Raw genomic sequence first — 72,089 nt, 5'->3', positions numbered from 1 at the left:
TTTCCCCCCACGATGATGCAACCCCAAAGTGCATTGAGAGGAAGGTGTTACTGGGGTGGGTGGGTAGTGTCTAATCCTCGTGTAGTGTCTACTCAGGTGGTGTCTAGTCCTTGTGTCAAAAATGTTACACCAAATCATCATCATGTGCGATGATGACATACATATCAAGTACAAGGGGGGCATGCTAGATGAAAGTGATAGTGGTTTGAAAGTAGCCTTTGAAGCTATGCCCACTAAACACGGGAAGATGGCCTTGGATGAGCACAAAATTGTGGGCAGTGCAAGAAGAGGGCTTCAAGAGGATTTTCTCAAAGATAATGACGTGTGTGAGTAGGACCTAAAACCTGGATGCCAAAGTCAAAAAATGGTGCTTATCATGTGGGCATATTGCTAAGTTTTTAGTACATGCGGCTAGTTGACAACGATGCCAGCACAAGAAGCAAGTAGATAGCTATCAATTGGTGGGGGGTTGCGTCAATGCCACAACAATAGGTTGAAGCCTATGGTGTTGCAAGAATATAGACAAGGCGTCAGGTTTATTGCAGTAGGCCAGTGCCTTCGTTTGCCATGGATGTGGTCCGCGTTGATGAAGAAGGGCAGTTGAAGTTGGGGTCACTCAAGGGCGTCTGTGCAAGGAAAAATGGAAGTTATAAGTTGTAGATTGGAAAAGATACACACTGATGGGGCTTGTGATATAGGCAATGAGCACCCCTCGTTACTAATTGACACCTCTTTTTGGGAGGTGGGATCAATGGCTCACAATCATCGGTTGATTGTGACCATTGGATTGCCTATGGAACGCAAAAGAATCCCACTTTTTTGGATCCTAGGCTTGAACCCACAACCCTCTCCCCCACGGAATTGACTCTAACCACTAGGATATCACACATTCATTGAAAGGTGTGTGTGTAGTAAGTTTATAGATCATGGCATTGCGGACAAGTTTACACCTAGTTCACACCGAGTTCACGTTGAGTTCACACCAAATTTGGTGTGGTGTGCAGACCCTCCCCAATTCACACCAAGCTCACACTTTGTTCACGTTGAGTTTACACCAAATTTGGTGTGGTACACATACCTCCCGAGTTCACTCTTAGTTCACACCTAGTTCATACGGCGATCGGACGACCAGGATTGCACCCGTCTCACGACGCCTACTGTGGGCCATTGATCCCACCTCCTTAGGGAGATGTCAATTAGTGACGAGGATGAGCACCGAAGTAGTCAGAGCAGTCGAAGCTTCACATGGAGGTATTTTTTCGCACAGTAGGTGTTGGTGTTAATGGGTACGTGTAGTTGATGAGTAGTGGGGAGTAGAGGCTAGATCCCACATGACAATGTTGCCTTGGATGTTGCCAATTCTTTGATGAATGGGTGGCTCCCACACAAGAGGAACAAACACACACACACACACACACACAAGTGAGCTAATCTTCTCCAAATTAAGCATTTGAGGGCTCACATCGAAGCTAAATATCGGAGAGCTTCTCGTACACATTCCAATGCAACACAATGAGGATTTTGATTATGTGCAAAAATCAAGTAAAAGCAGGATGAAAATGATGCAAAATGGGGCTTAATTAGTATGAATGCTCTTATAAAAATTAGCCAAAATTGAAGCAAAATACATATTAATTGAGCACAAATTCTAGCCTAATCGCTCAAGCAAGGGTAGTGGCTCTAGGCATCAAGCCATGAAGGTGCCCAAAACAAGAGCAATTAGACACAATTAGTGCTAATCTATGTACAATTGCAAGGAATTTGATTTAAAAAACCATAATTGGATAAGAGAGAGTGCCAATTGAGATCTAGCATAGAGGGTATAAATGTACAAGGATCAATTAGAGTGATGCAAAAATGCTAATCACTATCCACTCTCTGATTATGAAGGATGAATTAGTGTGCCATTCATGTCATTAGCACGAGTAGTCTGTGGTTAGCATAGAGATTGATTAGAGAGATAATTACACAGTAGGGTAGATGCAAAAATGACTTGATTAATGCACACTAAAGAGAGTACAAGAGTGACCTTAAGTAGGGAAAAAGAGCATATCCAGCTAAGCATAGATGACATCATGGAATCCTATCATCCACCTAGGATTGCCGACTAGGCACATAGGCTTATGACATGGAGGAGGTAATCACACGGTTTGAGGTGCAAAAAAATCTCGCACCCCAATAGATATTCTCCATTATCCACTAGTAAAACAAAGATATCCCATGCCCGACAAAACCTGGGGTAAAGACTACCCTAAATAAAAACAAAATAGATTTATAATAATGCTAGATAGTGTATACCCAATCAAACTATTAATTGCCTTTTACCACTATTAAAAAAAGCATAGAATAATCAGAGATATATGAACCTCCTATCCATTTAGCCTTAAGATACACAATGCACAACATATTTACTATCTTCATCAAGTGCAAGCAAAACAACCAAATACTCTCTCTCTCTCTCTCTCTCTCTCTCTCTCTCTCTCTCTCTCTCTCTCTCTCTCTCTCTCTCTCTCTCTCTCTCTCTCTCTCTCTCCCCCCCCCGCGTGGAAGAAGTGATTGAAAAAACCAAGGATAAGTGAGGGTGAAAAACCCTCACCTTAAATAGGAAAAGAGGGCAATGAGAAAGGCCAATCTCCTTCTCTTATGCTAGCTTCAAGCATACCAAGCTAATGCAATAATCCTCTCCCCTTAGTGTATACTTGTGAGTACAATGTGAAGATAGGGCCCCATAGCATGCACGGGTTATAATATGTATCATCAAGTTATCTAGGCATGATGGAGGGGAATACCCCCATTAGTGCATCAAAATCTTACCATGAGAAAGAACTAGTGACACCAATAGGTAACACGTTCCATAATATCCATGTAGATCAAAGTGCATGAGAACCAATGCCATGAACAGAGAGAAGAGATGCCCAACCAATACCTCTTGAAAATACTCACAACATGAATCTATAGAAAAAATAGCAACTGTAGTACTACACGTTACCTGCATCAAGAGGGGTAGTACCCGTTGGCAGATTAACAAGAGTGCGTGATGTCATTTACATGTAGAGGGGGAAGAGGAGAGACACTATAAATAGGTGGCATTCGTGGTGCAGAGAGGAAGTGAGTGTGCATGACCTCAAGGTCCAACTAGGAGGCAATTGGGGGAAAGCACATCACGAAAACAAAAATTCCATTGATCAAACAACTATACTACCATTATACTAATGGTAAGGGAGCCAAAATCTATGTAGACATCCATCATAATTGCTATGTTTAAGAGGACTTGGGAAATCTTGAGTTTCGAGAGCAAGTTGAGGTTGTCAAAAATTGTGAAGATCGATGTATTGATGAGAGACGGGTTGCGTATCTTAGGACTGATAATCGTGATCTTGTTGATGCTATGGGAATGATCGGAACCAAAGCTAAAGTTACGAAGGAATTGAGAGACCTCCACTGGAGAATGACCCAAGAGCTAGATTTGTATCCATGAAAGAACTAGAAAGAGTGTTTGTAGATGATCCTATGATGGTATTGTACATGTTAATGACCAAGGAAGGGGAAAACTATTACATCAGGGAAGACATGAGCCCTATGGAACTTATCAACGTCAAGCAGATGTACATGTATGTCTACCGGTTTGAAACGGGGAAATGACCTATTTTGGTAGATAATAAGGGTCATGAGTATAGGTATGCGTATATGGTAGACATGGAGAATATTTCCTATTGGGGTGAACCGTTTTTAGTTATCTACCTAAACCAAATGGCCCACAAAAAGCCCATTGAAAAGGAGGTAAGTTTTATGGACCGAGTGACTGAGATTCCACCCCATGTAGAAAGTACTCTTAAGACATGATCATGTAAACCAAAAGTTCGACATCCGTTGATGAGAAGGAGTCACTTGTCAAAACTAGAGCCAATCTGAGGTGGCTATACGACCATTATAGGGTCATCCATGCCACACTCTACTGAAAGGGCAAGGCCATATATACCTATGAGAGAAGGACTAAGAGCTAATCTGAGAATGGAAGCATCTCCATATGAAGAAGATTTTGCAGGATCTTCAGGATGGTGAGATATGTCATTGAGACAAGGCCATGCATCCGTCCCACGTTGCAAAATGCATGGCTTCGAAATACAAGGGATCATGTGATCCCCATGCACATTCAACATCTTTTAAACATGTATTGAGAGCTGAATGTGTCACGAATTTCCACATCCATTTTGAAGGTTTTGGATTGACCTTGGAAGGCACTGCCCTTACTTGGTTTCAACCTTTAATAAAGGAAGACTATGGGAATATAGAAGCATTGCTACAAGATTTCATATAGAATTTTTCCGTGAGAGGAATCAAACAAAATATTGTATCACAGATTCATTCCTTCAAGCAAAAAGAGGGTGAAAAATTCTGAGAGGCCATCGTGCGATTCAAGCAATACATTGAGAGGTGTCCACCCTGTGAGAAACCTTAGGAGGATCATCAAGTAGTATTATATATAGAGGGCTCAAGAATGAACACCTCAAGAAGGATTTACATTTGAAAAAGTAGATGACATTGGACGAGGTCACAAAAGAAGTCATCTATTTAGTAGGATAATTGCCAAATCTATGGAGAAGTGTCGTGCGATGTAGATGCAAATTCAATAGATTCTTTGTCTGCAACCAGTGGACCAAGCACAACTAAAACACCATCACAAAAACAAACACCCATGAACACCGAAGAGCTTGCAGAGGAAGTTGTGAAGAGAATGGGGCAAAAGTTTGGGATTCAAAATCAGAGAGTACCACCATTGAGGTGATGCTTAACCTATGGGGGAGATCATCTGACACCATAGTGCACTATGCTGCCGTAGCCATATCCTAAACAGAAGTGGTGTGCCATTGAGAATAAGTGGACCGACCATGCCATCGAGGAATGATACTATAATCAAAGACAAGTTAGGGATAGGCCTTATCACCCTAACCCTCAATACCAACAAAACATGCCAGCAAACCCTTGGTATCAACCAAATAGACTAGCATTGTCACCATTGAGATACGTCTCAAGACCAATAAACACACAACAAGGAGTAGAGAGACCAAGACCTATGTTAGGTCATCAACCGCCACTATCGGGATGATATCATGCACTAGTGAGGTATATTTATTTAGATCAGTACCCAAAGGAGAGTGATTTATTACCAGTACATATGTATCACAAGGAAGAACACCACGGACATTTCCATCAGAGTGATCCTTATCCATCAAGGGTCATGGAATCCTATGATCAAGAAAGTGCTATTTCATCCTCTAGAGCTTTAGAGTCGATGAAGGGAAACTTAAATCATAGAGAAGGGTTTATCTTAAGCTAAGGAACATTGATGTTCATAGCTAATCAAGGTGAATCTAGACCAAAGACATCTCCCCAAAGACCATATTCTCCACAACTTAAACAACGGAGACCTTCGGGACCTTGTTTCAAGTGTGTCAAAGACCAAAGGCTAGAGACTGAGGATCAATCAAATGTTGTGGTCAACACTTCTCATGGGAAGAAGAGCAATGGAGAGAATATTGTGGAGAGTACGGGATTAAAAACATGTACCTAGATTGTTCGTAGAACCCAAATAAAGGTGAAAAGGCAACAATGAACATTGTGGAGGTTTTACCATCTTCAAGTGAATCCGACTCAGAGACAAAAATACCATTGAAAGAGGTGATGAGAGCGCACGCAAAACAAAAAACACCAAGTGAAAAAGAAGGTAGTGACTCTCAAAAATCTATTAGTGAAAATTCAATTAGAAAATCCACACAAGATAGAGTGAGAGCCTAGTATCATAAGAAGTTAAAAGCTGTTACGGCTGAGCTATCTCAACAGCTAGCAAACCCTAAGTCTAATGTTGTACTAGAGAAAATACATGAGATTGAACTAGACCCAAATGAAACCATGCCCAAAGAAGTTAGTTCTAGAGGTTCAATGCTAGTCGACCAAAAAATTGAGCCATTGGAAGAAATTTTGAAAGAATACAAAGCTAGAGTGAGCAATCACCAGAAAATGGAACATAAATGGCTAACTTATCCTAATGAAAAATGGGAAAAGCTCCGACTAGAGATGTGCAAAAAATTGATTGAAACTGCTCAAAATCTGCTGGAGCCTTCGCCGTATATGCCCGTCCAAGAGAGGATAGTTCCCCAACAATTTGTAGCCCTAAGAGACCTTGATGAAATGAAAGAAGTGAGTGAACAAGGACGAGACCCCAAAATTTTAATTGTAAATGAAAACAAAAAGGAAACAGTTGATGAACGAGACGAGAAGAAAGAGCTGAAACACCATCCAAAGAAAGAACAAGTATACACATGTCAAAAAGATGTCACAAATCAAGTGATAGAGAACACTACGAACATCTCTTCTTACCAAATACCTTCTAATGTGCCAGAGGTCAGAGACAATTGGCTGAAAGAACTCTAGAAGATGGTAAAGAAGGCGAGAGATGAGAATCAAGATGGGAGGACATCACCCACTCCTAAAGTTGACCTTCACAAAGACATGGTTGATGTTGATATGTAGTCTATGAATGGCAATCAAGGTACATAGAAGTCAGAGGATGGTCGAGAGGAAAGCTTTAAGAAGTTGCCTTCCTACTTGGGACCTCGTGAAGGAAAATCAAAAGTTATGGTCCAACCATCACAGCGAGGGACCTTCAGACCAATCATAGATTCTCAAGGGTTGCAAGAACTTATGTCAACACTTGAGAGATGCACGCTAAACGTGACTGAACTAATAAAAATCAGGCCACATATGTGGAAGGTTGTTGGAAAATTCCTTGAGAAAATCGGGATCAAAAACCCATTTGAAACTTTAAACCTAGAAATGGAGGAGTGGAGCTAACCCAAAAATAATGCAAAGCTTGTTCCCTTAAACAAGGTTAGCGATTACCTATTGTGAAGGAGAAGAAGGGAATATCACACTACCCATAGAGCATCAGGGAGTAGAAACCATTGCAATTTTGGATAGTGAAGCAGGGGTTGGCATAGCTACAAAATTGATTTGGGAGAAATGGGGGAGACTTTCCCCTAGAAGAACTCGGATGAAGCTACAGCTATCTCATGGCTATATTGGAAAACCAATCGGTATTTTGGAATAGGTTGTGATGAATTCTAATGGAATCAAGTATGAACATACATTTGCTATGTAGATTTTGGGATTGAGATAACTATGATGTTATTCTAGGAAGGCCATTCATGCACCATTTAAATATGGTTCAAGAGTGGGGCCATGATTATGTCTACTTATGCCACATGGGGACCACTACACACATCAACTTAACTGACCACAACTATAGAGATGTACAAAGAACACCCATGTAGGATTTCAACTCTGCAACTGCTACATAGTCTAAAGTACTTGCATGGTTGAACTCTAAAGCTCACCTGTGGATGTCATAGGCTTTTTGTAGGTTGAAATAGAGGCTTGGGAGGGAGGATAGGTACATTCTCTTTCTACCCAAAAGAGTGGTGGTCCTTATGAGACAATAACTACCCTCCCTCCCTTTCTTTTGTCACATCATCAAGGGCGTCCATAGTTTCAGCCCAAAAAAGCACTTTTTTCAAAAAAATTCAAAAAAACCTCACTTTTACTCAAAACTTCTCCCCAACCTATATGTATACCCAAAAATCAAATTTCTCTCTCAAAATCTCACTGCTAGACCTGCAAAATATGAAACTTCCCACCTTTTTTTATTTCCCTCCAAAATCACTCCCCTCTCTCTCACTCCTTTCTCTCTCTTCTCTCTCGTACTTTTCAGCACACACTCTTCCTCCTTCCCTCTCTCACTCCTCTCCCTCTCTCTTCTCTGACCTACTTTTTAGCACACACTCTTCCTCCTTCCCTCTCTTTGTTGCAAGTCCACTCCGTAGCTTTGCTGCAGCTCTCCACTCAATAGCCCTCCTCTCCACTCCGTAGCTCTCCTGCATCTCTCCACTCCATAGCTCTCCTCTCCACTCCGTAGCTCTCTTGGAGCTCTCCATCCCATAGCTCTTCACTCCATAGCTCACCTCTCCACTCCGTGCCTCTACTGCAACTCTCCACTCTTGCTTGAGGCCAACTTTATTCCCCTTGCCATGGAGCTAGGTGACATTACAAACCTCCCATCCACAACAAGATCGTCAAGTTTGAAAATGGTTTCTCTACATGTTCGGTTGCCAAAGGACTTTGCACCCTCAAAGCTTAATGACTTGCAAATTGCACAACAACGCCGTGGTGCAGGTCACACCATTGTGGACCTTTGGGTGCATGGTTGCCTCCACCCTAATGATCCAGTCATCAATGTGTATCCAACATTCAATAGCCTTGCTTCCTTCTTACAATATGTAGGCAGAGGGGAGCAAGGTCTTCTTGGATACTGTAAGCGATTGTTGACTATTGGAGATGATAGCGCACAATGGTCTTTGCATCAATGTCAACTTCTTTCCCATACCACTAGTGGATTGCATGAAAGGATCTTTCATGCGGAGGAGGAAGTGGAAACTCTTAAGATACGGTGGAAGAGAAGGATGCTAAGATTGTGAAGCTTGAAAATATGATCCTACATCTTAAAAAAAAACCCTTAGGTGCAAGGGAACATAAGAGGAGCTTCAATGCCATAGAGACTTTAGCCCCCAACGGCGGTGATAGAAAAAGAAGGGTTACTGCTACAAGGTATATTTTGCTACGCTCCAATTGTGCTTCTGTGGTAATGTTTTTGTCCATTCTTGTAGGAATTTTGTGGTAATGTTTTTGTTCATTATGGAATTTTATCCAAGAGCTGTGTGGTGGCCACAACCAGGAGGATCACATCCATTTGTTAAGTTTATGCCTCAAGAAATTGGATGTCGTAGCCCTTTTATGAGCACCAAATGCAAAACATTTAAACAATGATGTCACAAAGGAGGTGATATGTAAGTTTTCAAATCTTGTGAGCGATGTTGATGTACAGAAGGCTTGTGATGAAGTTGGAATTAGTACTAAGGGATACATTGCCTTATATGGTCCCCTTTAGGATGCTTTAAGGGAAAGAGAAATTATTGAGAATGTTTTACCTATACCACTTAAGGTCAATCTTGCTAAGAAGTCCTCGAACGAAGACGTGTACTTTCAAATAGGAGGCTATTTGCACATAGAGGAGATAATGCCTTCATCCATCTTTACCAAGCAGTCCAAAGGAGTTAAGAAACGTGCCAATGCAAGCATAGGTGCAGACAGGGTGGACAAGGGATCTCCTTAATCAATGTCAAATAATATTTTTGTTGATTTGAGAAGGCTTCAAATGGCAATGATACATTTTTATGGTGTACCACCTAATGGTGAGGCTACAATAATGCAGTTTATTTTTCAAATTATGGTTTTCCTTAAGTTATTTTGGACATTTGCTAGGCTCAAAGTTGATGTTTGTGCTCAAGCTAGACGAGTGTCAGATTGTGAAGAAATGAAGATTAGGATAAGTATTACTCTCATGAATGAGGCATTATCTCATGCAAAACATACAACTATGAACGAGGATTGTGCACCATCTTCCAATGTGCATTTGGAGAAAGAAATTTGGTGGCTTGGTGCTATTGAGGTTCCCAAGGAGACCCATGGAGTGCTTTCTTGGATTTTTGAATGCATTTCATGGATAACCGATGTCGTTAAGGCAGAGCTAGTTGGGGAAAAACTCCAACTAGATGGCATAGGGAGTTTGAAGTTGACTGGCACTTAGGTGGCAATTTGAAAACAATTAGGTGCATTCTAAGGTGAAAACAAGGGGCAGGATATTTGTATCCTTGTCCATTTTGCATTAAGGGCTATAAGGGCAATGCACGCAAGATTGAAATAGTCGACAAAACAGAGGAAGATGACAATTCACAAATTACACGTGTGTGGGAGCATTCGGTTCTACAATGTCCTATGTTGGAGGAGCCCAATCATGCCACAAAAGACAGTGAATGGAACCCTATAATTAACTTCCCTCTTAAAAATGTGCATTTTTGAACACTTCATGCTTTTATGCACATCTTTGATTGTTTATTAAAGCTTCATATTGATTATGCCTTTACAATGAAGCAAGCGGAGAGGTCTCTATGCTATCTCAAAAGTGGAAGGGCTCTTAAATTCAATAGATTGTCATGGGACCAACACCTCCATTGTTGCACAGAAGAACAATGCAAGCACTCAGGAAGTGGCCCAACCAGTTCCATGAGTGGACTAAAGGCAAAGCATTTTTTGAAGAGGGTTCGGTCCAAGGAAAGGGGTGCTACTGTTGGAACATCAACATCTAAAGGTGGATGGGAGTTGTGGAAGGATCTCTGCAAGTATACAATGGACAATGATAGCAATGCAAGTATTGTGCTTAGCCAGCAACATGTTTGGGTGGTATTTGACAAGATGATGAAGATACCACGACTTGCAAGCACAACCAGAGCAATGACAAGAATTCCAAAATTTGGTGGTGGAGTTCACAAAGGCAGTCAGTCATCATTGCATGGGGTGAATCGAACATTACACACTATATGGTGAGTGCTTGCTATTCCGACTTGGTCTGTACTATGATTTAGTTTTGATCATCGATGTGTTGTGGATTTATGGGCAGAACATCCTCTATGCCCATGGTGCATACTTTATGAACATGTATGGTTCATTGGATCTTTGGAGCACGCAAGGTATGGAGAAGTCACACTATCGTGCCAGAGGTGTCTACTTCAAGAATACAAGACATGGAGGGGGTTTAGTGCACTCATGCTATCTTCAAGAAATGTTCAACTCGTTTTACCGCACCACCTTTAGACGCAAAGTGTCGATTGAACGTGCAAGGTCATTGCGCTTGGAAAAAGAAGCCCGTCAACTAGTCCATGTTCGTTCCTCAGAACGCTGGAGATCCTCACAAGGTCCACCAAGGCATGCAGTGTGGTGAGCATCAAGGACTAGGGTTGGAAAAGTTTGGGCCAGGAGGTAGTAGGTGTATTTAGAATCTCATGATAATGGAAAATCCATTACACTTGGATGCTCTCTTCTTTTGGATCAAGTGTTTTCATTGTTTGATTGTTTATGCAATTCTACAAGTAGACATTTTGCTCTGTGTGTTTGAATAGTTATCCAATTTCATGTGGGTTTAAAATTCAAAAGATTATTTTCTCGTGCATTTAGCGGCTCTTTTCCACCATGTGAACCCACCCTTATATGGCCCCCCCCCCCCCCCCCCCCCCCCCCCCCCCCCCCCCCCTTCCCCCCCCTTCACAAACACATAACACTCATTCACTCATCGAAGACCACAAGCTCTAAGAAGACCCCCAAACACATTTTCTAGATGGCAAGGACCAAACAGGCTACAAAGAAGAGTTCAAAGACATTGAGGTGCGCAGAAGGTAGAAGATGCGTACAAATCAGCAACCAAAAGAGGTAGCTGACCCGGAATGCACAGAGACGGACACGTCCGATGAGAGTCTGTCGTGGGAAGGGGAGGACATCCCAGTGAATCATAGGATGGGCGGAAAGACGTTGCCAAGCCAAATGGGTGTGATGCCATCTGGTCTAGGTTGCCACATTGTGGCTGGCAAGTCACTGCCTAAAGGAATGGGTGCCATGCCTTCTGATCAACCCAACAATGATGATGAGGATATGATCCGGATAAAGATGCCCCCCAGCCACCTCCCAAGCGCTGTTGAAGGTCAAAATTCTACAGAAAGCGGTAGAGAGAAAATCCACAAGGAGCTCAGAGCCCCCACAATGCCGACCTCAAAGAGCACGACAGTTTTGTCGAGCGTTTGTTGAAATTCAACATTACCAGAAGACAACGGACCTGCTTATTAGGAAAGCACCATTCACATGGACATGTAAGGAAGTGCTAGAAAGCTACAACACAGAGCTTTGGATGTCTGCAATTGCCCTTGAATCAATTCAGGACGTTGCAGAGGCTTTTTTGGTCGGTCTCTTTGAGCACACATTCTTATGTGCTGTCCATGCCAAGAGTGTAACACTCATGGCCAAGGACATGCAACTTGCACGTTGCCTAAGGCATGACCGATACCCTCTGACATCAAAACCTCTTTTTGTAACTATTGTATTGGGATCAATTTACTTTGGAACCCTTGTAATGGATTCAATTTTTCTTGTGAACTCAATGTATTTTCACTTTGTGACAAAACAATACGTCTCTTTTTGTCACTCTATGTAAATGTCTATATTTGTCTACATTTATATAGATAAATGGTTGAATGTGAGATGATAATCAAATGTAAAAAAGGTTCTCCAGTTGGCAGGCATTGCTTAGATGATGGAAACTAAAGCTAAATAAATTTTTTGGTTGGCTTGAAATTGTCCATTAGGTAAAATTTTTTCTCTATATATGCCAGAATATTGCAAAACCAATCCAATTAGTTGTGTCCACAAGGTAGCGAGATTTTGCGAGACAGCAGGCTTGCAAGGCACATTCTCATTGCCTTGTGGACACATACAAAATTGCATAATATGTCTCATATAGGGCACAACTAGTACAAAAAACAATTTATATGCTATTTTTTTGGACAAGTTATTTTCAATGTACAAAATCAACATTCCAATAGTTAATACATATTACAAATGGGTAGAATTTTCACAATTTTCCTTATCAGTGATCAAATCAGTAAATGGAATTTTGCAAAAGATCATGGATAAGAGAGATAATTTTCATTAAAAATCTTGTACATACGGCTTAACTATCTTTTGATAGGAGGCGCTTTGCGATCTCTCTAACGACATTCTATAGCGTTGGGTAGAATGGATGTAAGTATAGAAGCAGCTATAGCTTGGGCACTGTCAACCCCTAGGTCTTGACAAAGAGCTATGCGTATCATGACCTTGCCGCGAAAGCCAATGCCAAAAGTGGAAATTGCAAGTGATTTTTCACCAGAATAATTACATGGACTGTTTTAGGGATGGTGGCTAAGCATAGGATTTTACTTGAGGCCTTAAGCACCCACAAAAAAAAATGGCTATTCGGGGAGGAATCCTTGTGTATGATGCACACATCCTGCATTGGTAGTTTGCCGATGTAGTGTGCTAGGGCTTCCTGAGGCCCAAACACTGTGCACTCTCCCCCCTTCCGGCTAGCCCACATGTCCATGTCCAAAACATCCTGCAAAATTGTAATTAACCAAAAGCAAAGAAGAAAAATTGAATTATCAACGTACAAGATGCTTAGTATTACCGCTTGTTGCTTATCCTCATCATCCATCGTTGGTGTGGCTTCAAGGTTGATAGAGGATTTGGTCTCATCAACCTTAAGGGGGCTCCGTGAACCAGACAAATTGGGTTTGGTTGGCAAAAAATCTGGCTTGTGTGGCAACAAACTCCTCATCCCGTGACTTCACTTTGCTCTACAATGAGAATATCCGCTATCACTAGTATAATTGTGTCAGCAACAGAGTCCCCCAATGGAAGCAGTTTGTCATATGTAGCTTTTGGTGTAGGATCAAGGGGGAGCTCCATCTTGGTGCATATGAGGCTAAGACACTCATCTAGTCGAACACCAAAATCCTTTTCTAGATCATGTAAAAATAAATACACTTCATCTTCTATAATTATGTTGTTGAGATGGCTAATCTCCAATTTGGGAATTGCAGCAGGGTCACGAATCTCAGGGTCGGGCACCTTGGAGGTGCCAACAATCTGCTCTCTCACTGCAACTGCTTCTTCCAAGCCGTGGGGATATTCGGCAGCTTGTAGTCTTTGCTCACTTTGGACATCTATAGGGGTGGCCTTGGGATATTTATGATTCGAGAGGACCCCACCCACTGCCACATGCGGGATCTCCATCTCCTCCATGGAGGGCTCCTCATTGATGAGGAAGAAGAGAGTGGAAATGTTGGACAAGAAAGATTGCCGAATTTTGTGCTTCTTGAAGGAGTCTGCAACTTCCTTTGTCACTTGGCGGAAGTGGTTCTCGCCTCTTTTGCAATCGCCTCAAAGTGGACTAGTCTCTTTGAAAATACAGTGTCACCCTTGTGGATGTAGCAAAGCAGATCACATGGCAACCACAACATGGAGTTTTCTTCAACATTCACATCATACTTGAGTATATGCACATGCATATACTCTATGATGTCGTGAAAAGTGTCATTGTTGAGTTGCATGGTTTTTTATAAATCCACTGTGCGGGTAAAGAAGCCGTGAAGATCATTGCGTCCAACATGTTCAGTGTCCTCTAAGAAAAGAAGAAACCACAAAAGGGGTGTGTGTGGCTCTTTCAACACTGCTGCTTTGTGGGAGGAGGATATGCTAGCATATTGTGTTGCCATGGCTATGTGTGTGTGTGTGTGTGTGTGTGTGTGTGTGTGTCTTTTTCTTTTTCTTTGTCTCACTCTCAAGCGTTGACATAAAAATAAGAAGCCCCCTCCCCTTTATATACCCCCCCCCCCCCCCCCCCCCCCCTTCCCCACCCCGCTGCGGCCCACTATAGAAAAAGATACCATCCCAAAGCTCTTTGATATACATACAAACTCACATGGGTGTGCACACAAACACCCAAACAAAATAAAAAAAAACTTAATCAATGAAGGTGATACCATAACGACAAAAAAGTTTTGAATTTCCATTAAACAAAATGCTTTACAATGTGGCATTAGAGCTGGTTACATTGATCTATCAGATCAACTTAAAGACAGTGCACCGCCAACCCTCCCCTCCTCTTGCACTTTCATGTGGCTGCCTCCATCGACCTACCAATCTGAAACAACAAAAATTCTTTTAATAAGACTAAAAAACTGGCACATGTAGACAACATATAAATTAAACTGACCTTTTGCCGATTGAGACAAAAGTAAGCATCTTTGATTTCTTCGTAGCCCAAGATAATCAAGTGTTCCCATATGTTGGTGAGTGTCCAATGTTCACTAACTTGCACAATCTTAGAAACACCATTTGACAAAGTAACCAACATGTCAAATGTCACAGAATTAGCAGCACTAGATTGTAAGGGTATCCACTTTCCACTCTTACACATTCAACACTCATAGTGGAAATGTAGGTACAAAGTAGTGCGCACTTTCAACTATCATATCCCTATACCTGAAGCCCCCACCTTACACTTGTATTTATCTCCTTGGTACACTTCCTCAACCATTCCCCAATTATCTCCAAATACAAATTTTAGTGCTTCATACATGACATTGTTTCTACAAAACATAGTAGGTGTGACACTGAATGGCAATGTCTTGAACAGGTGTACAAAAACATGCACTGGGCAGCACCAACTAATCCCTACTGATCTAAAAGCCTTCCCAAAGTTTAATGAGGAGAAAATATAAAAAAGCATCTTCTCCTTCACTGAGAAGAGTGACCACTCATCGGGTTGTGGCCATTCCAAGCTCAATAATGAAGGTTTGTCAACATCAATGATCTTACCATATCCATCCTTTGAGGCCAGCACTACATACGTGTGTGAGTAGAAGAAGATTCTACGTTGCAGCAGACTCAAAAGTGGCAAGTTGGAAAGCATCATAACACCAATGTTGGCATGAAGAGTGTTGAAGGTTCTTATGAAATTCTTGATTGGTTGCTCCTCAACAAAGTCGGATGGGAATATATCTATGACAACACCAAAAACTATAAAGGTCAAAAACAAATAACAAGCGTTTAAAATCAACAACCAACAATGTTTTACGACTTACAATGTATTGGAAAATCTATCGAGCTTCCATTCCTCAAGCACATGAAACGCCAAGAGTAAACATTTTGAACAATGGCCACTGTGCCATTGACCCGATGGTTCTTGAAACCAAGAAGTTTCCCCTTCCAATGTTCATCAAGGTTGCCACGGTTTTGAACTCGGTGAGGCCCGATAGCTGTAGGTTGCATGAAGATCCAAGATCCTTTACACTTGCAGCACGCATTTCCCATCAGAATCCCTAGTGTTATGCAAGCAAACTGCCTCTATCTCATCCTTTGGCTTCCTTGAAGTGGAGGGGGTTGACATGGTAGCACCAGAAGAAGAAGAGTTGTGGTGTTAGAGAGAGAGGCCTGTTGCTTCAGGAATGAAATGAGAAGGAATGGTTGAATGGGAAACAAGGGGAGAAGAAGTAGTTCAAATGGATGGTGTGGATGAAAGGGCGAGACAAGTCGTTTAGCTATGGAAAGATTCCATTTATGATGCAGCTATGGAAAGCTTGGAGGAGGGGGAGAAGTGGCTCAATGGGGAGCAAGGGGAGAAGAAGTAGTTCAAAGAGATGGTGTGTGGATGAAAGGGGGAGACAAGTGGTGAAGCTATGCAAAGCTTCCTTATGTATTGCAGCTATGGAAAGCTTGGAGAAACAGAAGAGAGAAGAGGTAGAATAGAGGGTACCGCTGAGAAATACAGATTTTGGTCAAAGAAATTAGTTTTTTGACCATTTATTTGGTTAGGAGAGCTTTTGGAGAATGAAAAGTGAGATTTAGAGATTTTAATTTTTTTGAAATTTTAGGGTTATTTATGGGCACCCATGAAAATGGAGGGAAAGCGTCCACCCCCCCTCCTTTTCCCCCTTCTCTCTCTTTCTAGGGGCCAAAGCTATAATGAGGGGAAAAAATAGGCCTCCATGCCCCCTACTACCATAACTTTTGAGAGGGTATAGCTGTGGGGCCACCACCCTCTTCCTATTGGTCCATGCTTAATCACCCCTTAAGCTAAAGGGCCCTTTTGGGGTTCATACTTCTCCTAATGAATGAGATCACGCCTACCAAATTTTGTGATGAAAACAGCTTGGACTTAGTTACCTTTCGCATGATCAGAGTGAATCTAGACAGGAATCACTGAGAAACAATCGAGACTGGTGAAGTGAAACAAGAATTGGAGAAGTACAGTGTTTCTGTATCCAGGATGAGATTTTTATTAGAGATCTTACCATGGAAATTTATTCAAGCCATATCGTGGAGCAAAATAGGGAATCAAGTGATGAATGTTTCTATGACACCCTTGATACTCAGTGATACATAGAGCTTAGTGCAGATGATGAAAAATCAGAAGGTCATGAGAGTGATCTGGGAACAAAATGTGAAAAATTCTTCGATTTTCCAAATCACAAATCCAAAAGACAACAACGATACAGGAACAAATTCACAAAAAAAGGGGATGAGAAACAGTCCAATGCCATATATCTAAGGGAAATAGTCTTACTTGAGACTAGTGGGAGCCCTTGACTGCATAAAAGACAGATTGACTAGAAAGCCAACAACCCCTTCTCAGCCAAACAAATTGAAACAAGAAAAAGGACAACCAACAAAACCTCCAAAAGGTGCTAGTGAACCTAAATGGGCGAAGTTTGAGCAAAAAAAGAAGTAAAGTGAATTGAAATGGACAATGAAAGAGGTTTGGACAATAGAAATGGAGAGTGACAAATGAAAATGAGAAAGAGTCAGGAAAGGATAGAATAAGTGTACCCTCCCATTACAAGAAGTACACTATTCAAGATCAAAAAATCATAATTAAACAGCCAATGAGGGAGAAGGCTGAACCATGAAAATCTTATGTGATGGACCTGAGGATGCTAAAAGAATAGATCTAGCAAAATCGAGAGAAGAGCCTAAACCTACTTACATTGCTATGGATCTATCATCAGACGAAGAAGAGTTGTTGATTCAGATGCTCAAGGAGTATAAGGATGTGTTTGCTTGTGGTCTTATGAGGACTTGAAGGGAGTTGATCTTGCCATCTATTAGCAGACAACGCCCTTACACTTACAATGAGACATCTGCAAAGATTAAATCGATAAAATAAAGGAAGCTGAATTCATTTATGAAATTAACCAGACGGATTGGGTATCCCCAATTGTAGTGGTACCTAAGAAAAATGGCAAGTTAAGAGTATGTGTCAATCTCAAAAAAGTGAATGCAGCTAGTATCCTTGACAATTATGCTCTTTCAATTACCAATAACGTTGATGTAGCTAATGTCGATCGATTCTAGGAGCAAGTATTGCTAAGAATGCAGACAAGGGAATGTCAGGATGCTAGAGCAAGTATGAATTCCCTGGGCAGACAGAGGATGGCATAGGTGTATGCCTGATGTGGTTTTCTAGGCCAAAAGTGCTTCAAAATGGGCCATATGTGATGGCATGTGAAGATTTCTGAAGTGCCAAGTAGGCCCCTTGCAATATACCGTTCAAGGTGCTCTAGAAGCCGGTCCAAATGGATCCTCAAATGGAGCCACGGTGTGAAAGTTGTGGTTGTCTAAAGATGGATTGCATAAAAGATTCCCGATTGACAGGGCAAGTGAGGATAGGTGGTCAAAGTTGATGTGAGTAGATAGGGTAAAAGTGCTCAAGTTGTGGAGCATGCGATTTCCAATCGGAGCTCAAATGAGGAAGTTATGGCCAATGGAAGATTTGTAGGGGGCTGGTTATGGGGCATTTTGACCATATTGGTAGACATGCCAAGAGGTGGATTAAATCATGTGGAGATAACAGGAAGTGATGAATCTCCATTATGAGTCTCAAGTGCCAAGTTGTGTGGCAAGTTGAAGTTTGGTGCAATGGGCAATGAGAAGTTGCCAGGTGATGTTTTTCCATTTTTACAGCCTTAATTGGTAGGTCTGGAAAAAGTTGAAAGGTGGTAGGATCTGCACAAAATGAAGTTGGGGACCGGGTCTACCGACTGGGCTTTGTGGCTTGGGAAACATGTCAATGAGGAAAACACTAAGGAGGATTAAGGAGAGCCCTCAGTAAGGTTTTTTTATAATGAGTTTTTTGTGAAATTTGGGGGTTTTTATAGGCTTTGAGGGTCCAACTCATGAGGATGTGCCACATGGCGTAAAGGCCATCTCATATGCAAAGAGCTTGCCTTGGGGTGCATAGTATAAGAGAGAGGCCACGAGGCCCATTAAGAAGAAGAGATGGGAGAGGGAGGGATCTCCTCCCCTTGGACATGGTGATGTTGTGAAGGTGCTGCGTGCGCACTGGGGCTCGTGGTCCTTGGTGGTTTTGACCGTGTGGCGACACGTGGGGAAGGTTTATTGTGTTGTTGTCAGGCAATGCTAGTGAATGATGATGGCTCTATAGTGATAATGTGGAAATCCTACCAACAAGCAAGTTCCCATGGCCCTCCGGGCCCCCATTTTTTTGAAGGCAAAAAGAAAGGAGGCACTAGTGCTAGCTCTACTGCCCCCCTCCTTGAGCTCAAGTGTGGCAGTGGTAGTGTGAGAGAGAGTGAGAGAAGTTGATTCCAAGGCCTCAAAGCTTGTGTATAAATTGCCTAATCCAGAGCCAAAATGGTCCAATCAAGTTTGAGTTTCCAAAAAAGGGTGAGGCCCCTCTATAAAACCCCATTCTAACTCATTTTTAGGGGCTTTTTCTTCTAGTTTTTGGATTGTGCGATGACAAAAAGCCAAAAGTCAGCCCTTGAGGCTGGTTTTTTTTGGGTGTGATCTCACCGATAGGCATTGTATTGGTTCCACGAACATTGTGCTAAGCAATTCAAAGCCGTCTTCCCCGTTATTGGTGTTGTTTCCCCCTCCCCCTCTCTTTTCTCTTGCTCTTTGCGTGCGTGTTGGTGCTGATGGATGTGTGTGCATGCTGGCCACTTTGTGATGAAAAGGGAGTGAAAATTGAGTTGTGGTGTGCATGGGGTGTGTTGAAACTGGCATTGGCAACAACTCCCGTGTCACTACTGAGCAACTGGAAGATATGTGGGCTCAAATGGGGAGAGCCAAGCTAGTAGAAGAAGAAGAAGCAAAGAAGGTTGTGGAAGACACAAAGAAGGTAGAGGAGACACCAGAGTCTGATATCTCCACAAGGAGCTCACACTCTGAATCTGACAACCCAATCTCATGGGGGCTTTGGTTATGAAATGACGTGAGCTTAGGATTCTTAGTCAAAAACATCATAGGATCAAGACACCGAGGAGGAACCAAAAGATCAAGATAGTTGTCCAAAATAAAAAATCCTCTTGTGTCCAAGAGGAAATTAGATGGCCAGTTCCTATACCTAGTACCTCTGCATGGCAATGGAGCATGATTGACCCCTATCACCAAGCGCTCCAAAGGGTAGCTATTGATATGAATAATGTGGCTATGTAAGAGCACATACATGATCAAAACACATTCTTAACACTTCAAAGTGAGCTTATGAGGTGTATGATGAGCTACATATGCTCAAAAATGAATAAGAGGATTTAGTCATAGAAGCTCAGATTGCCAGACAAGAAGCTCAAGAATCAAGGAACCAACTACTTTCTCTAGCTGAAGCTTATGAGGAGATAACATCCGCCAATAAAGCTATTTTATGTTCTCAACCAAGCTGACACACTAGAAAATCAGCTCGTCATAGCTGAAATTCAACTAGTAAGTGCTGAGGAGGAATTATTGGCCCAACACCACATCATGGACAAAATCAATGCCAATCCTTGGTTGAAAAGACTAGCGTAAACCAGAACAACACCTCTCGATGCCAGCTCTTGGATTTAAAAACTAGAGAGAGCTACCAAAGTGCAAGAAAGAAGGTAGCAATATGTCACTACATCAACATTAGTTCAAAAAAAATAAAGATTTGAAAGCCCTAGTAGCTTCCCTACAGTATAAGCTTGGCTATAAGCAACCAGATTTCATCAACAGGGCTGATCATGGAGATGATAACTAGGGTGAACAAGATGATGTACAGAAGGAGAAGGATGCCCAGTAAGTACCACACTAGACCCAACAGCAAAGGTCCTCGTTTGAAGCCCCTCATTCGACATCAAGCAACGGTTGCCAACAAAGGAAATCAACATGCTACACAAGAAATTCCCGAGTCAAGTACTGCTCAAAAGACAAGAGTAGAAGAGAGCAATGAGCATGAAACAATAGCTTAAAGGGCTCATTGCTTGACAAAAGAGGCAATAACAGAGATAAAAGCAAGAATTGTAGGAGTAGAGGAAGAGCACTAGAGGAAGGTGATGGAATGGGAAATTTGACTACTCCCTTCTGTCAATTTGCAGCTCCTCAAACCAACACCCATCAATGAAGATTGGTATACCCGCTCTCTCCCCTTCCCTTTGATAGAATATGAATGTATTCAAAGAAAATTTTCCATTGAGCAAGAAATTCTAGAAGCTTAACCATGAGAGAGACAACCTAAATGGAGAATGGCGTGGCTAGAGAAGCATCCAGAATGACGGATTCATATGATGAGAGTGCTAGTTGCCATTGACTTTCTAGTTAGTGCCCAGAGTGCAGACATAGATCCGATATGAAGCCATTCAAAGGCAACATTGCAACTGACTGAACTGCCCAACTCTGCCAGGACCCAAGGACAAAGAAAGGATAGATGAAGAATACATGCTCAACACTCTACATGCAACAATCAAAATGTATGAAGGACTTCTTGATCTGTCTTGTCAAATCTTGAGGAATATGTGTAGAATAATGGCTGCTTGTATCACCACGTATCATAAACCCTGAATTTTAGAAACCCCATGGATGTCATTTGTGGAAGGAAGCAAAGGACTAGTTTATGATCTCAGTCCTTAGCAGTCAGATGAAAGAATTTTGCATGGCTTCTTTACCTGACTAATGTTCACCTTATCATATTTCATGAATACATTTGAAGAAGCATTTTATACAGGGTTCTTCAAATTGAACACCACCCTTTTTGGGCCTGAAGTCAACGACATCTGAGAATGCTTTGTGAGCTATCACGCAATGGAACTCGTTTCAATCAACACAATGAAGCCATTTGCTCCCAAATACATAGACTTACTAACAAAACATTAGGAAGGGCTACAAGAAAAAGCACGATGCTACTTCCAAAGACGACCTACATCTGCAACCAACCTTTCATGTCTAGGACGACCTGAATTAGGAGGGGGGAGTGTTGGAAGATTCCAACAAGAATTCTAGTTATTTCACACTTTATTTTGTCACTCTTGTAATTGCAATTGTAATTCCAATTGATAGTGACATCTCTTCCAAAACTCGTCTCTACCACCCCGTATGTAATTTTGAAGCCGAAAATGTAATTTCTAATGATATTGTGGCAAATCTAACTTTTGTACCATAAAACCCTGAGCTTGGATATAAAAGGAATTATTGTAAGGTTTTTTGTACACAATCATTATTATTAATAAATAAGCGGATAAGGTTTTCTCTGTATGTCATGTGTCTTCTTCTCTCTACTATGATTTTCAATTTCTTGCACTACACCGCATGGTTATTGCATCGGAATTTCAAGGGCACCATTGTGTTTATCTCTTCAAGCTCTATGTGTGGCTACCTACATTGCAAGCATCACACAAAAATCGAGTATCGACTTCTACGACCTTTTAGGTGACATTTCTCTCTATCCAAGTGTCATTTGGAGATTCCATCAATTGCACTAGATTCCAAGAACTTGGGAGAACCTAGTATGCATGTCTAAATTCCAAGAAGTTGGCATGCATTTGGTTGCCAAGAGAAAGTCACGTTTTTCTCTCAGTGTCGTAATGCATGTCTGATAGCTTAGTTATGTACGATATAGTCTCAGGGGGCTTCCTATTAAGTTTGGACTCAATCAAAGTTGATTGGCTTGAAAATTTGCATGTGGTTAGGTGAGTGGATTGAAGAATAGAATCAAAGAATCTGATAGATAGAATGCACATCGAGTGTCAAAGTAGAGTGTGATATGTTCAGACAAGAGTTTGACAAGCTCTTGGCATGTCTCCATGCCCTAGTTGAGTCACTTACTTCCCAGGATTGACATTTTTTCTTGGTTCCATCTCTTCTAAAGATGTGATAGGTGTTGACCCTTATGGGCCCTAAGAGAATGCCCACATCAAAACCCAAGGTAAGCCAAGTGACACAAGTACTACTAATAATTGTAGGGGAAGTTTCAAATGATTCACCATAAGCACATGAATGAAGTAGTGAAAATGGCATTAGATGTAGTTTATGATAAGTGGAACATCTTCCAAGGTTATGACGACCAAATTGATATTTTGAATGTCGTAATTCAGAGATGAAGTTTCAAGGGGTCCTAAAAGGATGGATGATCACAACTTTTCAACAACTAGTGATTCTACATTCTTATAAACAAATCCAAAGTATTGCAAGGGAAATTTTATATAAGCATTTAAACAAGTAATCTCAAACTATATGGATATAAACAAAGTAGGTTGCTTCTAAAGAGGAAAATGATCTATTTAATTTAGAAAATTTGAAACAGTGTGCTAGCAAATAGGTTTGAGGAAAGCTATAAGCTGTTTATCAATAAGAGTCTTCTACAAGATGTCAACCTTTACATGCTAACAATGAGGACATACTCAATGTTGTGTATGGAAAATTGGGTATTCTAAATTGCTCACCCAAGGATATTGCTTTTAAGGGCAAAGTTACTAAGCTTAAGGATCTGTGAGTGCTATCACTTAACGAGCAAAACAACCCGAGCAAGAGACAAAATTCGAGCAAAGATAGGTGAGTAATTTACAAAATCTATTGTTCAAAATCTTAGTTAAATTCCAGTTTTAGTGCTTATTATCTATGATTCTCATGTGGATATGTGTTTCTTACATTCCCCACTATGAAAAATTGTCTTCCTTATGCACTAAGTTTGGATGTATGCACAATGTGAGATTTTTACCACTTATAAATAAATTTGGTTTAATTATAGGCTTAAGATAATAGTAAACAAAAGTATGCAGACTAGTATATCATAACTTCACTAACTTCTAAAAGGTCATCTACCTCCAAATGGACAACCGAGGGAGCTTAGAATAGTCCAAATGCGTGCTTCCCTTTATGTACTTGTTAATAAAATGATGAAAAGTATAGTAGTTCCTCATTACCTAAATAATAAAGTTTAACTAGGACACCTTTTGCATACTTACTCTTTAGTTTGAATCAAGTGAAGCACAAAATAAGTTCTTATTGTCCAATTCTAGTGAATATATGATTCTCTCAAACTATGAAAACAAATATGAGGAAAATTTTATGTTATTTCAAAATGGTATTAAAAGTTTCTATATGACAATCAAGGCACTCCCAAGCTTTTTTTGGGCCTTGAACAATTCGAATAATCTCCTACTAACACCGTAACAAGAGACTATGATGGCTTTAATAGAGTTACCCAAAAGAGAATCTATAGAGCATGATTCTTGGATATGAGAGAGAAGAAGAATTGTAAAAAGGTTTAGGCTCAAAACAAACACACACACACACACACACACACACACACACACACACACACACACACACACACACGTGCAGGCGAGTGCGCACACACACACATACGCGAGAGAGAGAGAGAGAGAGCGAGAGAGAGAGAGAGAGAGAGAGAGAATTTGTCATTTCATGGCATAGGTTGCATGGTTTAGTGGAAACAAGTACAATTGTGATTTTTTTTGTGTTGGACTTGGCATTGAAGGAAGAAGGCGAGTAGCATTGTACAATAGGGGCTTGGAAATAATCAAACATGGGGTGAAAATTTTATAACAAAAAGGATAAGAAGGCATGTATCACAAGGTGGATGTGTAGAAGCACTTCTAGCAAGAATCGTGGTTGGTTCAAAGCATGCTTTCTCACTTTTACATGATAAAGATAGGCTTTAACACATTCGCATCGTTGAGAAGGCATTGTGGATGTACTCAATTTCTTGTGGATAATATTTATTGCTTTTGGATAATTGCATCAATATGCTATTTTCAAAGTGTAGCTGATCATGAATGGTCACTATTATGTCAATTGTATGTCCATGTCTCGAGACGTCCAACTGGAAAATATGTAAGATAGCACGTACAAACAAAATAAGGGATTTATAATTAGGTACATTTACAAAAAAATATACTTACATAAGAGTTTTTCAATTGAAAAAGTGAAAATTTTCATACATAAGGGCTTGTATGAATGCATACATAAGGGGTACATATAATACTTGAAAATATACAAGTAAGGGATTAATTAAATACCTCCTGTTTGCACGTACTATATGCAATTTTTACATAGTGGACTCCCTGGGGTATGGACATACAATTTTTAGGACGACAATTTTTACATGTATGTGCTCTGTCTCTCTCTCTCTAATTGGTTGTATGCAAGGCATTATTACATTAAGTTTCCATTATGGATGTAGTTATAATATGCATGATAGTTCTTTGGTAGTTTACTGTGGTCTCCCATGTTTTCTCTCTAAAGTATTCGACATCATACCTTGGGAAATGGTGGATTCCTAGGAAAACACATGGTTGACAATCACATGTCCCTAACCACACTTAGCTAAATATGTGGTTATGACCTTGTATCATGATGTTTGTGTCATTTGCAATAAGGAGATTACTATATGAGTGGGCCAAAAACATCTTGTGAAGCAAGTTGGAAGTCTTGTGTGTGTGTGTGTGGGGGGGGGGGGGGGGGGGGGGGGGGGGGGGGGGGGGGGGGGGGGGGGGAGAGAGAGAGAGAGAGAGAGAGAGAGAGGAACTTAATCATGTTTAGATAGAAAATATTTCTTTACCATCCCTCCTAAGCTAGTGTCTAGAAATGCGAGTTGGAGGACTCCATGAGATGAGAATGCTAAAAGGCCATGTTGAGACATGGTAGGCCTGATTTGTCTCGTGATGAAGACATTACGCTCTTAGCTCTCTTATGGCCATAGACTATGCATTCAAATAAACTCCAAGAGGATGCCGTTTATGTTGGAATTAGGGTTGCAAGAAAACACACATAGCTTGGAGAAGACAAAGGAAGCTCATGGCACACAACAAGGAGTGGATTACTTAGTGTGCCATGGAAAGATATATAGCCCTAGAATGATGGGTGTATATACAATGCACGGGGGAAAAAACCTCCTAGTGAGGGAAAAAATACCTCATCGGTCCTAAGTATGTTCATACACATCACTACCACATGTATATGGTAGCAAAGCCCCCCTGGAGTGATGTGGTGAATGAGTGCTGGCACATGAGTAAAGGCAAGTGCCATGCCCCGAGGACATGATCAGTCCACAAAGGGGAGTAAGCCCAAGGCTTTGTGGAAAGCTTTGAACTTCTCACAAGACAATGACTGTGAAAAGATCTGCAAGGTTTTCTTGCATTGGCACATAAGCCAAGCTGATCGCTCCCGCTGAGAGCCTCTCCTTGACATAGTGGTAATGCACCTCAATGTGCTTTGTGCGAGCATGAAAATCTGGGTTCCTTTGCAACTGCCAATGCACTCTGACTGTCAGTGTAGATAGTGTTGGTAGTGTCCTGTCCAACACCCAAATTATCCATAAGGCATATGAGCCATACAAACTCAACCGTAGCTGTGAAGACTACTCTGTACTCAACCTCACAAGTAGAAGTGGCCACAATAGGTTTCTTCTTGCTCAACCATGATATATAGAACTACCAAGCAGGAAACAAAAACCACTTGTGAACACTCGCATGTCAAAACAACCAGCCCAATCTGAGTCCAAAAAAGCATGTAAGTCTGGTAGAAATGATCCCCCCTTGGGATAAAACAAGCCAAGATGTAAAGTGCCACTCAAGGAGTGGAAAATCCTCTTGATAGCCTACCAATGCTTAGACCCTAGGTTATGCATAAATCTAATGAACTGTGAGACTGCAAACTGAATATTTGGCCTCGTGTTACATACATAAATGAGGCATCCAATAGAAGTTTGGTAAAGAGTGACATTTGCAGGATCACCAGCATCAAGACTCAATTTCAAACCTGTTTCCATGGGAGTGGCAATAGGTTTGCAATCCTCAAGTCCAAACTTACATAGTGAATGTCTCTATGTAACTTTTCTAACACAAGGCAATAACACCATCACACTGTGTAAACTAGATACCCAAGTAATGATGGAACAACCCCAAATCTTTCATCTTGAAAGTAAGACATATTTAGAAATTTTGGGAAAAATGCGTAATTTTGGGACAATGTTTTGTGGACCATGTTCTTGAGTGGTGGTTGCATTGTGCTAGGTTGGGCCATTGGTGTTGACTTTGTTAGGCTGCATTGTTGCCAATGGTTCGGTGTCTGATTCTACTAACTTGGAGAAGTTGCATATAGGAATCAGGAGTATAGAGACAACTTAGAAAATTTTGATGTTAGATGGGTATCAAGAGTATGTAAAGCAATGGAAAATGTTGATTTATGAATTGTAAAGTTAACATAAACGTAGCTAACATAGATTTTCCTTGTTGTAGAAGTAGAAGTAGAATTTGAAGAAACTTTAAGGGCCTTAGATGGTTATATGTGGGGGTTGACATGTTCAATGTCACTTCTTTAAAAGCTTGGTCTAGTTGTCTTGTAAAACTCAATCTTGGAATGTGTTAGTTTGTGATAGAGAAAGAATTGCTATTTTATGTTGCACAATGAAAGAATAGGAACATTTTTTTGTTAAAAGGTATGTCTCAAGGGGTCCTTATTCTACATGAAAAAATGCTAACGCCGGTCGCCACGAGGTCGCACGCATTACGGGGAAAGGACACAAGAGGTCCTTTCCCTACACCGTCAAGGTCACTGGTCGGGGGGCATTGCATCCTTGCCGTTGATCTGGACTACATTACTGCGCAGAATAAACCTGCAAAGCCACTAGATGCATGACATGTCAGCAATACGAGAGCAGTTGACAGTCTGCAACCAATCAACGGTCTCCAACTCAGCCACCAGAATGCGATCTCATCATTGCCAATCATTGCATGCCATCTCCGCAGTCAGAATCAATAATGCCATAATTATTGCCCACCATTGAGTCATTTGAAGCTAAGTCAGTGCCCGGAATACCTGCCTCCTCCTGGAGTCCTCCAATTAGTGCAAGCCAAATCAGCGTACTAATAAACTTCTGCAAAAAAAAAAATTGCTGCTCCAGCTGCTCTCGAGTCTCGACTACTCCCCTGCTCTCGCCTTGTCAATGCATGGACTGTTGTACCTATCACACGCAACTGCACAGTGCAGGCAACACTCGCTTGGCCCCCCTCCCAGCGACCTTGGGGGCCAAGAATGGTCATTTACTGACCATTCCCATAATATTGACTCCCACCATGGCTCCCGGCCTCTGTTGGTCACCATGGGGTCGTCAATATTATGCGGAATGGTCAGTAAATGACCATTCCCTACCCCGTCAAGGTCGTTGGTCAAGGGGCTGACAATCTCGACGGTTCATTAACTGTCATTTACTATGCAGAATGCTCCTCTCCCGCCATGGGATGCACGCCACCTCAGCAAACAGAATACTACTGCTTGCGCGCAATTATTGAGCGCCATCTCAGCATGCATAATCCTGTATGAACGCGTAATATTGTTTGCTTGCAACAATCATTTAGCGCCAACTCAGCATGCATAATACTGTCGCCTGTATGCAATTGTTGAGCGCCAACTTAGCAACGAGAAACATTCGCAGGTATGACTTCTGCAGTTGCAAGGTTCACTCCTCACACACCTTGGCTCAGTTGCTGTCAGACCCCAGCTCTTTTGGCCCCTCTCCCAACGACCATGACGGCCGGGAATGGCCCTGCAGTGGCCATTCCCTGAACTAATGCCCTCCCATCATGGCTCCCGGCCTCCGCCGGTCACCATGAGGTCGTGCATTATTTCAGGGAATGGCCACTGCAGGGCCATTCCCTACACCATCGACATTGTCGACTCTGTGCAGGGCGCAACTGGAAACTGATTCACCCACGTATAGGTCTCTCTCTTTCTCTCTCTCTCTCTCTTGCTCTCTCTCTCTCTCTTGAATTCTCCTTGCACCATGTTTGCTAGGCTATAGAATGATAGCTGCAAAAAGAGAGAGCCCTACATGAGCTTCGGCATAAAGTGAATGTCTCCACCATGGATTGCCACCACTTTCGTGAGTGAAATTTTGCTTCTTCTAACTGTGTCATGCGCTTTGCTTCTTTTCGTCTTTCATGAACGTTGTAGTCCGAAACATGGGCTATTTTTGGGGCCTACAAGCGCCCTCCATGAGCGTCGCGTTGAGGAGCAATGAATTGTTGCCTCTCTGTCATGAAGCTTCACTTATTTGCCTCTTTCATGAGCTTTGTAGCCAAAAACCTCAGCTATTGTTGATGGCTACACTGTAACTTGCTATGTTGCAGTTGTTTTGTGAACCTTGCCTTTGCATAGAGTGTTTCACTGACTCTTTTGTGAGTCTCTCATATTCGATGCCAACTGCGCCCCATGTGATTTTTACTCCTGCTCAAAGATCCTAGAAAATATTACCCAAGAGCCCTACAAGATTTTCTACCTACTATGACCGTGCATTGTCAATTGGTGTGGGTTCTTGCTTCATCAATATTGCATTTAGTTCTTGCTGTAGGCAGAATTAGCTCAAGGTATAATGTTTCTCTTGGTCATAACTATGGTTAAATGAAGGTGTTGGAAAACATGAGCTAAGTTGTTGCTAAGTTTTATGTAAACATCTTATTGCAAAATCCATTCATAATAAGGACTCTCTCTCTCTCTCTCTCTCTCTCTCTCTCTCTCTCTCTCTCTCTCTCTCTCCATCCATCCATGTGTCTTTATCTCAGCAGAGGCTTGAAGCCTCATGAGCCAAAATCTCCACTCCTAGAGTCTCTAGCTCATGAGGCTCGAACTTGAGTTCGAGCCACATGACCTAGAGACTCAATTTTCAAGCCTCCTAGAAACCATTTGCAAAGGTCTCTAGCGCATGAGGTGGCTTGAGATTAAGCTCAAGAGCTTCTTGAGACAAAGACACTTGCAATACTCTTTCTAGTTGAGCATTCAGTCTAGAGCTCCTGACGCTCCAATTTGAGTTTGAGCCTCATGACCTACGGACTCAATTTTCATGCCTCCTAAGCTAGTGATTTTAGCAAAATTCTTTCTAGCTAGAAACCATGTGTCTCTAGCACATAAGGCGGCTCGAGATTAAGCTCAAGAGACTCTTGAGACAAAGACACTTGCAATACTCTTTCTAGTTGAGATTTTGGTATGAAGCTTTTGAGGCTCAAACTTAAGTTCGAGCCCTGCCACACTTAGTTTGCAAGCCTCATGAGCACTCAACTATGACTATGAATTGTTCTACTTTGATCATTGAGTCTCTAGATCTAAGTTTGAGCCTCATGACTTGGACACTCAATTTTCAATGCTCATGTAAGCACGCTAGTAGAGCTCTTTCTACCTAGAAACTATCTGGAAAAGTTTGTATTTCAGGACGTTTGAATTGAGTCTCTACCTCATGTGGCTCGAGATTAAGCTCAAGAGATTCTTGAGACAAAGACACTTGCAATACTCTTTCTAATTGAGCATTCAGTCTATAGCTCATGAGGATCGAATTAAAGTTCGAGCCTCATGACCTAGATGGTTATTTTTCAAGCCTCGTGAGCACTCTAGTATGACTTGCTCTAGTTGAGCATTTAGTCTCTAGCTCCAGGGCTCAAACTTAAATTCCAGCCTCATGACTTGCACACTCAGCTTTCAATCCTCCTAAGTGATCTAGTAGAGCTCTTTCTACCTAGAAACTATCTGGAAGAGTTTGTATATCACAAGTCTTGGATTGAGTCTTTACCTTATGTGGCTTGACATTAAGCATAAGAATTTCTTGAGAAAAACACACTTGCAATACTCTTTCTAGTTGAGCATTCAATCTATAGCTCCTAAGGATTGAAGTCTCATCACCTGGATGCTTAATTTTCAAGCCTCATGAGCACTCTAGTATGAATCGTTCTAGTTGAGCAATTAGTCTCTAGCTCTAGGGCTTGAGCCTCATGACTCAATTTTCTATCCTCATGAACAATCTAGTAGAGATCTTTTTACCTAGAAACTATCTGGAAGAGTTTGTATCTCACAAGGCTTGAATTGAGTATCTACCTTATGTGGCCGGAACTTATGTTTGAGTCTCATGACCTAAAGACTCTATTTCTAAGCATCATGAACACTCTAGTATGGCTCTTCCAAGCTGGAACCCATCTACAAGAATCCTATCTCAATCTCTAGCTCATGAGGGTCAAACTTAATTTTGAACCTCATGATTAGGAGACTTGCTTTTCAAGCCACATGAGCACTCTAGTCAAAAAATTTATAGCTATGAATCATCTTCAAGAGTGTTGATCATGGTAAGTTCAAGAGCCTCATGATCCAAAGATTTTTGCAAATCTCTTTCAAGTTGAAATCCACCTTGAGAATTATCTAGGTCATGAGCCTCTTGACCATCATGACCTAAAGACTCAATTATTAATCCTCATGAGAGGAATCTTTCTATTTAGAGACTATTTGGAAGACTATCTATAGCACTAAGCGTGAGAGCCTCATTAGCTAGAGGCTCTTGGAGAAGTCTTTCTAATTGAATTCGATTTTCTAAAGTCTTGACATGATAAGGGCTCTTGATTCTGAAGCCGCATGACCTAGAGACTTAATATTCAAGGCTCATGAGCACTCGTAGGCTCTTGACTCTTGAGCCTCATGACCCATAGATTCAAGACTCATGAGAACTCTGGTAGCAATCTTTTTAGCTTCAAATCATTTGCAAAAGTCTCTTATATTTCATTGAGAATTGAACATAATTTCAAGCGTCATGAGTTAGAGACTCTAGCAAAACTCTTTCTAATTGATAGCAATCTTTATAAGTCTCTAGCTCATTAGTTTGGGCCGCATGACTTGGAGACTCAATATCAATACTCATGAGTGCTCTAGTACTTCATGAGTGCTCTAGTACTGTGATTTCTAGATCAAAACATTATCAAAAGTCTCTACCTCACGATGCTAATATTTATGTGATCATCCTTACCTAGAGACTCGTGAATCTATCTCTAAATTACTTGGTAATTTTTGCTTCATCTTGGTCTGTGGGTTGACAATTTTGGTATCTGAGGATATGGTGAAGTTTTCTATGTGTTGAAAAGTTTGATATTATGATACTATTTGAAGTTACACTTTTCATGTCTCCTCCAAAGTTTTGATATCTCTCTTTGAAGGGACTCAATTTTTGTTTTGAGGAGCACTAAACACTAGCATTTGGAGGAAATATTTTGAAATCACAATATGTGAAACATGCTAGAATCAGGTTTTTGTTTGGGAAATCAAGGTGATGTTAGAATACAAAACATATTATTTGAAATTGAGAATTCAAGAAAGCCAAAAAAATAGAAATAACTTCACACTAGGGCTACATATGTATTGGGTTAGCCCCTTGATGATGAATTTCCTGCATAACTAAGGCTACTTGTTAATATCTTTTTGTTCTTCATTTGTTATCTTGGTGTTTCTAGACACCATTCTCATTTGAGATCCCCTTAACATGGAAATTGCTTTAGTAGGGCTTGTAAACAAGTCCAGTTTTGTTTCTCATTTGTTATCGGAGTTTCTTAATATATATTGTAGTCTTTGATGGTTCTTTTGACTCCATTGCCCTCTCTTTAAAATGTCTTGAATTTGCAAACAATATATTGTTTTGAGTGGTGCAATTTTTGATGGAAGTGCTATTCCTTAAAGCATTGTTCTTACATATCAACAATGTTAAAGTCATAGTTTCAATTTTGTCACTGAATATACACAAAGAAATCTAGCTATGTGTTGAGGCTACATAAATATGTTAACTAGAAATTTATGATACCAACCTCTAGTCACATATAATAGCCTCGAACTACGTTTGAGCCTCATGCCCACATGCTAGTTTAGGTGAGGCACGTGAAGATTGAACTTAAGTTCAATCCTCATCTTAGTATCCTACAATGCAACAAGAAGTGAGGCTTGAACTTATGTTTGAGCCTCACATCCTTGTGCTAGTGCCTTGAACTATGTTTGAGTATGCCCACTTGCTAGTTTAGGCAAGGCATATGAGGCGCAAACTTAACTTTAGTTCTCTTCTTAATATCCCATACAACCAAAACAAGTAAAGCTTGAACTGAAGTTTGAGTCCCATTTTTATGTGCTAGTGCCTCAATTTCATATGGCACAAAGGGTCCCCACAAATAACCAAGAGGTCAAATATAACAAAAAATACTCGAGTTTTAAGTTTCATTTAAAAAATGGGACTTGAATAATTTCCAAAATTCTTAAATATGTGTTAAGTAGCATCCAAATCAACCTTAAATTCAGCAATACGTCTCTCATTTGGTACAGTGATCAACAAATCATCTACATAAAGAACCACAATGAGAAGTACATCACCCTCACGCTTTACATACAATGTGCTTTCTATCGGACTGTTACAAAAGCCTTATTTGACCAAATGACTGTGAGCCTTCTCATACCAAGCATAAGGAGATTACTTCAACCCATACAAAGCTTTATTACATTTACACACCTTCTCTTCTTGTCCTTTCTTGACAAAACCGTGAGGTTGCATTACATAAAATTCCTCAAATATGTCACCATTCAAAAAATCAGTGACAATTTTTGATTGAGGTACATGCCAACCAAAATGAGATGCCAATGCACATAGAAAACACATAGTAGTCATACGACAAGTGGGAGAAAAATTCTCTTCACAATATATGCCTTTTTGTTGTGCATAACCCTTTGCAACAAGCGATGCACAAACCCACTTCGTACCAATGGCCTTTTTTCTAGAAGGCAAATCACATAAAGTCCATGTGTCATTTTCTATAAGTGCCTCATATTCTGATTGCATAGCAGTCATACAATTTTTTGAATTCTGTGCTTCATAAAAGACAGAGGTTCCTCAACATCATATAAGCTAGACATAGCCAAAGCATAACAATCTGATGCATAAGATGCATGGTGAGAGCGTGAATGAGTGCAACTAGATAAAGGTGCGTCCAATTTACTATCACATAATGTATGCACTAGCAATTTTGGCATACCGCTAGCCTGCTCATTTTCAGCCCTTTCCTAATCAAGTACATCATATACATCTGCATCAATAATAGGCCGATTTATAACATTTTTGGAAACCCCCATAGGCTGTACATTTGCCTCATTGGAATTTACATTCAAACTTCCATACTGAAAAGAGGCAACAAAGTGTCATAAATGTCATGTGAGCTGACATTATTGTCTCTAGTACATGACAACAAGGGCTGAACAGAATCTTCCACAAACACATCCCGTGAGACCAAGATACACTTTGTTTGTGGATGATACAACCTATAGACTTTGCTTTCAGCACTATAACCAACAAAAACACATTTGACAACCATATCATCCAATTTTTCTGCGCTGTGTTTGTGGCACCAAAGCATATGCCAAACAGCCAAAAACAGGCACAATGGAAGGCTTTCTATCATGCCATGCTTCATATGGAGTAATAGACTGCAAAGCTTTTGTAGGATACCTGTTTAGTATATAAGTGGCACACATGATGGCCTCAAGCAAAAAAGAATGAGGCAAAGCTTGACTTTTGACCATGCATCGTGCCTTTTTCGTAAGTGACCTGTTTTTCCTCTTAGAAACACCATTTTGTTGAGGCGTATAAGGAAATTTACATTGGTGTTTTATCTCATGACTAGACAAAAATGCATTAAATTATGAGACATATACTTCCCTGCCTAAAGTACATTTTGAGACATTTTCAGCCATAGCCAGAAATTGTTTAAAGAACATAAAAACTTTAGACTTCTCTTTAAGCGGATACACTCATGCATGCCTGGAGTAATTGTCAATGAAAGTCACAAAGTAAAGGTAATTGCCGAAGGATGGAGTTTGCATGGGCTCATAAACATCATTATGCACAAGCTGCAACCTGTATGTAGCTCTAACTGAACCATTCTTTTGCTACATCTTACCCAAAATACAGCCTTCACAAACATGTTTCACAGGTCCTTCAAGAGGTGGCAAAGAAGCAACCATATTAGATTTTTGAAAATGCACCAAACTGGCGTAATTCAGATGACCAAAACATGCATGCCAAAGTTTTGCATTTTGAAGTAGCCTTTGAATCCACAATTGCATTTGCAAAATTTTGCCCACACTTCTCATACAAAGTGAGCTTATACAACCCACGACATAAAATGCTAGATGCAACAATTTCATCACCAAAACTGAGATCACGTACAATACATCTATCATCCACAAATTTTACGACAAGACAAAGTCTAGCAAGTGCAAACACAGACAAAAGATTATTCTTGATCCCAAGTACATAAAGTGCATCAACAAGTGTGAAAGAACTGCAATTTGCACTAGTAAGCACAACTTTCCAACTCCCTGAACCGGTTAAGAGGCATGGTTGGCACAAGTAACTGAATTCCCGTGAGGGACAGACTCAAGAGAGGTAAACAAATCACATTGTGAGGTATTGTGCTTTGTAGCACCACTGTCAAAATACCACACATGTGAATCTGCGGCAATTGACATACATGATGGACAGTAAGATTATAGGTACACTCTGCACTAAAAGCCCATTATGCATCAACATTAGCATCACAGTTTCCTTTCATAGAATACTCAACAATAGCTGCATTTCTAGTGGAACAAGCATTTGTAGTGGAACCACCCTCTTTCTTCTTAGCCTCTTTGGCCTTCAACTTAGGACACTTCTTGATCAAGTGATCATTAGCTTTAGAATGCATAATATTCATTCCAACTTGTCACGCATCAATGCAATTTTATCTCATTTCCACTTGCATAAAGAGTAATCAGAATATACCAAGCCTATTTTGTAGATTTTGCTAAACAAATGTGAGGAGAAATAGTGTGCTTCACAGACAATGCAATCAATGCATGAGCCTGCACATCTTTTACATCCCAACGAGCTTGTTCTACCGTAGGCAAAACAACTCTAATAACAACAATCCTTGCAACAAGACTTGCAACATCCTCAACATCACCTGTATCCTTAGAACTACGACGTATATCAATGCCCAATACAATATTCTAGACACCCTTTGACACACGAAAATGTTGCATTATGTAAGCCCACATAGGGTAATTGTCCCCATCCAATCTGTCAGCATCAAAAATCTTGAACTCATCTGTGTTGTTGTTGGTCATGACAAATGCCTGCACACCTGATGTGAAAACTACCCAAAAAGAGGAGAAACAAAGCGTGAACAATGTTGGAATTAGGGTTGCAGGAAAACACACACAGCTTGAAGAAGACAAAGGAAGATCAAGGCACACAACAGAGAGTGTATTATTTAGTGTGCAATGGAAAGAGAGATAGGCCTAGAATGATGGGCGTATATACAATGCACGGGGGAAAAAACCTCCTATTGAGGGAAAAATTGCCCCGGTGGTCCTAAGTGTGTTCACACACATCACTACCACATGTATATGGTAATAAATTCCCCCTGGAGTGATGCGGTGAATGAGAGTTGGCACATGAGTAAAGGAAAGTACCATGCTCTGAGGACATGATTAGTCCACAAAGGGGAGTAAGCCCAAAGCTTTGCAAAAAGCTTTGAACTTCTCACAAGACAATGCCTTTGTGAAAATATTTGCAAGGTTGCCATGTGTTGGCACATAAGCTAAGCTGATCTCTCCTCCTCAGAGCCACTAAATGACATAGTGGTAATGCACCTCAATGTGCTCTGTGAGAGCATGAAAAATTGGGTTCCTCCCAACTGCCAATGCACTCTGACTGTCAGTGTAGATATTGTTGACAGTGGCCTGTCCAACTGTTAACCCTCACGGCCCACGGACACCCTATCACCTATGACAGACGTTGTAACCTACGACGGATGTTGTATTATTTACTTGGTAGAGTCAGGTACCGGGCTTGTCGGTCCAATAGGAAAAGGGTAAGAGTGATCGTCGATGAGAGGCGCACTCTAACTAGAACATTCAAGGGATTAGTTGGCTAAGCATGGACGCCCAAGTGTGAATGGGGCGAGCTCATATAAAAGTCAACTAAACCTAAAATTCACTCATTCTCTCATTTATGCAATTGAAGAGTGCTCTTGCTCCATCTCCATCTTCTTCTTCTTCATCTCCTTGTGTGTGTGTATGCGTGAGAGAGAGAGAGAGAGAGAGAGAGAGAGAGAGAGAGAGAGAGAGAGAGAGAGAGAGAGAGAGAGAGAGAGAGAGAGAGAGAGCATTGCGGCGGCACGATGGCGGCGAGGCGGTTGAGCACGTCATAACGCCGTCTCCCTCTTCTTCGCGATGAGGAATCCTCCACGATAGGAAGCGTAGAGCGGTGAGTGACACACCAACGCCATCTTTGAGCTTACTAGTTTAGGCTTGTTGTGTGCTTGGATCCATTTGTGGCTCGCACATGGTGTATCGGCAAGTTCCTTGCATTGACACGTGCGACATACGTGCACATTTTTGGCGTCGTTGCCGGGGAATGCCATACACTAAGCTTGAATGGCACTCTGTGCTTCTTTTGTGGTGCAATTTCAATTGTTGGAAAGGTAAGGAAGGAGGGTGTGTGTGTTGTGAAGAAGGATTTTGTGTTGCTACTGTGTATTTTTTTTGTTATTGCAGTTTTCAAAGGTACTGTGTTTTTTCTCTGTGTAAGGTGTTAGTATTAAGGTTGTTAGTTCTATGTAATGTAATGTACAGTAAGTAGGAAGTAGATCTGTGAGAGCTAATAGAGTGTGTTAGTGTGTAACAGTAGGTGTATTACTTGGAATTAGGTAGGTAGAGTGTGTGTGTGCTCTTGCGCAGGCCGCGACGACCTTATCCTTCAAAAAAAAAAAATAAAAAAATTTAAAGGTAGGACCGGGATCGGGAATATCTCCAGACCCAAGCCCAAGCTCACGCTCAACAGGCTTAAGCTTCAATCGTCGTTTAACATTACATATTTTAGCTTCACACGTAGCTAAAAATTGATTTTTTGAGGACCAACAGAGCTTCAGGTGACTAAACGCTTTGCTGTAAAGCACACCGTGACCCTCTGAGTGATATGCTCATTTTGAGCTATCACACACTTTAAAATAAAAAATCGATCATTAAAAAACGTTAAAAAAACATTAAAAAACATAAAAAAACGAGTGAAAACGGACGCCTAAAAAAGTGAGCGGTTAACCTTCGAGGTTATTCGCCGACGCTTGTAGGGTACCAAAGGCACATGCATCTGTGCTCTGGTCGTGTGCTAGAGACGGAGCAACTAGAGAGAATTTTGACTTACGCGAGTTCTCATTATCCCACCTACCTTAGGTTCCGAGCCTTCGGCGGGGACCCAAAGTAGTACCGTACCAAGACCCGAACATAGCGGCTAGTGACTCTTCCTCTGACTACGACATCATGGAGGGTTTCCCAATGCCTAATCCCAATAGCTCAAGCCAAGACATGCATGCCATGGGCCCGCGGTCCGGGCCGAGCATGCTTAGCTGCCTGAAGGAAACCTTTAGTAGAGCCACTCGCTCCGAACATGGAGCTAATGATGTAAATGAGGGGGGTGGGGAAGTAAATTATCCATTTGTGACCAACGTAGACCCTATAACCTTAGAGAATGTGCAGATGAATACTTCATTCACTGCACCTCCTGACTCTTCCGAGTTACTCCCCTCCGAGGTCATATTACCCAATGGTAGAAGCCTTGCCGAAGTGCAAGAGGTTGAGCGGTATATCCTTGCAGCAAGGGAAAAGGAAATTGAGAGCTTACGCAAGGTGGAGCAACGAAGAGAGTTAAAATTGAAAGGTCCTATGTCAATATCTTTGCTAGGAGAGCAATCGAGTGCTCCTGACTTAGCAACTGCTAAGGGCCAACCCCTAGAAAGCAACATTGCATCTAGCTCAAAGGACACCCCTAGCACCTCAATCCTAGATGCAGCGTTCTTAAATGAGAACTGGGAGTACGAACTACAAACGAAAACTCTGACCAACCTATACACAGGTCACACCTATCACGTGGGTTGGTTAGATGTCCTACAATCCACAATGGGTGCTACTAGTGTGGAGGATCAACAACAAAGAGTTTGTGAGGTCATCCATAGGGTCATTGAGTTAGAGAGACAAAACAAGGGGATCAACATGCCTTCAATGGGTCTCATGAGATTCTTGGATACAGGAAAGGCTAAACAACCGACCTTATCGCAAATGGAGACTCCCTCGGTAAGTCCGATGGATCCTCCATGTGTTGTTTCTCCAGGGGTCTCAGTGCAATTTGAGCCCACAAGTGACAGCTTTACCTTTCCAAGTCTAGCTCATCTTTCCCTTGATGACGCCACGGCTACCATGCCTACCCCAATAATGGGCATGCCAAGAAACACGCCATGGACCTCATTTGTTAGTAAAGCACCGCTACATGGTAGCTCAATGCCTGCAATAGTACCTACAAGTGTGTACCAATCGTATACACCCATGGGTCCTCGTACTCATGTACTCCCTACCCCTCCCATTGTTTCAACAACCTATGCTCCACAACCACAACACCCAAGTTCTTATTTCAATGGGACTATACAAGCTAGCATTACCATGTCACATCCGACGTCTGATATGCCTAGGGCCACACATATGAACTTTGGGCCGCCACATGTCACAACATCGTACCCAACATGGAACCCAAGGGCTTCCTATGCGCCAAGCCCAATGCCAATACTTACTCCACATGTAGTCTCTGGAGCACCTTCACCCACGGTTCCTGCTCACTTAGGTGACTTGGCAACATTTTCTTTAGCTATTGGTTGATCTATTGCTGAGAATATGCGTAACACGCCTGATAGAGAGCCTAGAAGTAAGGCAGTACAAATAGCCAAGATCACACAAAAATTTAGTGGAGACGGGGATGTGAGAAAGCATATCGAAGTGTTTGAACAAATATGCGATTCTCTAGGAGAACACAAGGACTTGCATAAGAGTAATGCTTTAAGCCTAACCTTAAGTGGGAAGGCAGGGGATTGGTATAGAACCCTAAGGTTGGAAGAAAAAATGATTTACCCTACTCTTAGGAGACTGTTCTTGAAAGAATACATACGAGAGGGAGTACTTTGGGGTGTAGCCTCTCAGCTCCAGAAAGCCCAACGAGAGGAAGGAGAGTCGGTGAGAGACTTTATTAGTCGCTTGAAGCATTTGAATTCTTGTTGTAATCCAAATGAGCGCTTCAATAATAATCAATTGCTTGGTAGATTCATTAGGAGATTACGACATGAGGATATCTACAATGGCCTAGTCATTAGAGGTATCACCACTTGGGAAGCAATCACCACCAATGCGATCCAATTGGAGGATAATTTAATGATTCAAGGATAAAGAGTGTCTATTGAGCCTAAATCTATTAGCTCGCACCCATCAGGGCATCAACCAATGACTCTAAAGCCTATTGCTAAGGAGCCAAAGATATCTGAGATGACTTTAGAAGATCTCACCAAGGCTTTTCAAGAGAGTGTTAGAGACAATCGTGCTCCACAAAACAATCATATGTATCCAAGAAGGGAGCAACAATGGTGCTCAGTATGCTATGGACCACATAATACCAATGAATGTCCTACTTTTAGAGTAAAATTCAATGGGAATTGCAATGCCTGTGGAAGGTATGGTCATCAAGCTAAGGATTGCATAGTATTTAAGTGTGCGATGGCCAATACACCAACCTTAGCATGGACAGACACACCTCGAGTGCCTGCATTGATGCCGGCCCCACCTCTTGAACAAAAAATACAACACATGGTCCCTAGGGCCCAAAATGTTGTTCAAACAACACCCTTACCACCTCCAGTGCTGGGACCACAACCACCACATCCGAGAATCACTTCTGCGAATCAAGTGGGTTGTGAGTCATCTATTGCTTGTTTGGAAGACTGTGAGGAAGATATAGATCCTAATATTGCCTATGGGATGGATCTGCTTGAAGAAAGTCCACAATACTACATGGAGGACTATTGGGGACAAGTCAAACCTGTATATCAAGTAGCTGCTCTTGCGACAAGAGGCCAAAATATCAATTACACTGCTAAGAGACCATATGCTATGAGTGTGGAGGTCCACATTGTGTAGCCGAGTGTCCTATTAGGCTACAAAAGAACGCCACACTAATGAAAACCAATCAACCGAGCACGTCTACAATGATGATACTCATGTGTAATCGATGTGGCATCGATCATTTGATTGCCCAATGTCCAAATAATCCAAATGCACCGAAGATCACGCCATTAAGCTTGATTAAAGTTACCAAGGAGCCATCACAAAGTACACATGTGGTACCAGTAGATGTACTCACACGATCGAATCTCCAAAAACAAAATTATATTCTTGAGGAAAGAGACACGGCATCAATTGCCCAATCTCAGAAAAAGAAGAAAACACGAAGGAAGAGATCGCAAAAAGCAGCGAAGTCAGACCCCAGTTCAAAGACCAACATAGGGACTGGTGATGACCCCATATATATGAATGACGCTGAAGAGGATTCTGATTCAAGAGAAACCATGGAGACCAAAACAACTACTAAGATAGAGACCAACAAGGAAGATCTTCATGAGCCACAATGGCTAGGATCCAAGAAGAATATAGGAGCTTATCCAACTCCTACACTGGGAGATTGAGCGAGTCAAGCAATTAAGGAGTTTGGTAGAAGATACCCAACGGGATCTAGAACCAGCACCTAGGTAGATGAAAATTACAGACACCGTGTTCCCTACACAACAACAACCTCACCAAGTCCATAGACCCTTAGCCATACCTAGTGTCATCCAAGAAGAAAGTGACTTAAAGTCATGGGAAAGTGGGCGTACTCACTTGTTGATGGAAAGAATGTTTACAGAGGGACTACTTGATCCTATCAAAGAAATGGAGATCCCATCTTCCCCACGTCAAGGGACTGAAGTCCAAAAGGTGTCGTTAAACATTTCCAAATTGATGGATTTCATGTCTTCAAAAGTTAGAACCACCATCATGTCCAAACTATATAAAGACCCTGAGCTAGTCTCAGCTCTTCGAGCCTTCCTCAATGGAAAACTAAAGTTTGGGCTACCACAATTTGCACAGATGGATGGAGCTGAGAAGATGCCAATAGAGGAGGAACTTAGATCCACAACCCAGCTTAGATGAGAACCTTGTTATAGAAATACCTGTTAACAAGTTGGGACAATACTTTGAGGGTGATGAATGCAATGCGACCATACCAATCACTACTAAGGGATTAACTATGAAGGGAATCCTTGATGGTGGCGTTGGGGTTAGCATTGTGACTAAAAATTGCTGGGAAACTATGGGAAGACCTCACCTTGTGACCACAACCATAGTAGTGAAGATGGCCAATGGGTCTATCGTTAAACCTATTGGGATGCTAGAAGATCTCAAGATCAAGGTCTTTGGACATAAAATAAGAGTTACCTTCATTGTTATGGATTTCTCCAAACACACTATGGCATCGGAGATGATCTTAGGACGTCCTTTCATGAGGGAAGCAAAAATGGTGCATGACTGGTCTAAAAACCATGTCTACTTGCAGTTCCAAGATTCTGTCATTCGAGTGGATCTTGTGACTGGTCGAGCACATCCTCTAGGAAACAGATTCATAATTGATCATAGGTTTGACACAACAGTTCACTCGGCCCCATTGCAGTATTGTTACACGTGTAAATCGGACACTGATGTTGGGGAAGATTCTCCTTATATGGATGTACTACCTGGGATGACTGAGTCGGACAATGTGGATTGGGTCCACCTAGCAGCACCGATAGACACTTGGGGAAATAGGGAGATGACCTGGGTAATACCTGAGGGGGATGAAATGCCACCACTCGTACCCTTAAATATGCTACAAGCAATGTAAGAAACGTCCCATTCACTCCAAGAAATGTAAGGAAACGTGGTATTGGATTACTAAAAAACTATTGGAAGCCCAAGGTTACTATGAAGGAAATGATCAAATCTGGGTGCCAAAACGTAGATTGTGTTCTTACCTGTCACTTGACCCATGTGAGCCCAATCTCGTAGCTCCGAAAAAAATTGACAATCGTGGAAAGAAAAAAATCACAGAATGCTATACACCCGCTCCAAAGCTAGTTTGGGTACCGAAGAAAGAACGATTTGTTCCACCAAGCTCAGGAAGGAGGGAGTCCTATGAAGCTTCTAGCTCCTCATGTAATGCATCCATAGAGGTAAAAGCTTCTCCATAGCCTCCACCTACAATAGTGGACCTCCATAAAGCTACAAAGGAATCCACACCTCCCAGTGTTCAAGAATCACCTGATGAGCCACTTCAAGTTCGATCCTGGGAGAGTACCTTACCACCCTTGCAACTCGACGAGGCACCTAAGGTAATAGAAAACTAATGGCAAAAATCCCCACCTATTACCAACTAGAACAATTGGTTTCAAAGGGTGACAAGCACATTTCAAACGGTATGATGTACCCAAGGAAGGGGGGAGTGTTTGCTGACATCCATCATTCACTGGCTTCCCTGTCAACCTTCCTCCCTGACCTCTCAATATCTCAACCTTAGGGAATGTATATATATAGCCTTATACTCACAAAAACAAAAATAATAAAGAGTAAGAGAAATTAGCAAATGAGTATGCACAATAAAAGTCAAAACATTGACCCAGACCTACACATTCACATCCGGTACACTGAAACAGAAACCTATGTTATAAAACACCTTTGATCCTGATCACTCGAGTGATGGAGGGTAGGTAAGATTAGTACGTTAGGAGTGTTTCTGTTTTAGAGTTTAGTGATTAGCAAAGTTCTTTTTTCCCAGTGATGTGCCTCCTAGAGGTATTCTTTGTGTTCCCTTGTGTGTACATGAACGTGTTGCTGTGGTTAGTATTTGGACCTTCATGGAATCTTTCTCTCATTCACACTTCAAATCAAGCACGACCATCAACACAAACAGGTGTTTCTTGTCAATTAGCATTGCCCCTTATCTTTTTTGCATCCATGTTTGTCTGCTTTAATGATTGGTAGCATAATATTCAACACATTTGCTTAGTATCAAACATTAAATTCAATGTAATTTTTTGTCATAATCACTTGTCTAGATTTAAAAATCAAGCAGTCGGACTAAGCTAGTTTGACCAAGTTAGGTGTTACAGATCTTCTCTTAATACCATGGGGAATGCCTTCCTAATAATCAATGGTCTTAGGTTCTTAATCCGATTTAGGCAGCATTGTGTGAGATGTACTAGGGCTTTCTAGTGGGTTTAGTCCCTATTGACCTTTAGCTTAAGTATTATAAAGGGAGTTTACTAGTGTGATGAGTCCGGGGAGGGTAACCGTGTTATATGACCCCCCAAAGTTACAAAATTAAAATGCTGAAAATGAACAAACCAAGAAAATAAAAAAATAAAAAAAATCAAAGTGCCTCAATGTAAAATCTTAAGCTGGAAGAGAAATCTCAGCTTGATTTGGTACTTCACTCATATCTATCACCTATGGTACTAGAGCCCTAGAGGTTCCCAGTGTGGGCGCTTTTCGTTGAAAAGCAAAAAACCCAAGGCATACAAAATAAGCACACACATCAAAATTGAAACAATGTGAAAAGACTTTGGGGGGTCAAAGAAAAGGTAATCAGTCAGGCGATTATTTCATGAGAAATTCCTTTGATCGTAGCTTAACTACAAGGTCTTCTAGGTATAGCCTCTAGTCAGCCCTCGAACATGAAATACTTGGCTCTTACGATTAAACAACTTAATTGACCAAAGAAAATTGAGAAGCTTACCCATGGTATTAATAGTCGATCTTTAGTGCCTTTGGACTGTTAAATTAGCGACCCCAGACTTGTTTAATTTTTTACTTTTTAAGCTGTTTATGCGTTTGATTATATTTCAATTTAATGTTTATTACTGACAAATGGTTTAAAATTCTGTTACCAATCAAATTGTCTGCCTATAGCTGCATATGCTTTTTAATTGCTTATGAGAATGCAATTACTGTGCCAATGTTGTTTGATTTTGCAGTGACTGAAGGAGGCTAAGGAAATTCATCTCAAAACCTCTTCCACATCGACGAACGCGATTCAACTCAATAGCTTCCGAGGATGGAATCTACATCAGAAAGGGGGGGCATGTTAACCCTCACGGCTCACGGACACCCTATCACCTACGACGGACGTTGTATTATTTACTTGGTAGAGTCAAGTACTGGGCTTGTCGGTCCAATAGGAAATGGGTAAGAGTGATCGTCGATGAGAGGCGCACTCTAATTGGAACATTCAAGGGATTAGTTGGCTAAGCATGGGCGCCCAACTGTGAATGGCGCGAGCTCATATAAAAGTCAACTAAACCTAATCCTCTCATTTGTGCAATTGAAGAGCGCTCTTGCTCCATCTCCATCTTCTTCTTCTTCATCTCCTTGTGTGTGTATGCGAGAGAGAGAGAGAGAGAGAGAGAGAGAGAGAGAGAGAGAGAGAGAGAGAGAGAGAGAGAGAGAGAGAGAGAGTGCGATCGAGCATTTTGGCGGCACGACGGCGGCGAGGTGGTTGAGTGCGGCGTAGCGGCATCTCCCTCTTCTTCGCGGCGAGGAATCCTCCATGACACGAAGCATAGAGTGGTGAGTGACACACCAACGCAATCTTTGAGCTTACTAGTTTAGGCTTGTTGTGTGCTTGGAGCCATTTGTGGCTTGCACATGGTGTATCGGCAAGTTCCTTGCATTGACACGTGCGACATACGCTCACACCAACACCCAAATCAGCCATAAGACATCTGAGCCATACACACTTAACCGTAGCTGTCAAGATTGCCCTGTACTCAACCTCACAACTAGAAGTGGACACAGTAGGTTGCTTCTTGATCAACCAGGATATACATGAACTACAAAGCATGAGACAAAAATCACTTGTGGCACTTGCATGTCAAAACAACCAGCCTAATTTGAGTCCGAAAAAGCATGAAACAAAAACCACATGTGGACACTCGCGTGTCAAAACAACTAGCCTAATTTGAGTCCAAAAAAGCATGTACATCTGGCAGCAATGATCCCCCCTTGGAATAAAACAAGCCAAGATATAAAGTGCCACTCAAGTAGTTGAAAATCCTCTTGACAGCGTACCAATGCTTAGACCCTGGGCGATGCATAAATTTGCTGACCTATGAGACTACAAATTGGATATCCGGCCTCGTGTTGCATACATAAATGAGGCATCCAATAGCAGTTTGGTAAAGGGTGACATCTGCAAGATCACTAGCATCATGAAGACTCAATTTCAAACCTGTTTCCATGAGAGTGGCAATAGGTTTGCAATCCTCAAGTCCAAACTTACATATAGCAATGTTTCTATGTAACTTTTCTGACACAAGGCAATACCACCATCACACTGCTTAAACTGTATACCCAAGTAATGATGCAACAACCCCAAATCTTTCATCTTGAAAGTAGCATTCAAATCAGCCTTAAATCAGCAATATATCTCTCATTTATTCCAGTGATAAGCAAATCATCTACATAAAGAACCACAATGAGAGGTACATCACTCTCACACTTTACATACATTGTGCTTTCTATTGGACTATTTTACAAAAGCCTTGTTTGACCAAATGAGTGTGAGCCTTCTGATACCAAGCATGAGGATATTGATTCAACCCCCGATACAAAGCTTTGCTACATTTGAACACCTTATTGTCTCGTCCTTTCTTGACAAAACCGCGAGATTGCGTTACATAAACTTCCTCAAATATGTCACCATTCAAGAAAGCAGTAACAATGTCTGATTGATGTACATCCCAACCAAAATGAGTTGCCATTGCACATAGAAAATGCACAGTAGTCAAACAACAAGTGGGTGCAAAAGTCTCTTCATAATCTATGCCTTTTTGGTGTGCATAACCCTTTGCAACAAGTCGAGCCTTATCGCGATCTATCTCACCATCCGGCTTGGTTTCAACTTATAAACCCACTTTAAACCAATAGCCTTTTTGCTAGGAGGCAAATCACTTAAACTCCATGTGTCATTTTCTATAAGTGCATCATATTTTGATTGCATGGTAGCCATCCAATTTTCTGAATTATGTGCTTCATCAAAAGACGGAGGTTCCTCAACGTCATGCAAGCTAGACATAGCCAAATCATAACAATCTGATGCATAAGATGCATGGCAAGAGCCAAAACGAGTACAATTAGACAAATGTGCATCCAATTTACTGTCACTGAATGTATGCACTAACCATTTTGGCATACCTCTAGCCTGCTCATTTTCAGCCCTTTCCTCATCAAGTACATCATGTACATCTACATCAGTAATAGGCTGATCTATAACATTTTCAAACACCCCCCATAGGCTATACATTTGCCTCATTGGAATTTACATTTGAACTTCCACCTTTGAAAAGAGGCAACAAAGTGTGATAAATGTCTTGTGAACTGACATTATTGTCGATAGTACATGACAGCAAGGACTGAACAGAATCTTCCACAAACACAACATCCCGTGAGACCAAGATACGCTTTGTTTGTGGACGATACAACTTGTAACCTTTGCTTTCAGCACTATAATCAACAAAAATACATTTGACAGCCTTATCCTCCAATATTTTGCAATGTGTTTGTGGCACCAAAGCATATGCCAAACAGCCAAAAACATGCATGTCCTCAATAGAGGCTTTCTAACATGCCATTCTTCATATGGAGTAGTAGACTGCAAAGCTTTTGTAGGACACTTTTTTAGTATATAAGTGGCACACATGATGGCCTCAAGCCAAAAAGAATGCGGCAAAGCTTGACTTTTGACCATACATCGTGTCGTTTTTGTAAGTGACCCCTCTCCATTGGCATTAAAAAAGTTTTGGTCTAGATGGGAAGGGTGCAAAACCTTGATAAGTATGGAGCCTGATTTACCCCTTGTAATTTTGTGTGGTAAAAGCGCACATTTATAAGGCCCCCATTATGAGGAGAAGCCATCGTGTGTGAAGGAAAATCACTCTCCGGAAACCAAAATTTTCACGGCCAAAAATCAGGGGCACCTTTTCATCGGAACATTATGGCCGGATGGCGGCCGGAAAGTGCTCGGAAAACAACCGTCGGTTGGCCGGTGGCCGGTAGTCAATGGCCGGTGTTGGTCGGTGGTTGGAAGTCAATGGCCGGTGTGGCCGGTGTGGCCGGTGGCCGAATTCAAAAGCGGACTTGTCTTCTCAAGGGCGGCCACACATGGGCGGATTGGAGGGTCCGATTTGGACTTATCTACGCAAGGGCAGCTACACATGGCTGCCTCTCATGAGAGAGGGCAACCCTTTTGGCCTATAAAAGGAGGCCATTTCTACACACATTTCATAGTGTGTGAAGTTGATGCAACAAGGTGAGTGTGAGGTGGTGAGAGTGAAGCAAGGCGGGAGCTCCATTAAGGGTATAATCCCTTTGTAAACTACTTCTTGTTTTGAAGTACTAAAGACATTGAGTGGCTGCTTTCCCGTGGACGTAGACCACATTGGGTGAACCACGTATATCGTGTGTACTCTCTCTCTCTCTCTCTCTCTCTACTCTATAATCTCGTGTATGTAAATCTGTCTCTCTCCATTAAGTAATCTACTATTTAGCTACGTCTTATTTCCCAACAACTGGTATCAGAGCAAGGTTTGCTCGTAGCTAAATTATCTCAAGGAAAGGATTCCTTGAATTGAGTGGGTGTTATGGCAGAGGAAGGGAAGCTCAAGATTGAGAAGTTCAACGGCAAAAAATACCAACATTGGAAGATGCAGATTGAAGACTATCTCTACCAGAAGGACCTCTATTTGCCACTAGGCGGTCTTGCAAAGAAGCGTGCAATGATGGTAGATGAAGCATGTATTGTCCTTGATCGAAAGGCACTGGGAACAATCCGGTTAAGCTTGGCGTCAATGGTGGCCTTCAATGTTTCGGAGATGAAGACCACGGAGGACTTGATGAAGTCACTTGATGATTTCTACGAGAAACCATCGGCATCCAATAAGGTATTTCTTATGAAGCGCTTGTTCAATCTAAAGATGGCAGAGAATGGTTCAGTTGCAGAACACCTAAATGACTTTAACACAAACATAAGTCAACTTCGATCGGTGAAAATCAATTTCGATGATGAAGTGCGAGCTCTCCTTATACTATCATCTCTACCGGATAGTTGGGACAGCCTTGTGATGGCTGTAAGTAATTCTATCTTTGGTACAAATACTCTTAAGTTTGATGATGTTGTGGGTGTTCTCCTAAGAGAGGAAATGCGAAGGAGAAGTATAGGAGAATCATCAAGTGCTGCACTATCAGTGGAAACAAGAGGAAGGCCTAAGAAAAGGTTCAAAAACCAAAAGGGTCGTGATCGCTCAAGGTGGAGCAAGTCACGCACAAAGTCAGTTCTTGAATGTTGGAACTGCGGTAAGAAGGGCCACGTCAAGAAGGATTGTTGGTCCAAGAAGAAGAAGGAGTCAGAGTCTCAAGACAACAAGCCAACATCGGAGGCCAATGTGGCAGGTAAAGTGGAGAAAGATGCTCTAATTCTCTCATTAGACAATGTGTCTAATTCTTGGATAGTAGATTCCGGGGCTTCATTCCATGCGACACCACATAAGCAGCATTTCCAAGACTACACCAAAGGTAATTTTGGGTATGTATAATTGGGAGATGATGAAGCTTGTGAGACTGTAGGCAAAGGTACAATTTCTGTCAAAACTGCTAACGGAAATGAATGGAAGCTTAACGATGTTAGGCATGTTCCTTCTCTTCGCAAAAATTTGATCTCTACAGGACAATTGGATGATGAAGGTCACAACATTGCATTCGGAAACAAACGGTGGAAGATCTCAAAGGGATCTTTGGTGGTTGCCAAGGGAGAAAAAGTCGGTACACTTTATTTGTGTACTGTTAGCACGCAACCTTCATCTTGTGCAACAACTACAGGAGTTGACAGTGTGGTGTGGCACTACCGACTTGGGCATATGAGTGCCAAAGGAATGCAAATCCTTCAAACAAAGAAGCTTCTACCAGGTTTGAAAGAAGTGGACTTAGAGTTCTGTGAAGATTGTGTTTATGGTAAACAAAAGGGTAAAATTTCAAAAATCAGGAAATGAAAGAAAAACTAAAAAACTTGAGTTGGTTCATTCTGATGTTTGGGGTCCTGCAAGTACACCATCACTTGGTGGCTCATTGTACTATGTAACATTCATAGACAATGCGACTAGAAAAACATGGGTTTATGTCATGAAGAATAAATCCGATGTAGTTTCCATATTTCAAAGGTGGAAAGCCTTTGTGGAGAATGAAACAGGTACCAAGGTTAAATGCCTCAGATCCGATAATGGAGGCGAATATTGCAGCCAAGCTTTTGAAAGCTTTTGTGCTAGCAATGGCATTCGGAGGCAAAGGACAACCCCAAGGACACCTCAACAAAATGGGATTTTGGAAAGGATGAACAGGACAATCACGGAGAGAGCACGAAGCATGCGGCTACATGCAGGCCTATCGCTTGAGCTTTGGGCGGAAGCTATAAGTACGTCTGTGTACTTAATCAATCGATCACCCTCAACGGCATTGGATGAGGGAGTTCCAGAAGAGGCATGGACAGGTAAACCGGTGAATTATGCATTTCTCAAAGTGTTTGGGTGTGAGGTTTTCATGCACATAGATAGAAGCCTAAGATCAAAGCTAGATGCAAAGTCCAAAAAGTGTTTCTTCATTGGCTATGGAGAAAGTGACTTTGGGTATCGCCTATGGAATCCTGAAGATGGTAAAATCTTAAGGAGTAGGGATGCAATTTTTAACGAATAAAAAAGGAAAAAAATTGGAAAGAAAACAAACAAAAGAAACAGGTGATGAGTACATGGAGCTTGAGGACGGTGAAGACTCAAGGATTGCAAACGGTGACAATGTGCAACAACGTCAACCAAATGAGGAGCCTTAACCTATTCCCCGAAGATCTACAAGAGCAAGTAGACCTCCAGAAAGGTTTGTTCCTTCCTTCAACCATCTCTTGATCTCAGATTTTGGAGAGCCAGAATCATACAAAGAAGCTATGCAACATGAATCCAAAGAAGAATGGACGAAGAGCATGCAAGTGGAGATGGACTCACTACATCGCAACCAAACATGGGAGTTGGTTGAGTTGCCTAAAGGTAAGCGGGCACTTCAAAACAAATGGGTGTACAAGCTGAAGGAAGAAGAAGGTGGGAAGAAAAGGTACAAGTCTAGGCTTGTGGTAAAAGGGTTTTCTCAAAAGAAAGGTATTGACTTCAATGACATATTTTCTCCTGTTGTAAAAATGAACTCAATTAGGCTTGTCTTAAGCCTTGTGGCTGCTCATGATCTAAATCTCGAGCAAATGGATGTAAATACGGCCTTCCCTCACGGTGACTTAGAGGAGGAAATCTACATGCTTCAACCAAAGGGGTATGAAGTAAAAGGTAAGGAGAAAATGGTTTGCAGATTAAAGAAGAACTTGTATGGTTTAAAGCAAGCATCAAGACAATGGTACTTGAAGTTTGATCGATGGATGTTGGATCATGGATTCACAAGATGCAACTCGGATCACTGCATCTACATGAAGAATTTGGGAGATGGGAAATTTATCATCCTAATGTTGTATGTTGATGACATGTTGATTGCAAGTGCTAACATGCAAGACATCAAAGACCTAAAAGAGGAGCTGTCTGAATCTTTTTCAATGAAAGATTTAGGTGTTTCAAAGAGGATACTTGGTATGAAAATATCAAGGGACAGGATGAAGAAGACAATAAAGCTATCTCAAGAAGATTACATCAAGAAGGTACTAGAAAGGTTTGCATTGCAAAATGCAAAACCAGTTTCTACACCTTTGGCTGGTCATTTTAAACTAACGAAGGATTTGTGTCCAAAGACACAAGAGGAGATAGCCTATATGTCTAAAGTTGCATATGCTGCAACGGTAGGTTCTCTAATGTATGCTATGGTCTGGACAAGGCCAGACATTGCACATGCAGTGGGAGTTGTGAGTAGGTTCATGGACAACCCAAGTAAAGAGCATTGGCAAGTTGTGAAGTGGATACTTAGGTATCTAAAACGGACAACAACAAATGCTTTGTATTTTGGAGGAACTGATGTTTTTCTAGAAGGGTATGCTGATGCAGACATGGCAGGTGACAAAGATACTCGAAGGAGCACTACTGGCTATGTGTTCACGGTTGGAGGCACAACAGTGAGCTGGGCTTCAAAGCTGCAGAAAGTGGTCTCACTTTCTACCACGGAAGCAGAGTATGTAGCAATGACGGAGGCAAGCAAAGAAATTTTGTGGCTTCACAGATTCTTAGAAGAGCTTGGATTCAAACAAGACAATTGTGTCTTGTACAGTGATAGCCAAAGCGCTATCCATCTTGCGAAGAACTCAGCCTTTCATTCAAGGACAAAGCACATTGAGGTGAGATATCACTTCATACGCACTCTTTTGGAAGAGGGACAACTAAAGCTAGGAAAGGTGCATTCAAGTGAAAATCCTGCAGACATGTTTACAAAGGTGGTCAACAAGGAGAAGTTGAGCTTTTGCTCATCTTCAATCGGCATTCAAGGATAAGAAGCCAGGATGGAAAGCAGTCATAGGTTTGGTTTGGAGATCAGTCTCCAAGTGGGAGATTGATAAGTATGGAGCCTGATTTACCCCTTGTAATTTTTTGTGGTAAAAGTGCACATTTGTAAGGTCCCCATTATGAGGAGAAGCCATCGTGCGTGAAGGAAAATCACTCGTCGGAAACCAAAATTTTCACAGCCAAAAAACAGGGGCAACTTTAGGGGCCTCGGGGGCGGAAGTCCCTGAGACTTTTTTTTCCCCTCGCCCAAATATTCCTTTTTGCCGGAATATTATGGCCGGACGGCGGCCAAAAAGTGCTCGGAAAACAACCGTCGGTTGGCCAGTGGCCGGTAGTCAATGGGCGGTGGCCGATGGTCGGAAGTCAATGGCCGGTGGGGCCGGTGGCCAAATTCAAAAGCGGACTTGTCTTCTCAAGGGCGGCCACACATGGGCGGATTGGAGGGTCCTATTTGAACTTATCTACGCAAGGGTGGCTACACATGGCTGCCTCTCATGAGAGAGGGCAACCCTTTTGGCCTATAAAAGGAGGCCATTTCTACACACATTTCATAGTGTGTGAAGTTGATGCAACAAGGTGAGTGTGAGGTGGTGAGAGTGAAGCAAGGTGGGAGCTCCATTAAGGGTATAATCCCTTTGTAAACTACTTCTTGTTGCCATGAATGTAGCTATTTGTGACTTCAAATCCTTGTTCTCCTTTCTAAGGGCAAAATTTTCTTCTTGAAGAGCTTCCTCTTTGGCTAGGGTTGCCACTGGTGGCGTCTTTGATTTCTTGCTCTAGTTCTAACATTTTGGAGCTTGCGTCAAATGATGTTGTACTTGTCTCTGCTAGCCTTTTTAATGGAGGATAAGTCTCAATCTTTTCTACAATGTGGCGTTGAGCCATGAGTTTATCCTCGGCACTGACGAGTTGTATCTTTTCCATGGCTAGCTGGTTTTTGGTGCATCTGGTTGGTTGTAAATATCTGTAAACATAGTCTATAGATCACTAATCACTTCCTAATGGACCACAACCACTCTTTTTGCAGCTCCTATTTTCTCATGAGCTTCAGCTAAGTTTTGATTTTGCGAGAGTAGTTGATTTAATGATTCCTGTGCTTCTTGTCAGGCTTTGAGTTTCTATTGCTAAATCATCTTCAATCATGCAAAACTTAGCATAGACTTCTGTTAGCTTGGTTTGTAGTGGTTTGAAAACATTCTGATCTTGTGCGTGTTCTTGGATAGCAACGTTGTAGTGATCGGTAGCCACCCATTGCAAGGCCTGGTAGTAGGGGTTGAGCATCTCCAGTGACATATTGATGTGCGGGGGGTTGTCACTTGTTGCTGTATTTCTTATATGACTACATGTGGATCTTGTGGCTTGGGGTAGCTGTTTTGATCTTTTTTTTTTTTTTTTGGTGCCTTGCACTTGTGGGGTTTTGGGTTGAGAATCTTGAGTGTGTGTGTTATCAAACCCAAAATATCCCTGAGATTTGTCGTCAAAGCCGGAGTGGGAACTTTCTCTGGACCTGTCCTGTCTCTTATTCTCTTTGCATCCTCTATGGCCTTTTGCCCTTCTTCTTCCTCTAGCTTTTCTTGCTCCATTTGTGCCCACATTTTGTTGAGCTTCTCTTGAGTGATAGGGGTTGCCGACGGGTTTTTGGTGCAAAACTTGTGTGGCACCCGCAAAGTCCCCCTCATCTACTCGTCTCTTTTTGAACTCCTTTGCTAGCCTTGCAGACTTCTTTCTAAGATTTTTCATCATTTCTTGGTTTTGGCCTTGGCATTGGTTTTTTTCCCTTCTTGTCTAATTGCTCTTCTTTAGAGGATTTTGACTCTAGTTCTTTCCATTCGGAGCGTGTTCTGAGTTGACCCGGATTTTGTTATTTCCTCCTGACTGTCTTCTTCTTGAAGCCAAATCTGATTGTTATGTGTGGGAGCTTTTGGAAGGTTTGGAGCTCTTGATATGTGATCCCTGTTAGAACTTTACGTGTTGACAAGTAGGTGAGTTTAGCATGTCTCTTTTTCTTTGTCAGCAGCTCAAGCAGGTGCTGGGAATGGTCAATGGTCACTAGAGTTGTTTTGTTGCTGGTAGGACCATGTGTAGGTTGTTGCTACTATATGGTAAGGTGGGGTATACCTTCATGGCCGTTTGTCGTTGATATGGAAGAATTGCATGAACATGCGGGTGGGCAGTTCCACTTCCCGGCATGTCATGTCTACAAAGGTGGCAACAACTTCCTTCCTCGCGCGAACACGTCTGTTCCCATTTCCTTTTTTCTTTTATGATGGATCCTTTGTATGATAGCTTCAAAGATTTTGAAAAAAGTTCATACGTGATCTTGACCTGGACTTTGTCATTTTTGAGAGTGGAAATTTCTATTGTCCCCTTCTCTATTTTGTTGGTGTAGAGCTCGTGAGCTCGATGGGTGTTGACTCCTTTGGACAAGTAGAAATAACTGAGTACATCTGTCTTTCCTAGGGCTACTTCAATAGGCTGCTTGCTCACCAAGTTATAGGCCTCCCAAGGATCATGGGGATGGTGACTACATTGTTTTTAGTGCCTCCATATGCTGCTTCATACACTGGTGCTCCTTCGAGCTCAAGCCTTTCCATTTCTATGTAAGTAGAGGCCTCCTTGAGAGATTCTTTGAGCAAGGTGAATGGTGGTATTTGCTCTAGCTTCTTCTTGAGACTCATTCACTTTGTTTTGCTTTTATCTACGGGCTTCATCACTCCTGTGGACAATTGTTACAGTTCAAAGCTTAATTAAAGACTGAAATGATGTATCCTCATTTGTTGCTAACTAGCTGATTAGTGTCCCAATTGTTCAATATAAATGATGCAAAATCTCAAAAACTAAAAATTTCAATTTTTCGTACAAGACAACAAAAAAATCGCATTTTTTGCTAAGACCTATGCCCCGGTGAGTTTTTTGAAGTGCAGACTACATGGACTTCATGTTTACTACTTTTATTGAGCCTCGATTTGATTTGGTGTGATTTGGATGAGAGTTTTAGTCGCAGGCAAGGTTTCAGTCATTTGCATCCAGTATTTAGCTCTATGGTTGATGTGGATATGATTTTTTTCATTTTGTCTTCATAGGGATGTTCCATATGCTCCTTTAATCTTGTATTCAAGATTGATTTGCCTTTGCAACTGCTAACAACACTCTATCTACAAAAATTACAATTTTTGCAAATTTTTCCACTTTAGATCCATGTTTGCCACCAGACTTGGTGGGTGTGCTTCTTACATTTATCAGAGATTATTCTTTCTTTTGCATGCTGATTTTGATCCTTTGGTCATGAGTTAGGTCAGTTTTTTCAATCATTTGGCTTAGTCTTTAGCTTGCCTGTAGGGCTCTACACTATCCCACTAGGTGTCATAGTCTTGAAATGGTTCTTGATCAGCTAGGATGTGATGTGTACAGCTTCAAATTCCATTGCTTCATTGTAGCTTGACTATATCATGCAAAATCAAAGTTTTTGCACTTCCTACATTCTGCTTTTGAACCATCTGAAATTCATACCCCACCTTATTCTTAGTGTTTGCAAGCTATTTGATGATATTCTTTTGTATTTGGAGTTACTTCCACTCGTCAGGCTTAGGGTTAGGGCTTGTGCATGGAAATTTTGTTCACAAAGCATCCAAAGTCTCCCTGATTTAGTTGATCTCTTTCAAGAGTAGATGGTACCCTTAGTTGGTCATGGGATCAAGTGTCGCAACTTGTAGAAATCACAATTTTCTACTGCAGGGTTTTACTAGCATCCCAAAACTGAATTTTGAAGTTGGGGCATTGCTAGTCTACCTAAAATTGACCCCATTTTTATTTTCTTGGTAAATCGTTGTCCTGATCCAACGTAGTAGTCGCTTTCGGGTTTGGGTCGGCCTAGGTTGAGCCATTCATTTCCCTTGTTGGATTTGACATGCATTGGCGGAAAACATAGTGTACTAGGTAGGGAACATACCTCTCATGTTTGGTGTTGAGTCTCGAAGCATCCACAGTGTGGGAATTACGAGAACAACCCCTCCAAGGTAGCTCTCTCTCTCTCTCTCTCTCTCACTCTCACTCCTTGGGGGGTGCACTATGTAATCATGTTAATGTATAACGTGACTTTGAAAGGAGGGGTTTTAAAATACAAAAATTTAGGCAATTTAATAGAGATGCATTAAAATAAGGGGTTTTTATATTCAATTTTGAAAAAAATCCTAAAATAATGGGTCATTTTATTCATTCATACATGGTAAAAGAGGGCCTTTTTAATACCCCACGAACACACGTTATATAGAGGGGTACTGAACAGTGAACCCCCTGAGTCAAACTCCCAAGTGGAAATGAGGAAATACTTGGGTCTCACCTATATGTACCCTAGGCTCTCGAGTCATTTTTTTTCTCGATCTCATTGTTAGTCCTACCTCATGTTGTGTCCGATGACCACCGTGTCAAATGTTTTTGAATTTGGACACCGTATGACCCCCATGCATCCTATTTGTCCAATCAAGCATTTGGAGCTTAAAAACATTTTTCGTACGTCTCCGATTTTGACCAAAACTTGCTCATTATTGCTTTGAATGGATTCTGAAAAGTTCTTTCTCTTCCCTGAATCCATGTACTTGTGTCTGGGTTTTTTGGTGATTCTCTTATTTATGTCGCCATTTATTAAAAACCGTAAAAATAAAGGAAATAGCAAACGTGACCCAAAAAATAAAAAAATTAGTAGATAAATAGAAGAATCCAGCTTCCAACAAAAAAAATCTTATTTGCAAATTTTTAGTGGATTATTCCACTTTGTATTATTATTTTTTCATAAAAACCTTATTATTTGCATATATACATGCATCTAAGGTCTCATTCTGAACAGTTGTCCCTTGCTCTTGAGTCTTTGCACTTTTAAGGCATAAAATCAACACTTCTAGCAAAAGACAAAAAATCAATCATGAATTTCAATACAAGAAGTAACAGAAAACAATGCCCTTGTCTGTTGGTAAAGATTCCAACTGATTGTATTCATCTATGCACCGAAGTCGACCGATGCGTGAGTAGGTAACATTCTCGCTCCTAGCTTTATAGCAATGTATGGGTCCACACTATTGTCATCTTCCTCCATGCTAGTAATTTAATAAGCCTTGTGTTTCCTCTTGGATGCTCGTTCTTTTGCGTCTTTTGTAACTCTTTCTTGTTTTTAGCTGCATGTGCTCTTTCAAGCATTTCTTGCGTGAGTGGCAGGTGATATTTCTTCAGTCAGCATCCACTTATATAATTTGGCATTTCGTGTCCATCCAATGTAGCAAGCTTAATGGCCCCATTTGGTGATATTGAATGAATCACAAAGGGTCCCATTCCTCACTTTTTCATTTTTTTGTTTTTTGCTTAAGAGTATAGACAAGCACATGATCCCCTGGGTGAAAGTTCCTTGGAATCATGAAACTCCTTCATGCATTGTTTTTGGGTGTAAAGTGTGACTACAGCTTAAAGTTGAATTTCATCCAACTTTTCTAGTTCATCCAGACGATCGAACCATTCATGCCCAGTCCATTCAAGTGCTTTGGTAATTTGCAATGTGGGCATTAGAAACTCTATGGGTAATATGGCATTAAGTGTGAATACCATGTTATAGGGTGTGCTTCCCAATACCCTCTTATATGCAACTTTTTAAGCCCAAACAATAGAGTGCATTTTTTGATCCCAATCCTACCTATTGTGGTTCACAACTTAAGTGAGCATTGTGTACAAGACTTTGTTGGTGCTTTCAGCTTGACCATTAGCTTGTGGGTGATAAGGGACTCATTTTTTAATGTATAACCATGAATTCATCAAGCAAGTATTCAATGACTTCATTAATAAAATGAGTTCCTCGATCACTAATAATTTCTATTGGCAAGCCAGATCGTGTAAATACATTTTCATAAAAGAATTGTGATGTGGTGCACGCGTCATTTTTCTTCTGTGTTGCTTTAGCTTTGACTCACTATTGGACGGTCAACTGTCAAGCCTTACCATATCAACGCTAGCAAAGCGAGAACCACAAAAATAAAATGTCAATCCATGGGATGTAGCTGACCTGACTAGTGCATGGAGGCTACAAGAGATAACTAATCTCTCAGAAAACCCAAGTCTAGTGTGCTCTCACCTAGATGGGCCTCAAGTATGCGTCAAACACCAAAAGCTAACCTTATTACTGCAAGCCTAATACGAACAATCTCTATAGTTATAGTGCTCAAAATGCAACGAAACTTGCTACCTAGAGTGTGCAGAGTGTTCTCACCAACCTCATGTGCTCAAAATCCATTTTTGACACTTGGGAGAAATCTCACAGAAGATAAACATCGTGTTTATTGCAAGCCTAATATGCCTAATACAATGATTTCGTATAGCTATAGTGCTCTAAATGTGACTGTAATGTACCGAACATTTATCCATATAAATCATTTCAGTTATTTTGCAAAGTAATTGAGATTCTCAATTTTCTGAGTCAGCATGAGTTTATCAGAGAAATCGGATTGAAAATCGGGTTCAGAATCTATTTATTTATGATCTTTCTTCATGTGGAACAATAGGTTTATGTGAGAACCTAACCTATGTGTGAAGAAAAAGCTTAGAGATAGTATTTTTAGGAAAGAAAGAGAGGTGAGTCAAAATTAGGATACTTTTTTCTTTCTCTCTTTCAAGATAGAATGGGAACTTGTAAGTATAGAGCTTTTTAAAAATCGCGCATAGGATTCACGAACGCCAAAAAAAAAAAAAAAGAGCCGCGACGACGCGCGAGCTTTTTCTTCTCCTATTTTTGAAACCTCTCAGTATTCTTAGCACCCCCCTAGGGCCTATATAAAGGACCCTTCTCCTCTCACTTTGAACACACATCTCTCGCATCGACGAGCCGGAGGAAGCCTCTCTCCCTTAACCTCTCACGCTCAAGCCATCTCCATCTCCAATCGTCGACGTGCCGTCTCCCTATTGGTGGACACACTCTCTCTCTCTCTCTCTCTCTCTCTCTCTCTCTCTCTCTCTCCAACAACGCGCTTTTTCTTTTCTTCATTCCGAAGCTATGGCTCTGAAGCGTGTAACGCGAAGTTCTAAGGAAGCCCATGCCGTTGCACCACCAAGGAAGGTGGGAAGAAAGGTATCAACTCCGAATATATCTCATGCGGAAGCATCAATTGAAGAAGAAGTCGAAGCCATCCAACCACCAGCACAGGAGTTAGCTGCACGTGCTCCAAATCCGGTAAAACAAATTTATAATTATGCATAGTATTCATGTTGACCAGTAAGATGAACTTAGACCTTACCTTAAACCGACCGGAAACGTGATTGTTCAATCACATGAAACAAGCATATGTTTCATAAAGTAGTAAAAGTATTGTTTCTATAAACTGTTATTGTTTGATAAAGAAATACCGTTGATAAGTGATTATGGTTCAATAATATGATTTTGATTGATCTTGTTGAAAGAAACATTTAGAATATGAAATACTGAAAGAAAATCTTGTTTCCAAATGGAACTCGCGGTTAGCAAGAGGAATCCACGGTTAGCGGAAATTAAAGTTGAGGTCATCAACTTCCTTTTTTTACCTTGCGGTTAGCAAGATGCCCCTTGCGGTTAGCAATAGGGAAGTATGTGCATCTCGCGGTTAGCGATTGAGAAAAACCTTTGCAAAGGCTTTGTCGGTTTGACAGAGAAAGTCCGTGGTTAGCAGCAAAACTTGTATAGAAACTAAAGACTCTCTTTTTTTTACGGATTATAGAATTGTTTAACTTTGGCTATGAAAGAATTGTTTGATGATGTTTGAAAGGTTTGTACTAGAGAACTTGTGTTAAAAACTAATTAAGGAACATTGTTGTATATGGCGTGGTAGTAATTAGACAACATTAAAAGAACGGGTGAGTGCGGTGTGGAAAGTGGGGACCGGCTCAGGTTGCCGGTCAAGGATGGGTGGACTCGATTAGTCGAGTACTTTTCACATTTTCTTAGTTAGTTAGAGATTTATCTCTTGTCATATTTCAAATCTAAGAATGGTGGCCGTGCCTCTTAAACGCGGGGAAAAAGGAGTTGTTTTTGGATCCTTAATATGTGAAAGGGATTTTCTTCTCTTATAATGTAGGATCTAGAGTCCATAGAACCTTTAATCTCATCGACCTGGCTTGTGGCATAGGGTCTTGCAACTACGAATACATCAGGTGGAAGTCTTCTTCTCTTTCGTTGCTCGTATCCTTGCTTCGCATTATCGGAGTAGGGTGTCGTCAGCGGATTTAGAGAATAAAGAGGGCTATCTCCCAAGTCGCCCCGATCTTCTAGGACGGGGACCTTACAACGACGAAACTTGCTACCTAGAATGTTAGAGTATCCTCACCAACCTCACGTGCTCAAAAGCCGTTTTTGAAACTTGGGATAATCACACCAAAGATAAACAACCTATTTTGGGGAGGTTCGTTTTGGCCTCCGAAAAACTCTATAGAATCCTTAGGATGTACTCTATTGATTCTTATGGTCAAAAACCAGTTTGGATGCATGTATGATGCGTAAGGAATTAAAATAGCTCATAGATGAAAATGACTATATTTACAACTTAATTGCAAGAAACTTACATAGAAAGGAGGAGCTTTCACCTGCAAGCGCATTGGTATGCTTGGCTTTGCAATGCAACACCACACGGGGAGACACAAAGAGATGAAACAGGAGAGAGCTCATAGAACAGTACTGCGACATACGTCACTTTCATTATCCAAAACTCACAAAACCCTTATAAAAGTTAGCTTTTATACCATAGGATTTGAAATGTGAAATGTTTGGGCTCCCAAGACCTTTGAGGCTTCACAACTTATTGAATCTGCAACCTAGACATCCTAACCAACCTATCCTTTATAGCTTGGAACTCTAATTGAGACCATAACATGTTACAATTATTACAATGGCTTGGAATAAATAGGGAAATCACAATACATGCCCATTTTTGAAAAATGTAAAAATGTGTAGCTCCAATCTTTATTGCTTCTCCATATTTATCTTTCATGTGACTTTGTAAGGCTTGGGTTTCTAGAAACTTTTGCTAACTGATGTCAATTCAGTTAACATTCTTCCTTTCTGATCTTAATGCCCATCCTCACAAGCTATTGAGAAGTATTCGTGGAGGATGTGGAAGGTTATTGATTGGTTTTTGATGGGACTGATTGTCTTCATTTTTTGTTGAATTTGTTGATGAGGTTCATTTCGTTATAGCATCTTGATTGTCCAACGTTGTGTCTGGTGTGAGATATGATGTTGCATTTTTTCATTGTAGTAGTATATGGTGAGGCTTCTATTTATTTATTAAGAGCATGTACAAGGGAAGTAGAATGGTGACAATATAAATTAGGGTCTAATACCTAGATGAAAAAAGGAAAATAACCTAGTGGGAAAAAAGTGCATTTGGGATACGCACATTATTGGAGTACTTATTAACATGGGAAATTAATAAAGTATTGTAGGATTTATTTATTGATGGATATGTGAATAAAAGGGTAGAAAATATAGAGATAGCATGATGGAACATTTGTTTTCCGGGATGTAGTCCACTCAAGGTGCATTGATGGAAGAAAAAAAGAGTGTCTAATGCATATTTCCAATGATGGGACATCTTATATATGCATACAACTAATGCATGGTCACCAATATGCTATGCAAGAAAGATTTTTAAGGGGTTTTCATAAATAATTTGTAGCTAAAAAAGCATATTTTGTGTATTTACAAGATGGCACACCTTTACGAAGGGTTTTTGTTGTTGAGGATATGCGCTCTCATCTTATTGTGCATTGTGCATGAGTGTTGGACTCTATGTCACTCCACCATGATTAAGTTAATAAACTTTGACTCTTATGCTCATTTCATCTAGCATGAGTGACACAACTTAGATATGCTCAACTCTTCTAGCTTGAGCGTAAGCCTAATAACTATGACTCTTAGCACCAAGTTTATTATGACTTGAAGCTTTGGGACTAACGCTTTGCTCTAGGCCAAAGAGTATTTTTTGCACCGTGGCAACTTGACTTTTTACATTCTTGTACTTACTACAAACATCTCCTCTAGTAGAAGTAATATTGAACCCTCAAAGAGTGGATTATTGAAGGGCCAAGTTGGCATTGAAAGTTTCTTTTGCCATACTTGTTTTATCATCTTTGTATATGAAGCTAGGTTGGTTGAATTGTCCTTCTTTGACTTTGAAGAGTCCATTGTCTTATTATATTTCTAGTTAGGCCTATTGAAAGGAGTCTTTGAGGTTGTTGTAGGCCTTTGTTTACTGTTGGCATTTGGCTTTTGATTTGGAAGACTTAGGAATCCAAATCTCTTTATGAACTTTGTGGCTTCTGTGATGACTTTTCCTAGCACTAGGTCTTGTTGAGATTTGGAGATCTTCATGCAGTTGGTCTTTGATAATTCTTGTATGCATGTGTAGAACCTTTGTCCAAGAAGAAGATTCTTTGGAGTTTGTCTCTGTTTTGTATCCTCTTTAGAGTTGTGGTAGACTTGAGTAGCATTGAGTTTTTTCCTTTTGTATTGTCTCTTCTCAGGTATCCTAGAATAATGTCAAGATTGATACCTATTTGTCCTTCTTTTCTAGGAGTGTCTTGATTTCAATTCATATGCCGTGATCTTTGATTTTGGTACCCATATGTGCCTATTACCTCTATAGTACTCTTGTTCTTCTAAAATGCATTGTGATGCTATCCATCCCATGTATTTGTATTTCTATGTTGGTCTTTTGTCTTCAATCCACACTAGATCACTAACTTTTACTAGACTACTCAAAACAAACAATTTCTTGACTTTCGTTTTCTTCAATGAGTACTTGGGATGATATACCTTTGATTTTCTGGGTGGCTCCCTAGAGTTGTTTAGGTCAGAAATTGACTTGAAGTTTTTGAGGTCTGCTTTGCTTGAAAAAGTTGATCCATGAGGGTTTTTTGATGTAGAGGCATATGATGTCATATCTTTCACGCTTGTCGTTTGCAGGTCCACTTTAGATTTACCTTTGTTTGCAAGATTTTTCATTGATTCTTATGACATTTGCAACCCTAAATCCAACATTAGTGGTACCTATAACAATTGCTCACTACCTCTTGGAAAAAAAAGTAATAGCATTGTGTCTTCTCTATGTGCTTTCTGTTGGTCTAACCACTCATGTCCAAGGATGACATCCACAAGCATGTCTTCTGAAGGCTTTATTTCAAACTTTACCTACTCTTCATGCTTCTAGATGCTAGAAGTAGCAACCAATTCTTCTTGACTTGCATCCATACCTAACTTTGCTTTGATATTTTGTTTACTTGGAGTGATCTTGAGCATTCTTTGGATGCTATTTGCAACCATAATGCACTTTGTTTCTTTATCCAACAGAGTATTGCATTTGAAACTTGCTCCATTTGCATTGTTGAGGACTATATGCATTCTCATTGACAATTCTATTGAAGATTTCTACCCTACTTTTACCATAGTCTTGTTCTGATCTAGCCTTGTCTCTATGGAAGGTAAATTTGAGACTTTTTTTTCCGTTAATACTTGTATTTATTGATTCAACCAAAAATGTCTAGATATTTGGACCTGCTTGGTTGTCTACAACCTCAATCTCCGTAACTTCTAACTTTGATGGCATTCTCAGCTCAATAGATTTCATGCTTGTTGTTTGCATTGTTTGATCTGTACTTCTTGATGCTTGATTTGATTTAAGCTCTTTTGAGGTTTTGTTGGCTGGAGATGAATCATCTTCAATAAGATTTGCTTTGGCATCGATCTCCATTTGAACTATATTGTTGTTTTCTTTTGTAGGTGACCAATCTTGGTCTTCATTCTTTGTTGTCATTGAAGACTGCATCTTTTTTGAAATACGCATATGTATAACCTTGTGAGCTAGTGGAATTCCCAATATAATGTCCTCTGGTACATCTTTTGTTGTGATCACATGAAATTGGGCTACGATGGTCTTTGAATTTGAATGGTGGCGGAAATGATCTCTCAGCATTCTGATCCTTTGTTTCCACATATGTCAATGAATTCTGGTGCATCTTTCAACTGTGGTTGGACACATTTTTTCCAAGTGCAAAAAGATAGAAGGTTCTTGTCTAGTTGAAAATCCAACTTTACTTCTCAATAGCTTTTCTTCATGCTCACTAGTAATGTTACACTTGAGCTTCTTAGGATTTATTTTTGTATTGAAACTAGGGTAGTATAATTCATCTCTAGAGAGGATGGGCTGTAATAGATTCTTTCCTCTGAAATGAACCATCTTTCCTGATCTATCACTACAATTCTATGAGCTGGCATGTAGGCCTTTCAAACATTGGTTGACTCTTTTTGTATAGTTTCCCTTCTCGATGTACATAGTGTGCATATGAATTATGTGTGCCATATAATACTAACAATATTTTCTTTGATGTGTCCCTTAGACTCGTGAATGATTGCACACTAATGGCTATGGATGTAGAATCACTTGAAAACCTAATACTCTTTCTGACCTTCTATGATAATTGGACACTTTGACTAAATTCACGTAGGAATTTGTTGTTCAGAGGATCAAGTTTAAGCTTATCAAATACATGTGCATCTTTATGCAGATTTTGAACTTGTATTGCTTTTACTGGTGGTTCTAATGGTAATGCAGGATCATTTGTATGCATAAAAATGATGATTCAGATGGACTTACATCAAAATTTTCATTTTCAATTTGCTTTGTGTTTTGATTTGCAGATCATATGTCCCTATTTTTTGGGTTTCTGGGACAATCCTTTGGAAAATGTCCAGCTTTTCTTCCAAAATATGAGTAGTGCACCATTACAATGGTATGTCAATTGTTTATGTCATCTTAAGATCTTTTTGAGAAGTTTCAACTTTTGTGCTTGTCAAGTCTTCTTTCAGAACACTTAGCATTAGGTTGTAGAGTGCTCCATCTTGACCTTTATACTACCTCTAGCTTGGTTTTCCAATTAGGCTGGCTTCTATTGATTGATGTATTGGATCTTCCACTTCTGGCTCTCAAATGTAGATACGACCATTGTAATACATGTACATTGATCCTAATTGCATATGCACCAAATGTATAATTTGTTGCCTTGTGATGATTTCTAGATAACCACTTCAATCAATTTTCATCACTTCATCTTTGAGATTTCAATACATGGCTCCACTAAAATCTATGAACATCTAAGAGTTCTTTGGATCTAGGTTCACTCTGATCAATAGGATCTTGGCCCATGTGCTACTTTTACGACTCATAAGATACCTATGGCATTTTGAATTTGCATATAAGACTTTGTCTCCACTGTAGCCATAGAGCTATAAGATTTTCTTTGTTGCACTTGTGCATGTGTTGTTGCCATTGAGTAGCTTTGGTTCACTTGAACTTTCCACTTGGATTGAATCCATGTTGTGTTTGGTCTGTAAAGTCGTCTCCTAGCAGATTCTATTACTGCATGGTAAAATTCCTTCTTCTCAGGTTGAAAAGATTGATTGTGCTAAAGAAATTTTGGTAGTTGAATGATTTCTAGACACACAAGAGTTGGGCGACTCTATCTCGAATGCATTAGAATTGATTGCAACCCTTTGAAACGATGAAAAACTAGGGCTCTAAGTAGCTTGATCTGCAATCACATGTGCCCCTGGTCTTTTGATCCTTAATCCAAATTACTTTGCATTAAGATCCAATATGCATGGTTGTACTCGCAAAGTTGTAGCTTACATGATCAATGTTTAGCTCATTTGGTGTACTTTATCCTAATTGCAGCAAAACTTTTTGAATGGGGCTAGAACAAGGATAGTCCTGCTAGCTGAAGAGATTATGACCCAATCTTAAAGGTTTCCCAGTTTCAAGTCAGAATTTTTAGTATCACTTTTGCAAACGTAGCCAAAGGACAAATTTGCAACCTTCAACTCCTAAAAAACCCAATTTCTAATAGCAAACAATGTCCAAATGACTCCAAATTTTCTAGGTTATCAATATGAAGGGTCTATTAACACTAGTGATAAAAAAATGTGAAAAAATTCTTCTCTGGCTAGCAAGAGATAATAATCACAATTATTATCTACTGGGTCAAAAACCAATACTTTTTACGCTTGTTGGTTCCCCTTAGTTTATGCTGGATGACATACTCAAATTTTCTCCCAAACAATTGAGATTATGTAGCACCCTATCAAGTCTCAAGTTCATAAATGGACACAAGCAATTAACATATACATCAAACTTGGAAAGATTCTCTTTGGTTCAGACACAATGCTTTTGAGCCGTGCATTGCCCTTTTCTACCAAGACATGATTTCCTACACACTAGCACTTCAAGCCATCTGGATTCCCCAATTGTTAATTTGAAGTCATAAAGTATCTAAAAATTCTTATCACTAATCATTGGATTCACTCAATGAGCCAAAATCTAGTCAATGTGTACAAGCTATCCTCGGCGTGTCTAAGATGGCTACTCCCTTTCTGAGAATGGAATCTGACTTTGAGCACTTGAATGGGGTTCCTATGATGAGACAAAGCTAACCTTCGTGTCAAGATAAAAAAATTACCCTTCTGTTTGAATTTCTATCTTTAAAGTGCCAAAAATAAGATTTCTATCTTTGGAATGCCAAAGATAAAATTGCTATCTTTGAAGCTCCAAAGATAAAATTGTTATCTTTGGAGCGCCAAAGATAAATTTTCCATCTTCAAAACACCAAAGATAAAGTTTCTATCTTCAGAGCACCAGAGATAAAGTTTCTATCTGAAGATAAAATTTTACTATTTCAATAGATTTTTGCACAAGGTGATTTTTCTAGGTTTTTACATGTAATTTCAAGTCTCTCCAGTATGTTTCGTAAATCTTAAACTCTATGTGAGTGGGTTACCATCCCTTTTTGTCCAATTTTGAGGGTTTCCAATTGTTTTGGTGTTTTTAGCCTTTACACAACTTTAAAGTTGTTCCAAATAATGTTCAAAGGAGGCTATGTCAATGAAAATTTTACCAAAATCACCTCTCTAGTAGAAAATCTATCTTCAGAGCGCGAAAGATAAAATTCTCCAAATTTTGAACTTGAAGTTGTTCCAACTTTCTCAAGAGCTCTGTAATGTTAAAATGACGCTATGTCAATTGAAATTTTTGCAAAGATCACCCTCTGGTAGAAAATCTATTTTTGGAGCATCGAAGATAAAATTCTCCAAAATTTGGACTTTTTGCAAATTTTATTTCAAAATCTAATTTTGCCCATTTCTTAAAGCTTACCCATGCTCTAGTTTCAATATTTGGCCAAAAAATGATTTACTTTTCCCATTTTTTTCACAAATGGCAGTTTTTACCAAGTTTGGGCCTAACCAGGCTTTTCTAGTGGTTCAAAGTATACCAAAATGAATAGGGAGGGTCAAAACAAGTTGGCCTATCACCTTGCAGGTTCAGTTTCCCAAGTTCAACCCAAAAAAAAAGTCCCTTTTTATCTTCGGAGCACCGAAGATATTATTACCTATTTTGCCAGCCAATTTCACTTTCAGGGATTTAGATGTCTTTTCTCATATGTTTGAACACTCTCACTGCTTGAAAAACTTAAATTGTGCAGGGGACATGTCTGTTTATCTTTGGAGCACCCAAGATAAAATTGACAATTTTAGGGTGTTTTTTCACAGAATTTCAAAATCAGATGCAATTCTGACTGTTTTCTACTTATCCTACTCCTATTGAATATAAAAGAGTGCCGTATGTGGAAAAAATCAACTTTCGGTACCAAATCTCTAATTCTACCTAGGTGCTATCCTTCCCAACTAATTCTTAGTCTCAAGGATCCGTCACCCAATCCTACCAGATAATCTAATGTTACCGAAGTCCTCATCGAGTATCCCTACTCTCAAGCACCTCTCAATAGTAATAAAGTTAAAAAGTGTTTTACTCTAGTCCATACTAGAGGAAGTATGGAATTTTGAGTGAATGCTTTAAGTTCTTCTCTAGTCTAGGTTGCCTCGTCCACGGCAACGGTGCCAAAATGTTGGTCGGCTACTACGAAGCCTCATCCTCGAGGAGTTCATTCAAAAATATGTATAATAGCATGTGAGTTCAACAGAAGCGGTTAATTTCTCTTATGAACTTTAAAAAAATATACATACAAAAGGGTGTTTTAAATTGAAAATGTAAAATTTTTGGTACATGAGGATTTTTAAGAAAAATGGTACATAAGGGATCCCTATATACCTCAAAAAATGTAGAATAGGGGGTTTTATAAATACCTCTTGAACGCACATTATATGCAAGATCTCTATATAACGAACCCCCTAAGGCCTCACCATATTGATGCTAGCAAAGCGAGAACCGCATACATAAAATGTCAATCCGTGGGACATAGATCGATCTCAGGTATGCATCAATGACCAAAATCTAACCTTCTTACCACAAGCTTAATACGACAAATTTGTATAGCTATAGTGCTTCAAATACAATGCCAACTTGCTACCTAGAAGGAGTAGAGTATAGCTCACCAACCTCATGTGCTCAAAAGTCATTTTTGACACTTGGGAAAAATCGCATGAAAGATAAACAACATGTTTACCACAAGTCTATTACGATGATTTTGTAATGCTTCAAATGTGATGAAACTTGCTACCTAGAGTGTGCAAAGTATCCTCACCAACCTCATGTTCTCAAAATCCATTTTTGAAACTTGGGAAAAATCACAATGAAGATAAACATCCTATTTTGGAGAGATCCTTTTTGGTCTCCGAAGCACTCTATAGCTTCCTTAGGACATGCACTCTTATGTGTTGAACACCTTTAAGAGTACAAAGTAGAGAAGTAGTGCTACCTACTCGGGGGCTACAGACGTTCTTACAATGATAACATATTATGCACTTGGTATGTCTGACAACTTGTTGCATGTGCCCTAACAAAATAATTGGCTCATTGTAGGAGCTAAAAATGAAGAAGCTGAAGAAGAGGAAGCAAAAATAGCCAAGTATCCTACCACCCATTCTAAAATAAGGTTAGTCCATCTTTTCAAAGAAAAGGATGAAGGAGAAGAAATAGTAGATAATGCACAAAAAGAGGTTATTGGGATGTAGCTCAAGAAGACATAGCCAAGACTACTCCTCAAGAGGTGCACTATTGAGAATCTCCTATATGAAGTGCGTTTTTACATGTTTGAATGAATACAACGACCTCTTATTTTAGGAATTTTTTGCAAATTAGAATATAAAATTCCCTTTTGGTAATGTAGTGGGTTGCATTTAGACGCCTGTATCATAAAAATTATACACATAAAATGCCATGATATGTTGAAATCTCGAATAATGTTTGAGTATTTGGATAACTTGTTTTCAATCGAAAGATTTCTTGATCGAAAAGCGTAGTTATAAAAACAAGAGATCGCCTCTTTTGATAAAAAATGTGACTCCCTGTTGCATTGTTAGTTTCAAAGAGACCACCACCAATAGAGAGCTTGAGTACGATCACGAGTAGCACGAGCAGTATTAAGGTATAATTTTTTGCTTGGATTTCATGAGTACTAACTTGTTTTTGTGTTGTGCTAGAGTCATGTGGTATAGCAGTTATTCAGTCACCACATAGTTGGCTTGCACACTATAGGCCACTAAATCTTCGTGGTGTGTATCCATACGGCTCACTCCAAACTTGAGTAGAATTTAGTACCTCTTCCCGTGGTGTACAACCATATGGCCCACTTCAGGGGGGTTTAGGAAAAACGTAGATTCTCCTTGGCGTGTTGCAATATTTTATCTCTCACCAGAGAGCTGAGTTAGAATTTAGTGTTCTATTCGTGGAGTGCAGTAGGCATGATACTACACCTCTCAATTCAAAGTGGCCTATAGGGTTCATAAGTTTAGATCAAGACACACTATCAATAGTACTACATAGAAACACAAGGGTGACACTTGGAGAGATGCATACTTCATGCCCTCTTTATCTTTTGTGATGCACTAGTTACACTTATGCTTAATTCTCCATAGATTGACCATTGTTCATCACTATAGATGGCTTGTTGTTGTCTTGTATGTAGGTACATACAATGGTGGGCATGCATATGAGATTCTTAAGCTGTCTGTTGTGGTGGTTGTGTTGTGAGTTACACACACTTCATTAGGGGCTAGATTAGGTCACATTATCGCTAATTACATAGAAATGTGAGTGTTAATAATCATCAACCTAGGAGTGGAGAGATGCATACCCATGCCTCTTCATCTTAGCACTAGTTTGGTAACCTATCGGGACATAAAAGTGCCCTTTCAAGGTTTTGGAAAGAAATTCAATGCTCATAGTATATGTGTGAATTTTCAAAATTCCTTACATGATCTTCAAGCTAAGAACCCATTCCGATTTTGAGAAATAAGTAACATGCCTATCTCTTGATTTCTTGGTCATGACAAGCTTCCAAAGCCAAGGTAGTGCTACATTTTACCAAAAATAGCATACTTTCATGGTTACCCCCATGGTACACCATATATACAAATTTTTCATGCTAAAAACCCATTTTTTCCATGAACTTCAATGGATTCTTAGTCTTATTGTATGGTTGCTATAGCCACAAAAAGTCTTAAACTATGTGTAGAATTAGATACAAAAGAGTGGAAAGTTTTACATTCTAGTGACCTATTCTTCGTGTTTGCTTGCCCACGCCCATATTTTGCACTATATAACCTATCTATTGATATAATTTGGTACTTCTCCCTCATATTGACACCCAAAAACATGTCTTATTATGATCATTCTAGACACAGCCACAAGACACAAAAAGTGCGAGAATTAAAAAATTGGGTTCCACATTGTGGCCATCCTAGCCTCCTTGAAAAATAGCTACTTATACCCAAATTGGTTATTTTTATGTTTGGATATGGAACTCAGCTAGAAGTTGACAATGTTCATTGAATATAATGAACAATATTGAACATAATACATTTCTAATTCAAAACAAGTGCGATTTCGGTATAGTGGAATTTTCTTTTCGACTTTGTATTTTTAGCTCGTTAGGGTATTAGGTTCGCCAAAACTCATGAGCCTTACATATTTATGAGACTATATGCACAATAAAATGTGAGGTCCCCACCCCGCCATATCAAACAGTGGATCTGATGGGGTGAACTTGGTGGCCACTAGATCTATTGCGGAAGCAAACAAAATGGTCCAGGGTTCGACTAGTGGACGATCTCTCATCACAAAGTGAGTTGAGTTCGAGCCTACTAGCAAGGATATCTAGCTCCACCTTGCACAGGAAGCGTACTTAAACTATCTAGCGATCCTAAGACCCACCTTCCAAGAGGAGAAAAACCATGAGTGCCTTTTTTCCCATGTTTCAGAGGCACGTACTCTCAAGATTTCACCGCTCTAGGTGCAATGAGTATTACTAATATCGAAGTAAGCACTATGGGGACAGAGAGTTTCCGACCAATCGGGACCACCCATCTCATAGGCATTGGCAACCTGAGCCAAGCCCCCACTTTCCACCCCCACACTCACACTTCCTTGTGTGTCCTAATTACTACCACAATAATTGTTCAACATAAACATTCCTTGATTAGATTCCAAATCACGATGTCCGTTAAGACAGCCCTTCAACCATATTGCAACAACACCAATACAGTATTCTAGTAAAAATTATACTAAAACTTATTCATTAAAATTCCAATGTTCTGGAGGTACAACATCCCCCCTCCAGCAAGAGTTTACTCCTCCCGTTGTCGCCTAGCTGCCCATACAACTAGGTATGTCCATCGCATAGAAAGCACGACATGGACACTCCCACCGCATAGAAAGCAAGACGAGGGTTCCCACCGCATAGAAAGCAAGTTGTGGGTATCCACCGCATAAAAAGCAAGTCGTGGATTCAAGAGCCCTTAACGAGGAACTCTGCCCCCTGTGATTAGTAGGGGGGTCAGGACTGATTCAACATTGGAAATAAAATGAACATTTCGAGCTAAATTTTTCCTAGCAGACATTCTTTCCTATTGCAAACAGCATACTCATCAATCATTTCTTTCCTACTTTAGACTTTAATGTACAAATGAGTTTAATGCCGAGG

The sequence above is a fragment of the Adiantum capillus-veneris genome, chromosome 23 (genome assembly GCF_014529385.1).
Source record: "Adiantum capillus-veneris isolate H3 chromosome 23, ASM1452938v2, whole genome shotgun sequence".
In the NCBI taxonomy this organism is placed as follows: domain Eukaryota; kingdom Viridiplantae; phylum Streptophyta; class Polypodiopsida; order Polypodiales; family Pteridaceae; genus Adiantum; species Adiantum capillus-veneris.
The sequence above is the reverse complement of the archived record's forward strand: the minus strand, read 5'-3'. Positions refer to the sequence as shown.